This window comes from Lampetra planeri, chromosome 37 (assembly GCF_965212315.1).
Source record: "Lampetra planeri chromosome 37, kcLamPlan1.2.h2, whole genome shotgun sequence".
NCBI classification, from domain to species: domain Eukaryota; kingdom Metazoa; phylum Chordata; class Hyperoartia; order Petromyzontiformes; family Petromyzontidae; genus Lampetra; species Lampetra planeri.
The window spans coordinates 3893444-3964111 of NC_136143.1; the positions used below are offsets into that span (position 1 = coordinate 3893444).

Genomic DNA, 70668 nt, shown 5'->3' on the forward strand with positions numbered 1-70668 from the left:
TAATGTTCAAATGACCGCATCAAGGTCGTCATTAAAAGAGTTACGGTTTCACATAATCGCCACTGATGTTATATCCGTGGTTGCGGAATCGAAGTGAAGTGTGCTAACCATTACGCCCACCGCTCCACCCAGACATACACGCGCAAAGACAAAGATCCTCAGCATAGCCATTAACAGACTGTCGGGGCTACGTGCTGTTAGCGAGTAGCAGCACCTACGAAGGCCGGCACTGTGGCACACGAGGGGGTGGGTGGGTGGCCAGCACCACGCTCCCCGACTGCTGATGTCTACCACACAGCACCAGGCAAGCTCTCATTCGAGGCTGGGTCAACATGACGCGGTTCACACATTCGCAACCGATGTTCGACCGTGAACGGGAAATCCAACTCGGGTCGCCGGGTTCGTAGGATTGGGACAGCGCGCTACTTATCCCCACCACGCTACTGCTCTCCGCCAACGCACGTGTGTGGCTGGGTGGCTGTTATGACCACTCCTACCCAGTCCGCTCCTCTCTCGCTACCGTGGCCCGCAATCAAAGGGGGTGGGGGGTGGGGGAGAGTGCCACCAGGCAGCAGCTGCAGCCACGCGGTCGATGTGTGTTGCGTGGTTGTGCAGCGCTGTGCGACTTTCCGTTCGGCGCGCGCATCTTCGGGGCGACAATCGAGTCAGTAGGGAGAGAGCCACAATGAAACCGCGCCGCGGAGAAATCCGCGTCTCGGTGACACGCGCACGCTCACGACCGCAAATGAATAAAAAAAAGTTTTTGCATTTATTTAATTTCTTTCCGGAACCGCACCGTTTCTCTTGGTCTAGAATTCCCCCTTCGAGAGGGGAGGTGAGCTCTGAGTCACCTCGCCCACGTGTGTTTTTGCGCGTATAAAAAGCTCACAGGCCCCTAAACCACCCGCAGATGCCGGTGACTGTAGGCCCGAACGCAACTCTGAGGACCGCTGGCGAGTGCCCCATCACCATCTCCACCACCACCACTCTTCTCCTCCTCCTCCTCCATCACCAACACCTCTTCCTTCTCCAGCAGCGAGCGACGTTTGGCTCGCCCGGCTATGTCTAAGCGCGCAGGTAACGCCACACCTGTGCACGGCACGGTCGGTGCACGCATCGCTGCATGATGAATCGATGGGTGGGATAGGTAGGCGAAGTAGACAAATGTGCGGATTAGAGCTGTGGACAGATGGACAGACAGACGGTTGGACAGATTGACAGGTTGTTGGACAGATATGTGGGGAGACATATGGATGGACGGACAGATGGACATACAGATGGGCAGATAGGACGTCAAGCAGATCGGCAGGGTCCTAAGTTTCTAGATGTGAATTTTAAACCGACTGCATTTCCGATCTTCTCCATGTACACACTGCCAGGCGTTTCCTCTTCGGTGATGGTGGTGATGGTGTACGTGGGGAGCTATTGAGTTTCGTGGGATTACGCGTTGTTCGCGAGCAGCGATTGAGACTTCTCGACAAGAGGGTGGCTCGCATACACACACAGACATTGTCTTGCACAGACACACAACGAAAGACAAAGATACCCCGTGAAGCCTTAACATACTTTGGGGCTCGCTGACCGCTACGCCACCGCTCTCGCCGCTGTGGACTCGCCACTTCCCTGTAAATCTCCGGTGCGTCTTGTCGTGCGGGGTGACGGCGGTGATGGGGGTGATGTTTACGATGGTGGGCTCACACGTGGGTGATGGCGTTGGTAGTGGGGGGGTGGGTGATGGTTGGTGGGGTAATAGGTGATTGTCGTGATGGTGGTGGTGATTTTGTTGGGGTTGATGGTGCTGATGGAGCGTGCGGTGGTAAATATTATGGGGAGCGGTGGTGTAGCGGTTAGCGCGCTGCGCTATGAACCCGGCGACCCGGGTTCGATTTACCGATCACGGCCAACACCGGTGACGATTATCTGAACCGGTCCTGGGCCTCCCCTAGGTCGACTCAGCCTCGAATGAGTACCTGGTGCGGTGTGTAAACATCGCCACTGGGGAGACAAAGGCAGTCGGGCGTGGTGCTGGCCACCCACCCCCTCGTGTACCGTTCCGGCCTTCATAGGTGCTCGCTAACAGCACTTGCCCCTACAGTCGGTTAAGGCTATACGGGGGGATCTTTTTCTTTGGTGGTAAATAGTGATAGTGGTGGTGATGGAGAAAAGGAGGCAGCCGATTTGTAATGTCTTGCCTTGAGCAATCACATCCGCATAAACACGCAGCTGGGAGGAGGGGCGGGTGGGTGAGCCTGGGGTGGGTGAGGCGGTCGGTGAGCAGAGGAGGGGATTTTGGTTCCCGTGCGCGCTGTATGATGATGATGATGATCATGGGAGGCGAGCGAGAGAGAGATGCCACGTGACGCCGCTCGTTGGGGAAATCCCACTCGTGGGAGCTGTGGATACCCTCAGTTTCAACCGTCGTCGTCATCATCATCATCATGATCATTGATGAAGCGCTCGAACGTGAGACAAACTCTACGGTTATGGGGCCTGGTGGTGGTGGTGGCGGCTCTGGGCTGGAGATCGAGCGCCTCCTCGCAATTGGAATGTTGCGAGTTGACACCATGGTTATGGGGGGGGGGGGGGGTTGACTCAATAAAACAAGTACCACATTGTGGGGAAGTTAGCAAGCAGTGGATGTCTTGAGGAGAGACTCGCTCAGGTCATAGGAATGTGGAATTCCCACCGTCGGCTGTAAGCAGGAGGCAATGCCAGTGCCTCGATGCTGAACTCCTTGATCTCCAGTGGATAAATACCGCCGTGTATTATGTACGCGTGGTTACCCAGGCAAGCCTCGCCAAGTTTCGATACACTTTTTCACGAGGGTCCTGCCAACTTTTCGCAGAAGGTGGTGGCGATGCTGGCTATTTATAGTCCATCATCGAGTGAATTCGCGGGTCATTTTTCCAACTTAGCAATCTCCGGGCCGCGTGTTCTGCCCCTTCGCGTGCCAAATATCGACGTCGTTGGACCGTCGCGGTGCCGCCACGTGACCCAATGCGGCCAACGCGTCGAGCCGCGTGGAGGTTCCTGTCCGTGATTTCGACGTGGAGAGAAATCTACGTTTTACTCTCCTGGGGTTGCTCTGCATTGTACTGTGGGTGCCATGGATGGGTGAGTTCATGAGGGCGTGGGTTCGATCCCGACCCTGACGCCTGCTGGATATTTGGAGTTTGGGTGTCTCGCTCCGTGTGGTCACGTGGAATTTTCCTCGGATCCTTCGGTTTTCCCCTCCCCATTTAGAAACAGGCGTTTCGAATATTCGGCTGATATAAATTTGCACGTGAAAGCCACTTCGCTGAGCTGTCGTTTGTGACAACCAGGTCGCTCATGAAAAAGAGCTGTCTTGCTCGGTGGGCCTCACTTGGTAAAATAAAACGTTTAGTTTTAGTTTTAAATGGGTGAAGTGTGGAATGGGTGGGTGAGGGAGTGAGTGGATAACCGAGGGGGCGTGAGTGGGTAAGCAAGTGAGTGGGTAAGCAAGTGGTTGCATGAATGAGGCAAGCGGATGGGTTACTTAGTAAATGATGAGAGGTTATCGAGTACGCAGGCGAGTAGTTGAGTGAGAGGGTTAGTGAGTGAGTGGTGAGTAGATTAACGCGGGGTAGAACAAGTCGGTTAGTGGGTATGAGGCTGGGTGAATGTGTGACTTAGTGAGTGGTTGAGTGCTTGACTGAGTGATCATTATTGGGCTGATGGACACAATGGTGGGACGTGGGTAGATGAGTGGGCTAGTGGGTGAGTTAGTGGGTAGATGATTGGGCTAGTGTATGAGTTAGTAGGTAGGTGAGTGGGTGAGTTAGTGCGTAGATGAGTGGGCTTGTGGGTATATGAGTGTGTTAGTGGGTAGATGAGTGGGTGAGTTCGTGGGTAGGTGAGTGGGCTAGTGGGTGAGTTAGTGGGTAGGTGAGTGGGGGAGTTAGTGGGTAGGTGAGTGGGTGAGTTCGTGGGTAGGTGAGTGGGTGAGTTCGTGGGTAGGTGAGTGGGTGAGTTCGTGGGTAGGTGAGTGGGTGAGTTCGTGGGTAGGTGAATGGGCTAGTGGGTGAGTTAGTGGGTAGATGAGTATGTGAGTTAGTGAGTAGATGAGTGGGCTAGTGGGTGAGTTAGTGGGTAGATGAGTGGGTGAGTTCGTGGGTAGATGAGTAGGTGAGTTCGTGGGTAGATGAGTGGGTTAGCGGGTGAGTTCGTGGGTAGATGAGTGGGTTAGCGGGTGAGTTCGTGGGTAGATGAGTGGGTGAGTTCGTGGGTAGATGAGTGGGCTAGTGGGTGAGTTCGTGGGTAGATGAGTGGGTGAGTTCGTGAGTAGATGAGTGGGCTAGTGGGTGAGTTAGTGGGTAGGTGAGTATGTGAGTTCGTGGGTAGATGAGTGGGCTAACGGGTGAGTTAGTGGGTAGATGCGTGGGTGAATTCGTGGGTAGATGAGTGGGTGAATTCGTGGGTAGATGAGTGGGCTAGTGGGTGAGTTAGTGGGTAGATGCGTGGGTGAGTTCGTGGGTAGGTGAGTTCGTGGGTAGATGAGTGGGCTAGTGGGTGAGTTAGTGGGTAGATGCGTGGGTGAGTTCGTGGGTAGGTGAGTTCGTGGGTAGGTGAGTAGGTGAGTTTGTGGGTAGATGAGTGGGCTAATGGGTGAGTTAGTGGGTAGGTGAGTAGGTGAGTTCGTGGGTAGATGAGTGGGCTAGTGGGTGAGTTAGTGGGTAGATGCGTGGGTGAGTTCGTGGCTAGATGAGTGGGCTAGTGGGTGAGGTCGTGGGTAGATGAGTGGGTTAACGGGTGACTGTGTGTAAAGCCCTGATATCGACCCTCCCACCCCTGTCCCTCCCACCCCTCCTCCCTGTCGTGCCCCTCCAGTGTCCACTCTCCTCCTGCTCCTCCTCTCGACGAGCTGCTGGTGCCGCCCGCCCCGCCACTTTCACCGCCACCACCACGTGACAAGAGTGTGCGATAACCTCAATCTCCTCAGCTGCTTCACCTCTGCGCTGCAGGTCCGACTCAACAAATCCCTGGAAACTTACGTAAGTCTCGGCGAAGAGGATGGGAGTGGTGGCGACGATGATGCTAATTTGATGCTAACCGTGGTGGTGGTGGTGGTGGTGATGACGCTTATCAAGATGACGACGATAGTCATGACGACGATGCTGCCGTCAGTACTGCTGATGAGAAAGACTAATGCTGCTCGTGACGATGGCTGCCTCGTTGTTTGATTACGCTGCCGCCGCTGCTGCTGTTGCTACTCTCCATCACCGCCACCATCATCACCGCCAACATTATTCATCATCTAATTGTTGGCCCTCTTTCTCTCTGCAATACACAGAAAGCAGCTCAGGGCCTCTTACACCAATACCCGAACCTCAACATACCCGTCATGACCCTGCCGGGAGTTCCACTGCCAAACATCATCAAGGTGGCGCGGACGCACATGGGCCCGAGGCCACGCGACCAGATTTGCTGCCTCTACCGCACTTTGGCTGCCTTCCTGCATCTCCTGGACGTCCTCGTCGAAGACCAACGCGGCTCAAGCGGCTCCGAGGCGGTCCGGAGCGACCTGCAAACGTTCAAGCGCGACCTCGTCGACCACGTGAACCTACTGCGCGTGGTCAGCGACCAGCTGGAGGAGGAGCGGCGCTCCGAGGAGGCCCCCCCCGGCCACCGCGAGGACGGCGACGGCGGCGGGGGGGGGGCCTGCGGCTGCGCCGCCGCCGACGCCGCGGCCGCGCGCCCCTCCGACACGTTTCACGAGATGGTCGGGGATTTCGGCAAGAAGTTGCGCGGACTGCAAGTGATCAACCAGCTGAGGAGTTGGCTGTCGAGGGGCCACATGGAGCTGCGCGGTGCCTCGGTGGCCCACAATTGCTCGGACGCCGCGCCCAGGCGGGTGACCGCGGGGCGACGGCGTTAGGCGCGGCGCGGGATTTCTAGGCGACGGTTGGAGCAGCCGGTCGCGGAACTCGTCGCAAGAGACGTTTAGAAATATAAGCGTAAAACCGCCTTACCCCCGAAAAAATCTGCGGCCTTAACAAAAGCACGAGTAGTAATATCGTAGGCGACGTTTTGGGCAGAGCAGTTCGTGCGCAGCTGAGTTGGCCACGGGTGGTCATCATTTCTCACTGAATATAAAAACGAATTCTGTTCATTCGGAGCCACAGTGAGAGGTTAACTGGACGTGGTGTGCTGGGCGCCTATTGTATGTTTGTTACGGGTTCTGCCGCGTGAACGGCGTTGTGATGGTCAACTCTTGAGTCGACGTGCAGGGTGGCTCAGATCTCACGTGGCCTTTTGCTCATCATCATCATCATCAAATAAGCATCATCACCTGTAGCAGCATCGTCACAAACCATCATCAGCAATAGCAGTATCATATATCTGGATCACCAGCATCGATCATAATCAGCAATGGCAGAACGATCATCAAGGTCAATCATCATCAGCAGGAGTATGATCATCAATATCATCGTCAGCAGCAGTAGCAACAGTGGCAGTACTCATCGTCAACATCATCATCATCACACAGAGCCGCCTAGTCTGCGTTTGCCTCTCAAACGGTGGAGATATTGTTGGTGATTGTATTTCTACGGGTGCTGTTATTTATATATATATATTTATATATATAAGCATAATGATTATGATGCTATATACGTCGGCGACACACTCTGCTGCTCCTGACGCGGTTGTCTGGCTTGACCACCTGAATGTGACATTGCAGTTGTTGTTGTTCTGCATCTACATGAGCCATATGTTGATGGTGAGCTGGGTATTTATGTTGTAAGAGTCGTGCATGCGATGCTAAGAGACAAATGGCCATACGTTCTGTACGATGGTTGGCGGGGGGGGGGGGGGTTAAACCGTAGCATTCCTACTTTTTAAAAGAGAATCAGGATCAGGATCTGTTTTTATCCTGGAGGAATCCGATGAGGAACCCCACGAGCCACGAGGCTTTTTTTTACAGATGTCCAACAGGCATCGTCCATGATTATTTATTGAACTTTGTAGGTATCGCCGCATTTTCTTTCCATGATCTCGACTTTATTTATATATAATATATTTTTCACGATTTCTATTTATTATTTATGTTTTTTTGGAGCTGCTGCACGCAGACACGTGTGTAACTGGCGTGCAGCAACATTACAGACACTTTGACAGCGCGCGCGTGGCGATCGATTGCAGCTTGTGTTCACGCATTACTGGTCACAGTCGACTGATCTATCCACGAGAGCCACACTCAGTCGTCGCACTCTTTGCCAGGAGGATCCTGCCACTGCATTGGGTTATTTCATTTAAAACGTTTTCAACCAATTAACGAGTTGTTTATCATGCCACGTGGGGAGCAAACTACAGCAGCCCTATAAACCCAACGCCTTGCGCGAGGATGCAACACTCGATCCCCGTACAGATGGAAATAGATGAGGGTTGGTCCACTTGCTGTAACCGCCGCCTTCTGGCGAGCCTTGGCGGCCAGGGCCGGATTAAGGCGTGGGGGCTATAGGGGCTGCAAGCCCAGGGGCCTCCTCCAGATGGAGGGGCTTCCAGAGATGAAGTGAAAAGTTCGTGGGTCTTTCGGTAAAGTCACGAGGAAGGGAAAAAACTATAAAATTATCAAAATAAAACAATTAAATTCTCACGACGTTTCGATTGAAACACAAGCAATCATCATCAGGTGTGAAAACCACAGCAAGAAAATTTGAAAAAAGTGGCGGGTTTTTTTTAACGCGACTTTACCGAAAGGACCAATAATATGAATCCCTACAGTCACGAAAGCTTTAAATCGAAATTTAAGTGACAAGTTGTTTAATTTGTGAATGCTGAATTCTACTTGTTGTTAGCCTCGTAAAAATACATTAAATTTTTCTTGAACTTTGTTTTCCTTTTGAAAATATTACTGGGGGGGTAGGGGGTGGGGGGGCCTCACAGTACCTTGTAGCCCAGGGGTCTTCAAACACTTAATCTATCCCTGCAGTTGGGTCCCACGGGTAGTAGAAGGGAGCTTTACGACCCATCGGTGTGCGACGATCCTCCAACTGCTGCCTACACAGCGCTGGATTACGGGCGTGCGATCATGATGTGAGATTCTAGATTTGAAGCTTTCGTGATTGCAATGATTCATATTCTTAGGTTTTTTTTGGTAATTAATAAAAGTATTTTATTTTATTTGTATGTTACTTTTATCAATTTAAAATTTTTACCTACGTGACTTTACCGAAAAAACCTAAGAATATGACGTGAGATACTTTAACGGCATCTTTGGACCGGGAGACTCCAATGAGTTACGGGGATGTTTTAAACACGAGGGTCCGGGTCAGAGAGGTACAACAAGCAATACAAAACAAATAGGAGTGCAACGTATTGAAAAGTTAGGCACCGTGGAGAGAAGCCTTCATCCAGCAGTGGAGTGAGACAAAGGGTTGTAAACGTACACACGCACCCACTCATACACACGCTGCAGCAAGACACAAATATCATACCGTCTATCAAAAGACAAAATATCCCGTACTCTCGCACCCCCGTATAGCCTTAACAGACTTTTGGGGCAAGTTCTGTTAACGAGTAGCACCTTTGAAGGCCGGCGCGGTGCACGAGGAGGGGGGGGGGGCAACACCACGACCAGCGCTAATGTTTACACACTTCACCAGATGCTAATTTTAAGTGCTGAGTCGACCTAGGGGGCGCCCAGGACCTGTTTATATATTCGCCGCCACTGTTATCGGTTGCGAGTGGCAGCTGCACTCGGGTCGCCGGGTTTTCGTAGCGCAGTGCGCGCTAACCACTGTGCCACCGCTCCCCACTGCACACATTACACAAACGCATCAATACGCGCATCTTTCATGAAACCAAACTGAACTGAAACCCACGTAAATTAATACTTCATATGTTGAAACACGGGTATTGAAACACACACACACGTGTGTGTATATTCTTAGGTTTTTTTCGGTAAAGTCACGTAGGAAAAAAATGTAAATTAATAAAAGTAAAATAAAAATAAAATAAAAATCACGACGTTTGAGGCAACACAAGCTTCCGTCTTCAGGTGGAACCGTCACAGTCCGACTGCTGCATCAAGTTTGTGTGCATGTTCGTGGTTATACCGCGCACTGCGCTACGAATCCACCGACACGAGTTCAGCTGCCACTCGCGACCGATAACAGTGGCCGCGAATATATGAACCGGTCCTGGGCGTCCCCTAGGTCGACTCAGCACAAAAAAATCCCCGCTCACGCCCAATAGCGGCGACGAATATCTATTTTATTTACCAGGCCAAGCTCGCTGAGCTATGCAGCTCTTTTTCAGAAGCGACCTGGCCACAAATGATAGCTGAACCAAGCGGCTTATCACGTGGAAACTTCAGTCAAATAATCCAAACGCGTGATGTTGGTTCTAAATGTGGAGGGGATAATCGGAGGAAAAATCCACGCGACCACGGAGAGAGACAAAGACATGCAAAATCCAAATACACAGCAGGCGTCAGCGTCGGCATCGAACCCACGACCTCTTGCAAACCAGACGAGGGAGATAATATTGCGCCACATCTGAACCGTTCCTGGTACTCCCCTAGGTCGACTCAGCCTCGAATGGGTACCTGGTGCAGTGTGTAAACATCGCCACGTCGGGCGAGGTGCCGGCCTTCATTGATGGTAATTACAACTAGCATCATCAAACAGGAGGATTTCTACACAAATCTGGTTGTCGCCTGATGATGCTCGTTGTAATTACTGGCGAAACGTCGTACTCGAATTGCAAATGTCGTGGGTTTTACTCTTCAACACACCGGTGTGTGCCGTACTAGTAACGAATTGGCACATTTAGTTTACGAGACCAACCTCACTCATTGGCTGTGTCGGGTGGTGGCGGTTTTAACGACACATTTATATTTACGCCATCTCGCCCGAATAAATCTCTACTATGGAGTCTGTTCGAGCAGGGGTCCCCAACCTCCAGGCCGCGGACCGGTACCGGTCCGTGTCCTGTTAGGAACCGGGCGACACGCAGCAGCAGCAGGAGGTGAGAGCGGTGAGTCCGTGCGTGGCCCGCCCCCATTGGTTTATTATTTACCACTTCTCTGTGCGCGCCTCTTTCCGGCACTGCGCACTTGTTTTGGTTCGCCCACAAGCTGCTAACCCCCTAGTAGCCACGATGAGTAAAAAACAAACGTGGCTGGAGAGCTTCTTTGAAAAAGGGGGAAAGACCCAATGATGACCTCCCCACCACCTCCAGTCCGTGAAAAAATTGTCTTCCAAGAAACCGGTCCCTGGTGCCAATAAATTTGGGGACCGCTGTCAGTTCGAGGCTACACGGGGAGGGGGAAATCTTTCTCCTTGTACCGAAATAAGGGAGGCGTGGCAACGCGCTGGATGGATTGGGCTGTGATTCAACCGAGTGCGAGCGCGCTCACCGCTCGTTGCTGCAAAGGTTCGTGGCTCTATTCCAGTGCGACCCCCCCTCCCTCCGGGATTGGACACTGCGCTCTGTGCAATCACCGTGACGCTGCTCTGCGGAATCTGCTCCACGGTGGACGGCGAAACATTCCGCCGACGTCATTCGCCAAAAGCAAAGGCCGTTTGCGTGGGGGCCGCCAAAGAAAAATGGAAAATTCGAAAATGACATCGCACCGTGGGTCGACTAGGATTGTCGGATGTTTTGAAAGCCCCACCCCACCCCCCAAGTGTGGGTGATGTTACATTTCAAATAAGATTTTTAAACATAAAAAAAAACTTTGTAAGCTATAACCCATAGTAGAGGGGGTTTTTGGGTTAGATCGCGTAAATATATAAATGTGTCGTTAAAACCCGCCACCACCCGACACAGCCAACTAGTAAGGGTTGTCACGTAAACAGAACGTGGCCAATTCGTCACTCGTAAAGCACTAGTGTGTAGTGTATAGTATATAGTAGTGTGTAGTGTATAGTGTAGTGTATAGTAGTGTATAGTGTAGTATATAGTAATGTAGTGTATAGTGTAGTATATCGTAGTGTATAGTGTAGTGTATAGTAATGTAGTGTATAGTAATGTAGTGTATAGTAATGTAGTGTATAGTAATGTAGTGTATAGTGTAGTGTGTAGTGTAATGTAGTGTATAGTGTAGTGTACTAGTACAGCACACCGGTGTGTTGGAGAGCCAAGCCGCAACATTTACAATCTGAGTACGACGTTTCGCCAGTAATTACAACCAGCTTCATCAGGCGGACAGTCAGATTTGTGGAGAAGTCCATCTGTTCCGTTCCTTATATAGAGGCGAAGATGTGGTGACATAAGCTCCTGCGCTCTTGAGCATAAGTGTTAAACTAAGCTAAAACCATCGCCCCTCCTACTGGCAGACCAAATGCCCCCAGGTCACGCTCGGTTTGCTGTCCTTCCCCGCACCTCCTCCGATGAGCGCGGTCGACGACTCTTCTGCGTGAGCCGATGTCGCTGCTTCATCTCCTCCTGAGGGACGTTTCCTCATTTGGATGCCATTACATCACCATTGCAGTGCCGGATTAAGATAGTGCGGGGCCTGTAGCATATGTTATAAAGGGGCCCTAAATAAATAAACAAACCCACAAATATTAAAACGCAAATGTTTAACTTGCAAAGTAATTGTTTTTTTCATTTGTTATACAGCCAGATAATACGACAAATCGCTAACCTTAAACACCGAGTCGTTTATACAATTTGAAGGCGGTATAGTACTATAGTAATAGAGCAAGTGCAGAATCACTGAACCGGAATTGATAGCTTGAAAGCATTTAGCGCGGGGCCCGTAGCTATTAGATATGTAGTAGTAGCTACTACTACATAATATGTAGTTACTAGATATGTAGTAATAGCTACTACTACATAACATGTAGCTACTAGATATGTAGTAGTAGCTACTACTACATAATATGTAGCTACTTGTGCTACGAGGATCATCCGGCACTGCATCAGTGCCCACCACGCGATCATACACCTCCCAGGAGCAAGGGTTGGCTACGTCCGGCGCTAAACAAGTCCAACAGACATACCGCACACGCGAATGAGATTATCATGGCCTCGTGGGGTCTCGCCTGGTTGCACAGAAACATGAACTTCAAACACAAAACCGCGAAGTTACCGCACGCCGAAGCTCAGATCAAGTTTATATTTTATTTTTTTTGGTGTTGAACCAACTCGAGAAAGCAGAGAAGTCTCATTCGCAAGGGTGAAGCTGGGTTAAGTCAATTGCAGTCCATGTACCGCAACACATAACTCACTCTACGTAAAATAAAGGAAGGTGTGTGTGTTTTGGCACGTAATTTATGTTCTATTACTTACATTCTCCACAATGAGGCGAATTAATAATTCGTATGGCATAGTTGTTGCATAGAACTGGGATCAGTATCGAACACAGATTACACTGGTCAACACACTTTTCTGGCATAAGGTATTGTGGGGGTCGCTAGCCCCCGAGATCCCTCCCTCGATAATGTTAACGGCCGGGCTAGCATCATCAATCGCCCCCCCCGCTGCTAGGTTCCCCACCCGTGGTGTGGGAGCCGTCGCCCGAGGATTCCCCTCCACCGCGGGTCCGCGTAGCCGGCATGGTTAATTTACGTACGCGCACACCCACACACAGCTCTGCGCGGCACTCACTCAACACGGAGCACTCACGTTGTGATCGCACACCTGTATCATATACGTAGTGAACACACGGGCACCCACACGCGCACCGCTCTGCGCAGCGCTCCCCCGAGGCGAGCCGCAGCACTACAGAACCACTGCGTACACACGCTTCCCCACGCGCTCACACTGCACGACAAGATCACGCGAGACCACGCTTCGCTATTAATGATTTATTACCTGGTAACTTAATGTTGAATCAGTGAGTCGACGAGGCTGGCCTATTCCACTAAACCGGTACCTATTCCCTATTTATCGGCTATTATCCTACCTCACCTCCCCACTCACTGTTTGGCGCCCGTGGAGGTACCTCGATACGTCGCACGGACGTCCGGGTCGCTGGCTGCAGCTGCTGCTGGTCCGCTGGCCTGGAGAGAAGCGCGCCCCTTCCCCCTTGCGCCCCCCTATTTATTCTCCCTACCTCAAAGGGGTGCTGCGCTAAACAATGGGCTCGTAAATCCTAATTAATCCCTTTCTCACGCAGGCCCCCATCATCGAGGTTCATGCGGCGGCGTCCATTACAAAGGTGCGCCGTGGGAATTTGTGCACGACTGCCCGCGTGCCCCCGCTCTCCAGGTTATTCATACTAATAGCCTTATTCTTTAACTCCCCTAATAATGGTGCCTGCGTGCCCGAGCGTAATTACGTCGTCCCTCCGCTGCCTGTGCGGGGGTGCCTGATTATGCGTTCAGATGCGCTGCGTGTTTTCTAACGATGCTCCTCTATCACAATACTTATTCCCTCTGCCTGCCCCGTCGATACTCGCGTGTGTGGGGGGAAATGCGCCTCAACCGCGGTGGCCGAATGCCCCACGCCGCGACCACACCATATTAAGGCTGGCCGCAGCGCCGCGGTGCCACGTAGCACGGGGGAGGTCATCCAATTCCCTGATCGCCGGAAACCGTGAGAGTTATTCCCGATAAGGGTTTCTCGGATAAAAACCGGTCGATCAGGTGACCTTCCCTTCCAGCTCTATGGGGGGGGGGAATGCGTGCGGGTGTGTGCTTATGTGGGGGGGGTGATGGGGGGCAGTGCGGTGGGGGAAGCCGGGCGGCTCCCTGGCTCGGCAGAGCGGCCCCGTCGCTGTGGCACCACAGTATTCCAACGGGTTTAAGGTAATTTTGGGGTGCTGATTCCAAATCTGGTTTTTGTCTATCACATCAGGTTTATCAAATATTGCATTTTCAATAAAAACTGCAGAAGAAAAATATTAAATAAATGTGGATATCTACATAAAATTATATTATAAACACAATATCCTAAAAATACAGCACCATATTTTAACACTAAAGCAGTCACTGACTCGCAACAACTTGCAATCATAAGTGACAGAGTTAATTTCGGGTAAAATCAATGAAAATGGGGTATGCCGATAGCATAAAAATTAGATGTGATAGAGCAAAATCTGAGATCAGATTTGGAATCAGCACCCTGAAATTAGTCTAAAACAGCTGCAAAAGTCCAGGCCAGAATTTTTTTTTTAAATCCTTTATATTAAGTTCACTTGCTTGCTTAGGACCGTGCAAATCTTTCGGTCGTTGTTTAACCCACTTCCCGTGACATTTTGCACACAGCCTCGTGGTGCGTGACAATTTTCCTGAAAAAGAAATTCCCAAATTTTACACTGTTTAGGGGAAAATAAATAAATATTTAATTACCAATTGCTTAATGGTGGCAGACAATCATCTGACCCATAGGTGACAGCCATCTCAAGCCAGAGGACGAGAGGACTCTAGCCGCCCCGATGCCACGCATATAAAGGATTTATAGTGAAAAACTTTGTTTTTACGGGTTAATTTTTTTGTTGTTGACCAGTGAATCATCAGCACGTGGCAGTTTGCCAGCATTGCTTCAAGCGAGCCTGAATGCCGACGAGAAACCGAAAGTCCAAACCGGTGCGCAGGTCTTGCGGATGTTGATTCAACGCTGCTGAATGCACGTGTGCATTATTACGTGTAGTGGCATAGCGCTGGCGGAAAAGGCAAACTGCGGTGTATGGCAGTATTCACGTCAGGAGGCCACGATATACACGAGAGGGGGACATCTCGGAGGGAAAGGTCACAGGGAAACCGCTGGTAGGTTCCAGAAAGTGGGGCACGGTCGGGGCAAGGGTACGCTGGGAGAGTGAGAGGGGTCCCTGTGCCGGGCCTCGTGGTCCTTGCTGGAAGCGGGATCTCCGTCGTGATGTTCAAGATCGTTGTTGGCTGTCTCTGTCAGCGCCATCGGTGTTAGACGGCTAGAGTTGTGTGTAGGGTAGCAACTGTAAGAGTGTGTACCCACGTAGGGTGGTGTGTATCATCCCGATGGTGGCACGTTAAATAAAATAAGTGCCTCCCAAGTATTTGTGATGCCGCCGCCACGAAGCCGTTCGGCAGGCGCCCCATCCCCGACCTCGCCACCACCAAGCAACGGAGCCAACCCCTCGTCCCCCTCACCTCACCTCACATGAACACACCCGCACGCATCCCCCCCCCCCCCATAGAGCTGGAAGGGAAGGTCACCTGATCGACCGGTTTTTATCCGAGAAACCCTTATCGGGATTAACTCTCACGGTTTCCGGCGATCAGGGAATTGGACGGCCTCCCCCGACGCTACGTTGCACCGCGGCGCTGCGACCTGCCTTAAGATGGCATGGCCGCGGCGAGGGGCATTCGGCCACCGCGGTTGAAGCGCATCCCCCACACACACCACCCACGTGTCGACGGGGCAAGCAGGGGAGGGACGGGACAGCATGAGTAGCGGGACCGCAGGGGCTCTTGCGCATAGTCACGGATGGTTGGGATACTTGCGCTTGAGCGCGCAGGCACCATTGTTAGGGAGGGAAAGGGATTCATTAGAATGTACGCCGCGCCACGCCGCACACTGATTAGCATATCACAGGCGCCCGGAACCGCGGTGCGCGTGCCAGAGGGGCGCGAGCCCATTGTTCAGAGCCGCATCCCTTTGAGGTAGAGAGGATAAATAGTGGGCGCAAAGGGGAAATCGGGCTCTCTCTCACTCCAGCACCAGGCGACACCCACCACGAGCTCCAGCCCAGCGACCCGGACGTCCGTGAGACGCACCGCGGTTCACTGCGAGGAGGAGATCAACGGACCGCCGTGAGCACCTAACAGTGAGTACGAAGGTGAATTGAAATCAAAGCCGATAAATAGGGAATAGGTCCAGGGGAAGTAGGATAGGCCAGCCTCGTCGACTCATACTGACTTAGCATCAATTCACGAGTAGCAGATAATAAATCATTAATAGCGAAGCGTGGTCTCGCGTGATCTTGTTGAGCAGTGTGTCGCGTGGGGAGCTGCGTGTGTGTGCGTGCGTCCACCCCGTGCGCGATACAGGTGCGCGATCATAACGCGAGTATTCAGTGGCGAGTGAGTGCCGCGGAGAGCTGTGTGCGTGAGTGCGCATACGTTCGTTACGTGTCGGATACGGATGCGCATTGGTAACGTGGTTATTCGACGTGGAGGCGAGTGCCGCACAGGGCTATAGACGGGCACACGCTCGCAGTGTGCCAGAGCTGTACGTAGCGGTGTAAAGAGGGGGAGTGTGGCGTTTGATTGATGATGCTGTGCGCACGTATGCTCGCAGCGTGGGAGCGCGGCGCGAGGCTGCAACAGTAGGGGCGTCGCGTTCGAATGCCGGCGAAATCGTAGCGGGTAATAGGGAGGTGGGGTAACGTAAACGGAATAGGGGATGCAGGCGGGAGGGACCCCGGGGGCCAACGGCCCCCACATATTATTGTTTCCGAGTTGAGTCACCATGTATGTACGACCGCACCCCGACAAGGCCGTGTGATGGATGATGGGATGTGTAAATAAAAAAAACTGTTCCATTTTTTTGTATGCGGAGATACAGACATGAAGCGGGGCGTGTCGTCCATGCATTTTTGGGACTTCCTTTGCCAGTACCAAAATACGAAAATAGGTTTTCCCCATTTTTCTGGCAACAAAACAGGCGTTCGTATGTTAAAACACCAAGGAATCATGTCTGCATTAACCACAGAATGCAAACAAGAACATACTCTGATAGCATATGCATTGTAATAGGTTTTAACTCTTTCAACTGGTACAAAAACGGACACCTTTATACAAGGCATCATGTTTGCAATAACCACAACACAAGCAGTCAAAATGCAAACAAAAATAAACAACTCTAATGATGATAATGATATGCACTGTCCTTGACGTTGTACGCCTTTTGGCGTCATCTGGTCCAACACCAATGGAGACGAGGCTCTAAGAAAAGCTGTCTCGGGTGTGGACCAATCAACTTCAAGGACAGTGCATATCATTATCATCATCAGAGTTGTTTCTTTTTGTTTGCATTTTGACTGCTTGTGTTGTGGTTATTGCAAACATGATGCCTTGTATAAAGGTGTCAGTTTTTGTACCAGTTGAAAGGGTAAAAACCTATTACTATATTTTGCCACTGGTAAAGGCGGTCTCATAGAGCATATGCATTCTTTGAAACGGATTGGTCCACACCACCAACGGATTGTTCCACACCAGCTTTCTTTCGAGCCTAGTCTCAAACGGTGTTAGACCAGAGGACCACTAGTAAATGTGGTCAATGCAGACATGATGCCTTGTAAAAGGTTTTAGTTTTGTGTTTTCACATCTTAACACCTGTTTTGTTGCCAGAAAAAAGTGGAAAACCTATTCTCATACTCCATGCATTTTGCTTGACAAACACCGCGGCCTTCACCAAACAGCAGTAGTATAGTAATACTTCTTCTTCTGTCTCGATTTGAAGCTTTCGTGATTGCAGGAATCCATACTCGTTGGTTCTTTCGGTAAAGTCACGTAGGTAGTAGAAAAAATAATAAAAGAAAGCACGACGTTTCGGTCGCAACACAAGCTTCCGTCTTCAGGTGTGAAAAATGTATCTGTTGTGGCTTTATATAGGCACGGGAGGGGAGAGGGGGGAGTTTGGCTGTAGGAGTTCACAGGGGAGAGGGGGGGAGGGTTTGTGGCGTGCAGAGACGGGTGGGGCTCGCGAAATTAGCCAGTAAATGGACTTGTCGTACAAGTCGTAATCGGACGACGACACTGCAATCTCCGAGTCCAACTTCTCCTTACCAATCACCAGCGTGCGGATGAGGCACCCGGCTTGAACATCGGCCGATAAATTTTGCTCGAGGGAGTTTGTACAGTCGGGTGGTGGACGCTTCTCGACGACACAAATTGATGGTACCATGTGGTAATGCTCCATCACATGTTTGAAATCGATTACACAGTGAATATTGAACCGAAGCTTGACTTAAAATGTTGTAATCGCAAATCAAATCGCAATGTCAGAAAAAACGCAATTAGATATTTTCCCCAAATCGTTCAGCCCTAGACTTGTTGGGCGATGGTGGGGGGTTAGTGGGGGTCAGTGGGGGGAAGTGAGGGGAAGTGAGGGATTGGTGGGGGGAGGTGGGGGGGGAGGGGAGTCTTCGATGTTCAAGTCACTTTCCAAAACTTCGGCAGCTCGAGAGAGAGCCCCGTGCCTCGCCGCCTTTGTCGAAGCGTGTATTGTTGTACGCAGCCAATAAAAGTTAATGTGGGAGTAAATTCTCCCGAGAGTAAATGATCACCCCCATGATGACATTTTATTGACCAGTAAATGTGTGGGGGGGGGTGAGCGACAATGCCATGATGACGGCACTGCGGCAACGCGAAAGCAGCCACCGAGGGAATGCGATTCGCAGTCAACACGGCGAACGTCGGCGATGAGTGACATGCGGACTGGTGCGGTGTTATTCTGGTTAAGGGGCTGTCCATAAATGACGTCACGCGATTTTGGACGATTTTTTACCCCCCCCCCCCAACTCGTCACACGGCGTCACAGAAAGTCAGACCCCCCCCCTCAAATATGACGTCACAAAGCTCTCCCCCCCCCCCCCCAAATAAAACATGCTTCAAATCGCTTTCAACCATTGCCATTGTAGTGCGTATTTAATGTGGCGATGCACTCTGATGTTGTAGGAGAAAACATTTATTAAAAAGTCTGCATTTATTTAAAGTTGCGCATTTTGGTGTGACGTCACATTTCTCAAACCCCCCCCCCTCCTCGTCACAAATGTCTGATCTGCCCCCCATAGGTGCGTGACGTCATTTATGGACGGCCCCCTCTGTAAGATTCAAACGGCCGCTCAGAATCGGGGTTGCATCTCCCAGCGCGTCCTCGCCCCGCGATTCCTCTTCGCACATCACCCCCCACCCACCTACCGCCTTTTTAAAATCGGTTTTGGTTCCCCCCTTTCGTTCCGCCAGCTCCTCTCGTGGCAGGTAGCAGCAGAGCCGTGATTGGAAACGTTCCTCGTGACACACGCGGGCCGTGCCGGGTCAATGCGCCAAGCAAACAGCGCAACATTTTCCAAACTCCTCCTCCGACCACCACCACCACCGCCGTCGCCCCCACCGCAATCGACACTCAACAACGCGGTGGGTGACTCAAGCGTTGATGCGGTGAGCGACGGCGAACATTGGCCGACACTTCTGCGATCGTAATCGCCGCTGCTTGTGGGGAGGTGGCAAAGCCACGTGCACGACGCGCGTAACCCGCGAAACGGCCCGAGGTCGACTCTGCCATCAAAGCAGTACCTGGTGCGGTGCGTAAACATCGCCACGAGAGAGACACAGGCGGTCGGGCGTGGTTCTGGCCACCCGCCTCCTCGTGTGCCGTGCCGGCCTTCATAGGTGCTACTCGCTAACGGCATTCGTCCCAAGGCTACACGGGGGATCTTTGTCTTTTGCACGCACGCGCGCGTGTGTATTGTACGGGCGCGTGTATTGGCGTACGAATGGGTACGTTTGTGTAGTGGAGATGTGTGGCACGTGTGTGGCACGTGTGTCGGTGTGCGAGGGTAGCGGTTGTGCAGCGATTAGCGCGCTGCGCGATGAACCCAGCTGACCCAAGTTCAATGCCACCTGACGGCCACCAACACCGGTGACAATTATCTGAACCGGTCCTGGGCATCCCCTAGGTCCACTCAGCCTCAAATGAGTACCTGGTGCAATGTGACAAGGGAGACAAAGGCAGCTGGGCGTGGTGCTGGCCACCCACCCCCTCGTGTGCCGTGCCGGCCTCATAGGTGCTCGCCAACTGCACTTGCCAACAGTCTGTGAAGGCTACATGGGGGATCTTTGTCCGGTTCTGGGCCTCCCCAAGTTCGACTCAGCCCTAAATTATTAGCTGTCAGAGGTGTAAACCTCAACACTGGGGAAAGAACGTCGGGCAAGCGTGGTGCTGACCACGCCACAACCTCGTGCGCCGTATGCGACACCAGGTACAACAACACGTGATACAAATACTGTCACACACAAGACAAAGACCCCCCCCCCCCCCCATATAACCTTAAGCAGACCACTGATGCAAGTGCCATTAGCAAGTAGCATCTTTGAAGGCCGTCACGTCACGCGAGGGGAGTGGGTGACCAACACCACGCCTGGTTGCGTTCGTCTCCTCAGCGCTGATGTTTACACACACCGGCTACTCAAATATCCGCCACTGTTATTGGTCGTGAGCAGGAATCCAACTCGGGCGGCCGGGTTTGCAGCACAGGGCGCTAACCACTGCTCTTCCGCTGCCCGCACTCACACAAGCAGACAACACAGTGGGCGGATTTAAAGACGCACCCTTAACTTTTGCGGTTTGAATCCAATGGCGGGGAAACAAGTGGGCCATATAATGTGGAACATACGCCACGTCTATAAAAAACACAAATCAGACACCTCAACACCAGCTCAGCAGACGGATCCAGCGGCTGCACCCTCAATGCCCCGAGGCACCCTCAATGATGACTTCAATGCCCGTGTCCCCGTGCAGAAATTTACAGCTCCTCCGAGACAAAAACGCGATTTTCCGATGCTCGTAATCTATTTCCCCCCCCCCCCCTCCAAGTCCCAAAACGCGAAGTCGCCAGCGGCGATTGACATCGGGTAACCTGCAAAGCAAGCGGACGACTCGATCTGCGTGAATGTGCCTTTAATTTCTCTAAAACGACAATTAAACTCTTGCAAAACACCACAGTCAAACAAATTACTCCCTCCGGTCTCTAAGATTTGATGACGCGGCGAGAGGGCTTTGAGAGGGCGGCGGGTTTCTTAACGAGAGTCAACTCTGCTGCCGGGTTGGCTCGCCGCTCCCGCGCCGCGCTCGTCCTTGCCGCGGTCTTTAGGTGGCATGCCTCACCCCCCACGGCGGTACCCCGGCGGCGCCCCTCCGCCGAGTCGATCGGCTACGCTTGCGATGACTGCGATATTGATTAAAAAAAATTCACAAAAAAACGCCCACGTAAAAAAAATGCTGTTTTTTTGCAGGGGCGGGCTTTTTCATCGCGCTGCCCACATAGTTCCGGTCCAGCGTGACATGACAGATATCGTTCCTTTTGTCGGTGATGGATTGCGGCATATCTCTCCGCGGTTCCAGGTAAAGCCCAATTCACCGTGGGACACTCTGGAAAAGAAACAAGCCTGGATCCGGCCCACGTGGCGATCCGCGTTCACTTTTCGCCCTTGCCCTCGGCGATAATTTTTTTTCCACGAAACATTGACGTACGTCCTTCGCCGTCACGGGCCGCGGGAAAGGCGTGCTCCGTGCGTCGCCGATGTCGGTGAGCGCCTGGTGGTGGTGGGAGGGGGGGGGGGTTAGAGCGGCGGGCACCGCTAGGCCACGGCGGTGATCTGGCGCAGCGCCTGCCGGGCCTTCTTGGCCTGCTGGCGGAGGCGGTCGCGCACGGCCTCAGTGGGGGCCACGCGGGCCTGCTCCTCCAGCTCCTCGGCCTGCGCCGCGAAGCCGGCGGCGTTGTGCACCACGCGCACTGCGCGGTCCCCGCACGACGCCACGTAGCGGCCCAGGGGATCGAAGGTCAGCTCCAGCACCGCCTCGGGGCCTGCGCGGGGGGAGTGGGGGGGGCGTGAGAGGCGGGGGGGAGATGGGGTGGTTGGTAGGGGAGGCGCGGGAGGGGGTGGGAATGGAGCACAATGCCAGCTCCCGTGATCTGTCGTTGGCACGGGGCGCGGATCGGTTAAGCGTGTCGTGTTTGGCGTCTCGCTCGCGTTATTCCCGCTCGTCGTCTGTCTGTCTGTCTCTGTTTGTACAGATTTGTCCATTCCACGAGGCCGAGTCGCATTGTTTGCGATGTCATCTGCAGAAATCAGAAAACCGGCTCTCGCACGAAGGTTTCTACGCACGCACCGTGAGGTTACGAACTGATTTTGATTTAATGAATTGACGCATGCGGTGTAATATAGCACCCCCCCCCCCCCCCCCCATTTAAAAACACTCGATCCTTTGGGCATATCCCACTCCTGCCCCCACCACTCTCAGCCTTGAGACCTTATTAGATCTCTCTCGTGAGGCAACAAGATATGCCTAAATGTCAGATTAGTCACCCCTGCCACCGCCGTGACCATTGTGACAGTCGCGTTACACATCGGCCACAGAGCAACCGCCACTCGGTATCCGCAACGCTCTGGGGCTGGGGGGGAACCCGGCGGACACCTGACCGTCACCGCTAGCTCACGGCTATGATTCACGAGCTCGGATTCACACAAATTCCCCGGCACGATGTTCACCGCTTGCGGACGCCAATCGCCTGCGACGGTAAACATCTCTTTCCGCCCCTCGGCCACGCGTAGCTTGCACGTGCAATTTTCATCTCGATCTTTTCCGCAAGACGGGTTGGGGAGCACTGCGCTACAAACCCAGGGAGGACCCGAGTTTGATTACGGGGCCACGGACAACAGTGGTGGAAAGTGAGGTCTGAATCAGTCCTGGTGGGCCTGCCTCCACCTACCTGCACCAACGAGCATGGTAAAGTAGAGTTATATAATCACTCCCGCCCTCCCCCCCCAATGATCAACATGGCATGGGGAAGCCTGGGATTGGCACAGGGCTAGGCATTGCTACTGCTATCACTATTATTTATCAGCTGCCTCAGCGGCAGAGTGGGGGGCTCACAGTCGGAAGGTTATGGGTTCAAACCCTGGTTGGGAGGTTGCAAAAATGGTACCACATCGCAGGTAAGTCAAAAGTGCTATTCTGGGAAAAGATTCACCTCTGTCACAGAAATGTGCAATTTCCACCACCAGCTCTGTGGGCTTGTAGCGAGCGGACGAGTTCAATTCAGCAGGAAAACACTTTGACTTAAAAAAAAACCCCATTGTAATTCCTTCTTGGAGACGTTTATCAACACGCTCTGAAAGCCGCCACGTTTATCGTGCCCTATTGCACATGCTGGCACCGAGCCAAGGCATTGTCGTCACGTACACAAAGACCCACGCACATAAAGATCCCCCGTATAGCCTTAACAGACTGTTGGGGAAAGTGCTGTTAGCGAGCACCTATGAAGGCCGGCACGGCACACAAACGGGTGGATAGCCAGTATCACGTCCGGTCGTTCCCTAAAGGCGATTTTCACATATCGCACCAGGTACTCATTGAGGCCGAGTCGACCTGGGGGAAGCCCAGGACCAGTTAAAATATTCGCCACTGTTATTGATTGTGAGGGGGAATCTCGGGTTCATAGCGAAGCGGTCTAACCGCTGCGCCACCGCCCTCGAGCACACTTACACACACGCACACACGATGCACACACGACGCACACACGCGCACACACGCGCACACACGACGCACACGCACACACACGCACACACACGCACACACGACGCACACACGACGCACACACAGACGCACACGGCGACGCATGCGTGTACCGTCACCGGCACCACCGCCACCGCAGCCGCTCTCACCGTGCGGGCCGACGATGGTCTCCATGAGCCGGGCTGTGCGAGCGTCGAACACGTGCACGGTGGGCCCCGCGGCCAGCGCCAGCACGCGGCCATCGGGGGATAGTGCCAGTCGGCACGCCGCCATCGTGGCCGCCTCGTACTTCCCCTTCGTGAGCAGGTAGGGCTCCTGCTGCAGGCGGTACTGGATGTCCGTGTCCCACAGCCGCCACGTGCCGTCCTTGGACACCGTCGCCATCCTGGCGGGCGGGCGGGCGAAAAAGCGGGAGAGAAGCGTTATAAGGGGACGAGCGAAAGCGGAGGCGTGCCAGCGGACACGCGGTGCCCGAGCTACGGGGCCGCCGCGTCCGATCGGGCCGAGCGGCGGATGCCGTGGATTCGGAGCCAACAGGACGGAACGCGATCGTCATCCGCCACAAATCTGAAAGCGCTCGTGCTCGCGGGCGGATGGGTGTGCGCCATCACGCTCTCGTTTGCACGCACCAAACCGGAGAGGAGATCGCTTTGCTCGCACAGAGAAAAGCACAGAGCCGACGGTGCCGCTCGCATCAAATAAAATGTGTGGGGGGAGGGGGAATTGGGGGGGGTTGGTTGGATCTAGGGAGGAGGGCGTGGTTGGGTGGCGGGGAGGAGAAAGGGGAGCTTGAATCGGTCTTCCGGATATCATTGCACCTGTTGCCGCAGCAAGACAGGTGCTCTAACCGCACCTTGCACCAGCGATAGATTGAACGATGAGCTTCTCCCCCCCCCCCCGTCTCCCTGCCCCAGGGCTCGCTCGGCGGCACCGCACCGCCGCTCGGTTGCCGTGGAAACGTGTACAACTTGAAACGATGAGCGGCGATTGCGTCGCACGTTTTCTTGCTATGAGGTCAGAAAAAAAACTATAAACACCCCCAACCCAACCCTCCGCCTGCCACGCGCACTTCGGAGCGCGTGATATACACCGATGACGAGAGGGTGAGGTGCCGGGATACCCCCTCCACCAGCAGCTCTCCACCGATAACCGGCACCCAACCGTTCCACACTCCACTCGACCACCGACTCGTTTGCCTGCGGTGTACGTTATCCCTTCAATCGAGGTTGCACGCGTACAGCTCTCAAGTCAAGCCACTGCTGGATGAGAGCCTCCCCATGCCGTGACGATGGTCCAATATTCTTGACCGTCGTACCTTCTAGCCATGGATGTCGCCCCTCCTTCCGTTCCTATCTTAAAGCTCACCTCTTCTCTATCGCCCATTCTCTTCCTTTTCACTCCCCTCACACCTCCACCCGGTCCCTCCCCCGCACTTTCGTGATCCCTACGTACCACTCTCTTGCTGTCAGTTATTCCTCAATCCTTGCTACGCCCCTGTCAACTACATCATACCATTCTGCCATCGTTTTGTAAGCCATGTCAAGAGCCTTGAGTGAAGCCACTCTATAAATATAAATTAGATTTACAGTAAAACCTTGGATTGCGAGCATAATTCGCTCCGGAAACGTGTTTGTAATCCAAAGCACTCGTATATCAAAGCACTCGTATGTCAGTTGTGATCACGTGACGCTCGGCAGACAAAGCGTATACACGTACTACTCGTATTGCAAGACCTCGGTCGTTTATCAAATTAATATTTATTTTTAAAAATTGCTCGTCTTGTAAAACACTCGCAGACCAAGTTACTCGCAATCCAAGGTTTTACTGTACCTGCTGTTGTTTTGCTTGTGTTGAACCAACACTGCTCAAATAATGCACTCCCAGAAGGAGGCCGTATGGCTGATGGGATGTGTAATTATTATTACGACTACGAAGTGGAGAAACGGATCTGGGAAGGAAGCATATGGCCATAAAAGTGTATTACCCCCGAGTTAATGACGCCACTCAACCTCCAAGCCGGTGAGCACACAGAGCGACTGCACATCCACGCAGCCCTTTGCATTGGTGGTCAGGCCTGAAAAAACTCCCACAGAAGGGAAAATTGTTAAAATAAAAAATATGTCAAAACCTGTTTTCCAATGTGTTTTTCTTCTTGATGGCGTCAACAAAAGGCCACGGAAAAATATGAAGCCTGCACAGGATGGCTGTGTGTTTTGAATAGACAGGCGGGCGTGCATTCCACTCACGTTACCCGCGGGAAGTTCCATTTTTATAAATAACAGACAGTAGTACTTGGTGGAAGGGTGTTTAAAAAAGAAAAAATGCTTATTACAAGAGACATGAGACCTTCTAAAAGCCCTTGATGCCCAGATCAGATGTAGCTCACTCGCCGATACGTCCTGCAGTAAGCATGACTTTTGATGTGGACTACAACAGAAAGTTCATTATTATAAAAATCTTATCATCCATACAAATAAATGGGCAATGTTTTGCTACCTTAGGTGGGTAACGATGTCTGCTCTGGCCGATGGACTATTGGTGGGAAAGGTTTGAATGTATGGTCCAGAAAATACATGGGAAGGTTGCAAGAATTCCCAAACCAAGAACAAGAACCCTTATCGTGGCAAGCCAATTGTGATGAATAGCAAGCCGATTTTAATAAGCATATTTATATCACACGGTACGACACTACTCGTGATTAATTTATAATTTACTCACAAAGTGGATTTTTTTCGTGCAATCTGCGCATCTACCATAGCGCCGATAAAGGACAGCCATAATAATAAAATATAACATTCCTCAGCTTCCTCTTGAGCAATAAACAATCTCCGCTTGCACGCGGTCTCAATCTTGTGCCGCGTGGGACCGTGTGAGCAATGCCGCCCGGGTCGACGGGAGGGAAGAGGTTTCATGGTTCACCTAGTCACTGCTCACTCACCCACCCACCCACTCACGTTCAACATCAGTGACGTACATCGGAACCGGTCCGAGACCTCCCCTAGTTCAAGACGGGCCTTCAATGAGTGTGTAAAACATCAGAACCGGGGAGATAGAGGCGGTCGGGGCATGGCGCTGACACCCACCTCTTCGTGTGCCGAATGGGCTAATACAGGGTGGATCATCAGTAACTACCTGATTTGAAATAGCGGCATTGTCTAAATTACTTTGTTACATTATTTTGCAGAAATAACATACAAGTCTGGGAGTTTATGATGAACCGGTGTACACCTCAGCAGCGTGCAAGAATAGTTTAAATAAATTTTAGAAACAATTGTTCAATTATTTCAACACAGAGAGACTATCGCAGATATTTTAGGTCCCGAATGGCTCCCAACTCCGCCGCCATATTCGGGCGTTGATTTCCCGATTTCAGGAATCAGGAACAACGGTGGATGCAAATCGGTGTGTTGGCAGACCTCGAGCCAGTCAATCTCCGACTTCATTTGAGCAAGGGAGAGTGTAAATGAGAACCCCAAAACTCTGATGAGGACGCTCCGCTCAATTGGGGATCGCACGACGGTCGCTGCGGCGAATCCTGGGACAGGCGGTGCAAGAATTGCAGCCCAGAGACAATCAAAGCGGCCTAGATTACTCGTGCTTTCTTTGAACTTGCAGACCAAGACGATGCTTTCATTACAAATGTAATGTCAGACGAAGCTCATTTTCACTTTAACGGCTTCTGGAGTTCATACAAAATTAGATCGAATCTCCACGAATTTAAGAATTTTCTATCATTTAGAGTTTCGCGTTTTTATTTCATTTTTCAAAAGTTATCGGCGAAACAAATCAGGTTGTTAACTATAGCCCACCCTGTACGTTTACATTCAGACACACAAAGACACATGCACGCACATAACTTCCTCCACAACCACACACACCCCCTCACCGTGCAGGGAAATTCCACCTGCGAGCCGGTGGCAGTGTATTTTATCTTCCCAACATTGTGGGCACATGCCCCTGTCCTGAGCAAACCCCTGTCATCAAAGCCACAGCATGTACTAGGGCTGTTCTAATCTCGCGTATGACAATACATTCAGGAGCGAGATGCAAATAGAGGTCTGCCCAGCCGCGATGAGGGCTTCAGGAGTTCGTTTGTTTAGGTTTGCTATTTCGGCCTGTAACGAGTCTAAGCACTTACCCTCCTGCTACCTTTCCCCCCTTCATGCAATTTATGGAATTGTCATTATTGCAGTGTCGCGATTCTGCCCCAAAATCACAACAATTTAACTGTCCATGCAGTAAAAGTTTTGAACAGGTGCACTCACACTCAGAGCTGTTTCCACGTGAAACCATGTCCCCAAGACACGCAACAAATATATATAGTCTCGACTTATTTGAATCTTTAAGAACACGCTTGCTCAACATCTGGGAGTGTGCCCCATTTATTTAGTTCTGCGTCTAACCAGATGTGACACTCACTGCACGATGCAGATGTAAACCACTCTTTGCTACGCGTGTAGTCAATGGACACCCTGGGAGCCCCGACAAACAGGTAGGTTTCATCCCAAAATAATTTCCTGGAGAAATATTTCAATAAAATATTTAAAAAAAAGCTTTGCACCGGATATTGAAGCGTCTCGTTTTAACACAATTAATTTATTATCCTGTCTCGTACGTTTTTGTTTGCTCCGTCGCAATACGTGTTAAATTTAGTGTCTCATCCTGCGCGTGCATTTAAAATAATGATGAAAAATGTGAGGCATAGGCAGCCTCTAGCGACAGGAGCGGAGAGCCACGTGAACTTATTACACGTAACGCGTTCGAACAAAAAAGTTAAACACTGTCGACTGCGCGATTCGACGCACGCAATGCGCTTATCGCGAGGCCGAGAATGTTCACACTGATGAGCCTCGAGGTATTTACCAACGCCGCAGAATCGCAACCCATCCAGCGCAACACCTACCCGCCGCACCTTTGCCTTGTGGTCAAGGGTCGCACGCCCCCTCTTGGTTTCGCCAAGTTTCACTATCGCCAGAAACCAACAACGCCTACTCCCTCCAACTCGCTCAAGGGTTTGTGTGCATTCTAAATGTATTTTTAGAACAGAAAACGAACCTCATTGTGATCAAAACATTACAAGCGTCGTTCAAGTTCCTTACACGCATTTTTGTTGCGTTTTTTAAAATCCAAGTGTGCCGCTCGAACGTGTGCAATCCGGGCCACGTGGCTTCCCGAAAGTGACGGTGCCCTGTGCATCGAGTCCATGTGGCAGCTGCGGTGTCATCGCGAGTGGGGCAATTGTAACTTTCAGCGGGACTTCCTGCACCGTAGGCTACACAGCGGTAATGAGAACACGAAGGAACAGAAGATAATAAGATAATTTGTGACACTTTATTAATCCATGGGGGGAATGGCGGCGCAGCAGTTAGCTCACTGGGTTTTAAACCCAGCGAGTGAGCTGGGTTTGATTCCTGGTCACGGCTAACGTCAGTGGGGGAACGACATACTAACGACTATTACATTTTTTTTATTTTACCAGGTAAAGCCCACTGAGCTATATCATTCGTTTTCAGAAGCGACCTGGCCACAAATTATATCCCATGTAGACGTTTATAGTAGGCAAATATGTTGATTCTAAAGGTGGAGGCAAAAACTCCGTGAAAAACACACAACGCCCTCGCAAGTGGCGAGGGTGACAACAGACAGGGGAAAACCGACATAGAAAGGTCGGATTTGTGGAATTTGCACCACATGATCAGAGAGCTCTAAACAGGAGATGATCGCCAGCTCAGTGCTCATGAGCAAGACATGACTTGGGTGGTCTTTCAATTTTTTCAAACTACCCTCCCCCCTTGCCTAGAGATATAAAAATTATGAATGAAAAAAAATCAGACGCCTAACCACAATGTAGCCTCCTCGAGGATGCCAGGGAGACGTGGCAGAAGTGGACGCGTTGGGATTTAACACGATCGGTGGGTGCGCGGGTCAGACGGTCAATTGAAACTACACATTGCGTGGGTGGTGGTGGAGACACGAAGAGGCTATATATACGTGCGTGTGCAAGCTGGGGGTGGGTGGGTGGTAAAGATGGCACGAAGAATCGCCGGGTGAATGACGAACAATTAGAAACTGCAACTCGCCACTTGCGAGGGCGTTGCGTGTTTTTCACTTGGCAACCGTCCAAGACATCCGAGCCACCCAGCAGAGGCAAGGAGCTGAGTGGCAGTTGGGGTGGGGTGGGGGAAATTTTCCTTCGGTCGAAATCTGTTAGAAAGCACTCCGGGGATCTTGGCAACATTGCGTCACATCTCGATTTAACGCCCGCGAGAGTTTTTATGTCAGCGTGGGTAGATTATCTTCCCGTGCCAGCAACGTGAAAGAGAGGAAGCTTTCCTTTCAGGGTAGTTTCGAGCGTTTCGGAAATTTCCTTCACTGTGGGCATCGAGGTGGGTGCCATACCCTCGGCTTGACGGGAGAAGGCAGTACAGCAAGTTGCCTAATTGCCATCTGTTTCCATCTGTATGGGGATATAGTGTTGCCCCCTTGCACGAGTGGGGTTTCGGTGTCCTCCCCGCTTGTCATTAAACGCTGTGGTGAAACGGCCCGAAAACATCGTAAAAATAAAAACCTAATGCAGCAGCAAAAATGTACGCAAATAAACATATAAATAAATGTATAGATAAATAAATATATAGCTAAATAAATAATTGCGGGTCCGAGTGTTGTATCCGTGCCCCATGGAGTATAAGCGTCAATAAAAAATACCAGGTGCGATGCCCATGTCATAGCTAGTACAAAAGTCACAAGCGCTCTCCATCAAATAGGTCACTTGGACTAGGTCAGCGATTTCCCACTGAACCCGAGCATTGATGCAATGGTGCTCATCTCGTTGTTTACAGACCTGCAGAGCCAGAGGTGGTAATCCCACATTTCTACTACGGCGGGGTCAAGTAGATCCACACGACATCCGCTGTTGACTTCCCCATAATGTGGTGGCTTATTTTGTTGAGCCCTGGATGGATGATGATGATGAGCTGGATCAACCCCCCAAACAGGATTTGTTTTCACAACTTTCTGATTTTGAAGTCTCCCGCACAACCGCTGAGCCATCTGGCCCTGGCCGGATACTATGTTTATACAGCTATTTATACACATTTATGAAAGGTATTACCTAACAATTATACAACAAAATGACGATTGAGATGGTACGTCTGCCAAGGACACCTTTTACATACTACACATGCACAGTACTGTCAATTCACTGTCCGAATGAGGGCATACGGGTTGTGGGAGATTATTTGACCATAGTTCACCGTGCTGGTCAGTGCGGGCTGGGGAAGGTGCGGAGCAGAGACAACGTAGGAGCACAATAATCCAACACATCATTGGAATTTCCTACACTGCCCTCGTCCCCGCAGCAGCCTGCAACAACCGTCATGCATGGTGGTGACGCAGTCTTAATACTTTTCCTTTTCGAGATGTCTGCAAGCTGCAGGGTGGGTCCCGTTCGTCTCTGAATCTCGGAACGCACCAGCGGCTCAGCGTTCATTTTATTTAGAGAGGTATAGCGCTATTTTAAAAAAAGACATTGTATTCACCTCAGAACTGTAGCGACACGTCCCCAATCTACGATAGCCGGCGCCAAACGGTGCCACACACCCTCCCGCATGGCCTTGTGGGAGCCTCGGTACCGATAAAGTTATATTATTTGAGTTATTCTTCCGATTTAACTTTGATGATGAAAGCGCACGTCATCGGAACTGGAAGAAAAACTGATAACGTACACGTACGTCATGTACACCTATGTCATCGTAACGGGAAAGGGTTAATTATTTTTTATACTAGCAGCCTGCACGCACCTCTTTTCCCCTCCTTTCCCAGCCAGGCAGCAAGCCAGGTTGCAAACTTTCTTTCTGATATAGCATGAGACGGTTTCACAGTATTTTGAGACGCAATTTGCATTGATGACTCTACGTATCAATTTGTTTTTCTTAAACAAACTCATCGGCGGAGCTAGAAAACCACAAAAGCGAAAACCTGTGCAGTGGTAATAATAAAAAAAAACAGAAACGTTTAGACCACGGACGCCAACGGAGAGCGGTGTTGGGGTCACGGGACTGCGCGGTGGCGTCCCACCGAAACCAGCGACAATACCGCGACGAACAACGCAAGCACGGAACGAAGACGAAAGCGTGAGCTGGCATAGCCTGAGCGAATGCCACAGAAAGGAGGAACAGGAGGTCGTGTCTATCCTTTGACTATTATTTGGGGTTTTTATCCTTTCGGGGGAACAATTTCTATATTGATTCAAAAGTGATTTTTTTTTCTGGCGAGGACTCGCAATGATCTGACCGAGTCTGTGTTGGTAAAAACCCTCCACCACCCCACACAGCCAAACTAATTAATGCATGTTACGATTACAAGTGCTTGATGGGCCAATTTTTGTTGTTATTTTGATTAATATTTCAGCTCACTGGCGAGTTGAAAGAGAACGCTCACAATAACAAAAATGTTGCAATTAAGATACCTCATCTGATCGCTAAATTTGATACCAACTCACGGCGAGTGTTTGGACCAGTCCCTGGGCCTTTCCTGAGGTTGACTCATTCCTAAGATGAGCACCTGGTGCGGTGTGTAAAGGTCACCACTGGAGAGACAAAGGCGGCCATGCCTTGTTTGCCATGCGGGCCTTGAGATAGGTGCCTGTTAAAGGGCTAAATGGGGGATCTGCATCTTTGCGTGTGCGGAACCCTGGTCATAACAATATACAGCTGAGATAAAGAGATTGTGGGTAGCTGGACTGTATTGTGCCAGCGTGCCACTTGAGCCCTAGCAATGGCCCGATAACACGCACTTCATACCTCCCCAACCCCGTCATTCCACGAATCATAATCGCTTTCCTCGCTGTAGAAGTTCAAGCCAGATTTGGTTAAACCTATCGTCATGGCTTTGACCAGCTGCCCGCATTTCCCATCGGATCTTAGAAGCCAAATAGGGTGGAGCCTGAAAATACTAACCAGGAATTATTATTATTAATACTACTACCCTTATTTTCCCAAGAAAGCCTTATAGAATCTCAACACTCTTTTTCAGGATGGTCCTGCCACATGTTTGCAGTAGGGAGGCAATGATTGCTTTATGTAATCCCAACTGAGTATTTTCTAAGTAAAATTGGGATATTTGATTATATAGCAGTTAGTTTTTTTTTTATGAACGATGACAGTAAACTTGAGAACCCATAGGAAACCCATGGAGTACAGAGGGGTAGAGACCATACAAACACCACACAGTAAGGCACCCGGGTCAAAAGTCAAACCCAGGCCTTCCTTGCTGTGAGGAACGAGTGTTCCCACTTCACTGCATCTCTTTGTCCCAGGATTCACAGCCTGGATGGGTGGCGAGAGAGGGTGTAGCGGGTAGAGAGGGTGAAGCAGGTAGAGGAGGCGTAGCAGATGTAGGGGGGGGTGGTGTAGTGGGCGGAAGGGGAGTGAGGGGGGTGTGGGGTAGCGGGTGGAGGGGGTGTGGGAGGCTCCACCTGTGCGAGTCATTGGAGAATCCGAAGGAGTGCACGGCGGCAGAGTGTCCCTTGAGCTCAAAGGCACGACTCACTTCGCGGAATCCTCCCGTCTTGGCGAAGCAAACCTCCCACACCTTGACGTCCGGTGTGAATCCACACGAGCCAATGAACCTGCCGCGGCAAAATCACACGCACGTACAAAGATCCCCCGTGTAGCCTTGGCAGACTGTTGGGGAAAATGCTTTTAGCGAGTAGCACTGATGAAGGCTGGCATGGCACACAAGGGAGTCGGTGGCCAGCACCACGCCTGGTTATCTTTGTCTCCGTAGCGGCGATGTTTACACATCGCACCAGGTATTAATTTGAGGCTGAGTCGATCTAGGCCAGGCCCAGGACTAGTTCAGATAATCGTCACTGGTGTTAGCCGTGAGCAGGAATTAAACTCGAGTCGCTGGGTTCGTAGCGCAGTTTGCTAACCGCTACACTAGCGCTCCGTACGCACGCACACACACACACGCGCTCCGCACGTTCCCGTAACACCTTCGTGTGGATTGGCGTGGCCGGCAGCACGCGCCACCGAACTTCACGCGCGCTGCCGCCAATTCTGCCGCAACGCTACGCCAACTTCCTGTCAACGCATAACGGCTCTTTGATAAAATGCCGAAGGGACACCCCTCTGACAGCAGTAGGCTTGCATGTGACTACGTGAAGTCACAGCTACAGCGAGAGGTACTGTACACTGGGCATGGCATGCCAATCACTCAAATCCTGGGGTCACCAGCATAATCAGGACAAACGAAGCAATGAATTGTAAGGGTGGAAACCAGGTTAGATTTCTAACTTCAGCTCCTGGAGATGCCTGTGGTAGTGCGTGGCTAAATCTCAAGAGAGGAAATGCTGAACCCGTGGCCTAACCGGGAAGACTATGCTTGGATTGTGCTTTGCTTTGACATGTACAACGCTCAACAGGTGAAGTTGGCCAAACATTCCATTATAGGACCACAGAGGTTGGGCAATTGTTAGTGACGGTTTTGGCTGCTTTCCCGCTTGCCTGTGATTTCTCGTGCCTCTGACCTTTTATCCCTGTCTCTCTCTCTCTATGCATCAACAAACACTGTGCAAGGTCCAAATTATACGTGACTATTAAATTATTACGACGAGCCTCAGGGATCTCTGGCTGCCAGGGTGTGCATGTTGACCTGCCACAGGGAGAGATGGCCGCGTAGGCATTGGTCATTTGGTTGGTGTTGATAGTGGCCAGGATCTCGCCCTTGAGGTCCCACAGGTGGATGGTCGTGTCTGCTGAGGCTGTCATCACGAACTTGCCTAGCAGCCGCACACAAACAAACACACATACCAACAAACGCCATTCATTATAAAGTAAACTTTACTCTGAACGCCTGTTTCTAAATGTGGAGGGAAGAACCGGAGGACCTGGAGGAAAATCCACACGACCACGGTGAGAACATGCAAATTCCCAATATACAGGCATCAGGACCAGGATCGAAACCACGACCTCCTGCATACTGGGCAAGGAAGCTAATCGATAAAATAAGCACAATTTTGCGAGGAGGTTGAGTTCAACAGTCATTGCGCTGTGGATAAACCCGTCCCCGTCGTAGGAACGTGGAGCTTCCACCATTGGTTCAGGGATGTAAATAGGAGATGAGCACTGCGTCAGTGCTCACTCGACTAAGAAATGACTGGCCAAAGACGGTCTAGAGCCACCGCTCGAGGTTTGGGTGTGTCTCACCACGTTGAGCAAGTGAACACGTCGGGTTAAACGGCTGCGAATGAGAACCGCTCAATCGCAGTGTCAGCTTAGACAGGAGGTCGATGTAGGTCAACGCTGCCCTCGAGCCAGCACGGGGCCCGTGTCACTCTCAGCCTTGGCAGTGCCGGCTGACGCACTGCAGCGATTAGCAGTGTTGTGACGATTCACGGAACTGGCGATTCGATTGTTTGTTGCGATATAGAGTGGCGATTTGATTAAGGAATTAATTATTTTCATACCATTTATTTTTCTCATTTCTTTTGCAACTAGTTTTTAAAGCGTTGCTTGCTCCGTTAGCCTAAGCGAGATATGACAGCTTTTGCATTTAATTTGCAAAAATCGTAAAACGTCCACTCCTCAATGAATGTACCACGAGCCTTAAGAATCGATTTTAACTGACAAATCGACGCACCGTCCCACTGTTTGCTATCAACTATCTCGTAGCAATCGGAAAGCGGTGCCCGAAAAATGAAACAATTTTTTTTACGGTATAAAGTTATATTAATGGCTCCGAGCTTAACATTCCAAGAAAGCCAGTGAGTCACAACTCAAGCTTCCCGGCTCATTCACGACAGGTGTGTGTGCGCGACGTGCTCGAGCGACCACTTCGGATTTGGATTTTTCCCCCAATTTCTGAAAAGAAATAACGGCACTGACTGCCGTCGTCCATCGTCCGTGGCTTACCATGAAAAGCCCACGCCGCTGACTCAATGCATGCGTGCGCGCGCGCGTGCGTGCAATGTGCATGTGTAATGTTTGTGTGTGCACAAAATCCTGTGCCGTTCCGGAGGAAAAACAAAACTCTACCGGGAGAAAACTCGGCATTCCTGAGAAAGCGCGGCGGCGATGACGGGGCAGTCGCGGGCCGAGTCTCCCGAGGAGGAGGGGAAAGTGTTCGCTGTGAAACCGCAGAAGTGCGCTGTCGGAAACCGCATCAACGTCGCAAACTCAACTGGGAAAGTAGGCGGGGTGTGCCAGCCGGCTTCCGTAGAAATCACCGCAATCACAAAGCTAGGCGAAAACCGCACGTTCATTCTTTTCAGTTTCTTCTGGCTCGGTTATCACTCCCGATTGTTTCACAGAAGTGAATCTTTTTTGCCGAACAGGAAATAAGGTACGAGATCCGAAACATGTTGGTTTAAAATAAATTCAAGCTGCTGAATGTTTAACTTTAAACAGGTGGTAGGTTTTCACAGCTAAAATAATTATTCGGAATTTAATTTTGTGTTAAAGCTAAAATGTGGCCACATCATTACGTGACCAAACCCAAACATCAATTGAAAGTTCCCACTCTTAAACAATAACAATAAAGTATATCAAGCATTTTACTGTAGACACCCTACTATAAAACGATATTTACTTTCTATGTATTGCAAAAAGAAATCAAAAGGTGACGTAGCCATGATCCCTTGAGATATCAATTGACATTTCAGGTATTCATTTTCTGAAATGTGGTGACTTACGATGCATCCTTAAGTTCGCCATTCACGCAGTGATCCTGCTCGTAAAAAAACAAATCACTTACGATCTCCGCAAATCACGCGGTCGGCAAACGACACGTTAAAGTTGCAAACGAAACTGTAACACTATGAGACCTCCTTTACCAGTGGCAAAATATAGTAATAGGTTTTTTACCCTTTCAACTGGTACAAAACTGACACCTTTATACAAGGGATCATGTTTGCAATAACCTCTGATAGTGCGCTGTTTATGAGTTGTATGCCTTTTGGCGTCATCTGGTCCAACACCAATGGAGACTAGGCTCTAAGAAAAGCTGTCTCGGGTGTGGACCAATCAACTTCAAGGACAGTGCATATCATTATCATTATCAGAGTTGTTTCTTTTTGTTTGCATTTTGACTGCTTGTGTTGTGGTTATTGCAAACATGATCCCTTGTATAAAGGTGTCAGTTTTGTACCAGTTGAAAGGGTAAAAAACCTATTACTACTGAAACTGTAACAGTTTAACACATAGGCTTTCGCAACCAATATCATCCATAATATAGATTTTTTGGGTTAGATCGCATAAGTATTTATTCACGCGATCTATTTATTTACGCGATCTAACCCAAAAAAACCTAGATAATAAATATATTGTGGAAACTAACAACCTGGACGGAAAAAAAACAGGGATCGGTCGAAGGGAGTTCATAAAAACTAGACCAAATACAATCAGTTCTCGAACTAAATCTCCACCCAGAAACGTAACAATTCCATTAACAACCAGGAGAAGCTGCTCCTGGCCATGAAGGCAGATTGCATCCATTGTTTCTGTGATAAGCTTCTCTGTATCTTCCTGCTCAGTGCAATATGGAAGTGACAAAGTTAATAATGTGTAAATTGCAAGGCTAAGAACCTCGTTTGAAAAGGGTCAAGGTCGCAGATCGTGTAACTCTAGAGATTTACATCTAAACACAAACGACGCAGACGCACAATCACAAACAGTCCGAACAATTGTCAGATATTATTATTTTTTACTCGGGAAGTGAAGGAAACCGAAATAGCAAAATACAAGATGAAGTGATGAGTGCGTTGAAATGCTCAAAATTAAGCTCACTTTCATAAACGGCCCTACAAATCAGCTGCAGAGACGCTGTATGTCAAAACCAGTCCCGAATTTACTTGTCTTGAATCAATGCTGTTAAACATGTGCACTCCCAAAAGGATTCATCTTCTTGATTCTTTCGGTAAAGTCACGTAGAAGGGAAGTAATAAAATAATAAAAATAAAACATAATAAAATAATATAATAAAAATAATTATTTTATTATGTTTTATTTTTATTATTTTATTACTTCCCTTCTACGTGACTTTACCGAAAGAACCAAGAAGATGAATCCCTGGAGTCACGAAAGCTTTAAATCCCAAAAGGATGTGTAGCCGATGGCTTGTGGAATAAATATTTATAATCTCCACGACACGAATGATTATTTTGAGTTAGGACTCGTATGAAAAAGAGAGGGTCCTCGTCTGTAAGATCGGATGTTCACCGACATTGATTCAAGCAAGCCTGACTCTGCTGATGAACACACTGTATGTTGAAACCAACCTACAGTTTGCTCGCCTTAAATCAATACTGCTGAACGTGTGCACGCGGTTGACGGGTTGTGTAATACTTTTTTTATTCATGAGGAGAGACTGATATGTATAGGAGCCATGGAGTCCGCTTATCTATTTTAGTTCTCTGAAGAAGCTATAGTCTCATTGCCGCAGGGCGGAGAGGCTGCTCATACATGTTCCGTCAGACAACTTGTCAGATGTGACTGTTGCTTAATTTTCGCTCGCATCGGAATGTCAACCTAGAGAGCATCGCCATTCGAACCAGGGGAATCACTTGTGTACAGCAAGGTCGGGAAATTTACCTTTGCACCTGTGGCATCAACATTTATTTTTTCCATGAACCATGACAAAGGGAAACATGCGTACAATTGTCGGGAATTTTAGAATTGTTATTTTCAAAATGTATTTGCTTGAAAGTTGGAATTTTTCGTGTGGGCTGTTCCACCGCCACGTTTTGTTTTGCGGGCACAAGGTGGCACTGGGATGCAAAACAGCAAAAAAAAAATAGTGAGCGCTCGCGCAGCACAGGTTCACGGTTTCTCGTAAACCAACGTCTGTCCAAACCGCTCACCGTGTTTGTGAGCTCACACGCAGGATGGCACGGCACTTACCGTAATCGTGACTAACAGGCAAAAGGTGCCCAGGTGCGGAAAACCCGTAAGAAAATAAAAATCCACTAATTACGCTGGAATAAAAATAAAATAAAAACAAGATTTGAGGTTTGGCACGGCTGCATTGGGTTTGCACTACTTGACGGATTTTCCAGTTCACACTGGCATTACAACAGGATGCATGTTTAAAACAGGCTAGTTTAGAAACGCAACAAAAAACCTCTTTACCACCGAGTCGCAAACAACTTCTTGTTTAAAATGCCTTGCAAAGTTATTGAGCGTTCTTATCCAAATATCAAATCATACCTTTGTTGTGGCTCTCAAAACGTACTTAGAAGCTATTCGTTCCAGTAAGATGCAGTTACACAACCAAAACACACGCTTCTCAAATTATTTTGCAAACAGCCTCCAATAAACCCGATCACTTTTAGGAAACCCCAGCAAGCTAGATTCAGAGCCAATGATTATCTAATTGACTTCTAATCATCAGTGACTCAAACCCGCAAAGACCAACGGCATACCAAGCCACTGAAATGCCACAAACGAATGACTCGTGAGTGTGCGGTGTTGTGCGGTGGTCGTAATGGCCTGCGGTAAGCTGCACAAGGGAGCACACCCACGGCTTGGGAGTGAGAGGCGCGAGAATTTACGTTCGGTTACGCGTGCCACACAAGCGATGCTACGAGCGGTCGGCAGTTCCCTCCTCCACCTCCCGCGCTGAGCGAGATGCGTCAGGATTCACACGAGGTCACACGCGGTGTCAAAAAGACAAAGACACCCCATCTAGCCTTTGGGGCAAGTGCTGTTAGCGAGTAGCATCTATGAAAGCTAGCACGGCATGCAAGGGGGTGGGTGGTCAGCACCAGCGGGGGTCACGTGCAGGGTCGCACGCAGGGGGTCTCACCGGTGGCAGCGATGCCGATGTTGATGATCTCAGCTTTGTGCTTTCGAGGGAAATCGTTGGGCGCCACGGAGAACGCGAACGTCCCGTCGTCCTTCTTGCTCATCTTGTAGACACGGATGGTCTCAGCGCTGGCCAGCCACACGATGAATGCCCTAGAGGTTCAGGATGAGAGGTCGTAAAGAAGGAAAGATGCCATTTTTGAATCCCATCTTTTTAACAATAATATTGCTGCTGTGGCTTTTATCCTGTGATATTCATCGTTAATAATTTACTTTATTAATGATAAAGAAGCGGCTATTTTGTACACAGGTTGATGCATTTTTATTATTAATTTAATCTACTCCTAACCCTAAAATTAATCGCACATAACTTTACACATGCATTCGACAATCTACATGTTAGACAGTTAGAGATGTTATCAATATTAAACATGGCAATGGTAAAATACGGAAGTTTTAGGGAAAAAAAGTTAGACGATCGCGCTTAAAAATAGATAAACATTCAGGTAATGTTTTCTACTATAAATGCAGCTGGGAATAATACCATTTTAAAAAAACTAACCTGGATATTCGATAAAACTTTAGCATTTTCATTACCCACTCAAATATCTCCACCACAATCATCCCTAACAATCACTTTTAGCAGAAACAAATTATATTAGACTAATCTTAATTTGGGAGCTTTCGTGACTGCAGGAATTATTCTTTGGTTCTTTTCGGTTAAGTCACGTCTAAAAATAAAATAATAAATCAAAATAAAACAACACATTACGACGTTTCGATTGCAACACAAGCAATCATCATCAGGCATAAAAGAAAATAGCAACAAAAATCTATAGTTTTCTAGTTAGATTTTTGTTGCTATTTTCTTTTATGCCTGATGATGATTGCTTGTGTTGCAATCGAAACGTCGTAATGTGTTGTTTTATTTTGATTTATTATTTTATTTTTAGACGTGACTTAACCGAAAAGAACCAAAGAATATATTAGACTACCGTTTCAGGCAAGAGGCCTTCCTCAAGGGAGAAGACACAAGGAATGCATGGACAGTTTGAGACGGAAGTTTAGCATGATGGTTTGAAATGTAAGCTGAAGGTCTGTATGAATGGATTTATTTGCCTCATACCAGATCAACCAGAATACAGTAATCCCTCGCCACTTCGCGGTTCAAGTTTCGCGGCCTCAATGCATCGCGGATTTTTCGAACTGATTTAAAGGCCTCATTATAACTGTGCAGTAACACCATCATCATCATTCATCATCACATTCATCGAACTGCACAGGTCTGTCATCGTCGTCATTGTCATTGTCATCGTCATTACTGGAGTCAAGTCTCAAGATACTACTGTCATTGGTGAGTGTAGAACACCATAATACGTATCGTATGAGAGAGTGAATGTATAATATTAAGGTTTTATAATTAAATAGATTTAAGTAAAATATATATTAAGTATAAATATACATATTTTAAACATTCTGGTACCCACACACACATATACGGAAATTCCTAGGGAGCCAATCCTACTTCGCGGATTTTCACCTATCGCGAGGGGTTCCGGTCCCCATTAACCGGGATAAACGAGGGATCACTGTACACCGCATCTCGTTAGCTCTTACAAGCTAAGCTAGACTGAGCCTGGATAGCGCTTGATTAAGAGGCGTAATAGGCTGTGAGGCTGCACTTTAGGCAGCCTCCACGTCTTTGCTCCCAGTATTCACCAACCTGCACTGACCAGCGTATGATAAAAAGAAAAAAAGCCATGATCCGAACGGCATGGGGAGCTCTTCATCCAGCAGTGGACAAACAAAGGGCTGTGCAAGTACAGCAGTGGTTCTCAACCAATGAAGATCACTGGACCAGATGCCGCCCCCTACCAGGTCCTCACCCCCCATGTTACTAAGGCCATAATACACAGCGAGATCACGTGTCCACTCCTGTAGTCTATGCAGTGCTAGTAAAGCATATGTTTGTTTATATTTTGTATTAGTGTGCTTTTTGTTGGTAAGGCATTGGTTTCATGTTGTGTATTAGGTTGCTTTGTCACCGCAAAGTGGCATTCATGTTCCCCGCGCACATTAAAATATTTATCCTGCACAGTATCCATGCCGCATCCCGAAAGGCTTTTGTGCCCCACGGGTTGAGAGCGGCTGATGTGTAGAGTATATTAGGAATACATTCGTTACTCATTAATTTCATAAGACTAAAATATAAGACGTCACACGCTTATTGAAGGAGAAAAAGAATGTGGCTTTGAGAGTCTCTCTGATGGAGAAGTTAAGCTTTGCAATGTTTCCTCTTTTCATGGAAATACCACAATGCCACATTTCCTGGTCGGCAGGCAAACATTTCCGTCTGACACTGCCAGCCTCCATGAAACATGGTCCTCCTTACGGGGCATTTAACTCCGACGACAAAATCACCCTCATTGCACCCCGATGTCATCACAATTCGTAAGCTAAGCAAGAATGAGGCGAATACAGTACTTGGGTGGGCGACTAATTTGGGAGAACCAGGTGTTGTAGGTGTCAAGGAGAGGTTCAGCATAGCAATGGATTATTTAATTTATTTGTATGGAGTTATGAGTGTTTACTCCCTTCCATGTATAAATTGACAGCTCTGGTCTTCACCCGAATTCCAAACACTCAATAATGAAACTGGCCAAACATCACGATACAGGGTTCACATGAAAAAAAAAGTCTTGAAACTCGGTAAGGTTTTGTAAAAAGGGCACGATATAACATTTTTGTCCTGTACACAACCTCACAACGCACTTGCCATGCCCGTTGAGGTGACACTCTAGAAAGATGGCCAGCATACACAAAAGTGCAACCGTGGCAATTTTGTTCCATGTGTAGGGGTGTTAGAGAGAGAGCCGTTATGCATGGCAGCTTATGGGAAACAAACACAGTGGGCGGGGCTACGTGAGTGCACGGGGGGGGGGGTGCTCTCAACGACGTCCGCTCCAGGCAGCCCGGGGCCCCACCCCTCAGCGGGGGTTGAGTATAAAGGGGGATGTGTCAGAGGGCTCGGGGCAGAATGTTAAAGCTAAACCAGTGAAGACCGAAGATCGTCTAGCTAGAGCCCTGGACTCCCCTGGGACGCCGCCCTTGTCAGGGCCGCGCAGGACCGAGCCAGCGGCGTGGTCCCGAGAACCAGAGCTAGTGCTCTGGGACTCCGGGTACCGTAGCCCGACTTACCAGTGTCGGGCCAGACAGCCTCCCCTAGCCCGTTAGTGGAGGACTAGGAGGTAGGTCAGAGATAGCTAGCAGTGTATTCCCAGCTAGCCGGGTGAGGGGGCCGATACCCCCTCCAGTGTTGTATGTCCGCGGTTGTGACAACTGTTGCGGAATAAATACGTGTGCCTCAACCCCGGCGTCCAAGAGTCCTCAACGGTATTACACATGTGTAGTGAGTCCAACTGAGTTGCAGACGTTATCTGGGGAGCAACACTATTTATTCACATAACAGTACGTAACATAACACAACCTACGCTCGGCTCTCGAATGCCCATCTAACCACGCTACGGCAGAACTAGACACGGTTCGCTATCCCGGTCCGGACCACAAGCTGGCTGCCAGACCGTGTGGCTAGAGCAAACATGGGCAAAGTACGGCCCCCGGGCCGTATACGGCCCGTTGGGCTTTTTAATCCGGCCCGCCGAACTTGTCCAAATATTATTATTATTAAATTACATTTTACCTTCCTCTTGTAATGCCCCCATTTCCCCATTAGATGGCGCACTTTGACTTCAGCACCGTCAGTTTATTACGTTCCTGGAGGAAACTGATGTGGATCATCAGGACTTGCTGTACCACTCTCGTGTCCGCTGATTAAGATTGCCTACCCCTGGGCTAGAGGCTTCTTCTTCCCGACGTGCATCTGCGAACACCAACACTTGAAGAACCCCGAGCTCCTCACAGAGCTCTCGTTATATGCTCCTGGGCTGGGGCTGGCTCCGCCCTCAGCCCCGCCCACCTTCCAGGCTTCACGAGCTCCTTCTCGAATGTTCCCGAGAGCTCTCCGAGACCACGTGACCGCCCCTGAGCCCCGCCCACCTTCCAGGCTTCTTGAGCTCCTTCTCGAATGTTCCCAAGAGCCCCTCAGAACCACGTGACCGCCCCTCGGCCCCCGTCCACCGGTGGCCCCCCTCCAGTATCGTCCGGTCACTTGACAACAGGTCAGCCAGTGTCATGCCCCAGAGTAACCTTGGCTGACTGACGCTCCCTCTCGCTCCCTCACAGGGAGCCGACACCGCACACTGCTCGCGGTGCCTCCGCGCTAACCAGCGCTCACCCAACCACCGCTAGAGTTGGTACTGCAGCCCATAACCCGGGCTGCCTGTAATCACAACGTTACCGGCCGTGACTTCGCAAGCCCGGCACCATACAGTGACAAGTACTGTCGCTACAAATGTCCAGTCAGCGAGTCCTAAAAGCACTGGAGCATTAGCCCAATATCACTGACCAGTTTAAGATATCTCTCAAGAATGATATATTTCCCCTTCTTAAACGTTATCCCGATTGTGCTATCGGTATCATGTCCTGAGCCCAAGTGTCCATTTAGAATGCTTAGAGAACGGTGTGACTCTTTGTGACATCCACGGCTAGCGGCAGTGGATATCTCAACAGAGCTACATCTGAGATCATTTCAAGTCAGCTCTGTGCCACACATAAGAGGGCAGCACTTTCCCAGCTGTCCTATCACAGAGATTAATGTTCATTACATGACAGGAAAACCGATCTATTTAATTCTCAGAACTATAACTTGTATTCAAATTACATGCAGAAGCGACCAAAGCCCAGCACCACCACGAATTACGACGAGTCCCAGGGGACAGCCGGGGCAGCCATGGTGGCACCAACGAGTGCCAGGGCATCCTCAGGGATAAAACAAAACGACCAATTTGTGGCAATGTCTCATTAATTCGTTTTAGATGAAGCGTATGGTCCATGTTGTGTGGTCAAATGTAAACACTATTTAAAACAATTTTAAAAAACTATAAAAAACATTTTACCAGGCAAGGGCCACTGAGCTATGTAGCTCTATTTCAGAAGCGACATGGCCACAAATTATAGCTCAGGGAAGCGGCTTATGAAGTGGAAATTTATAGCAGCCAAATACTCTTAAACGGACGTTTCTAATTGTGGAGGGAAAATTTGGAGTAGCCGGAGAACAATCCACGCGACCACGGGGAGAACACGCAAATTCCAAATATACAGGCGTCAGGGTCAAGATCGAACCCATGACCTCCTGCAAACCAACAGACGAGGTAGTTGACATCTCGCCACTGTGGTGCCCTGCAGGGTCGGAATAGGGTTCTCGTAAGCACTTCTGTTTTGTACGCCTTCAGTGATAACTTTATACGGTTGGTACTGCTGCCCATGTCACTACCGCCACTGTCATTCGCTTGTTTCATGCGTACTTCGTCCAGCCGCTGGGCAGATGTCGTTACCGATACGATGATTATTTAATCGGTGCCCTAATCCAATGGCAGCGAGCTGTGTGCCGCAGATAAGCAAATTTCATTTGAGATGATTGAAAAAAAAGAAGGTAAGCCTTTGCACTACTCTCTATTGAAAATAAATTGTGCGAAAAACACCATTTGAAGATGTTATTGCTAATTAATCTCCGTGGTTAATTTCTCTCACCTTATGAAAAGACATTGACATGACTCTACCTCTGTATATACACCTTTGCCTATCCTTGCTATATAAATATATCTATTCAAGAAGATATCTTTGTTACAATTTTTTTTTATCATACAAAAAAACAGTGCCTACTGTACCTAGGGCCTACAAATACTAAAGGGCCTCTGAACAAAATTTTACCATGTTTTTGGATAATACGGCCCTGGCACCCTGGCCATCCCTGTGCGTGTGACTCGAGGACTTGCCATGGCAATGCTACAGCTATGCATGCAGTGTCCACTTGGTGACACCTTGTGGACAGCAGCTAAACATGCTCATGGAAGAGCAGCAAAACAGAAAGGTGATAACCACTCTCACAGCCCGCAGTGAAACTCTGCCCTCTGCAGCACTCACTATGCCATTGGTGACATTTGAGGGCCAATCCAGCGATGCTAAGAATGTATTTCACAAAAGATGGGAATACTTATTATGATTGAAACAGTTAAGGTAAGGGACTCATACTGGTAGGAACCTCCTGATTACACCAGCCCACAGGGGATTATTGTGTCCATCCGTCGTGCATCCAAAAATGGGAGGGGTGGGGCTAGGTGGAGAGGGGAGGGTGGGGAGGGGCTGGGTGGGGAGGGTGGAGAGGGGCTGGGTGGAGAGGGGCTGGGTGGAGAGGGGCTGGGTGGGGAGGGTGGGGCTGGGTGGGGGTATTTGCGGAATACACCACGCCGTCGTTGACCCTGGCAATTGACCGAGCAACCCAACGTTCCTACCAGCTCCCTCCGCAGGAATGTGTTATATTTTTTACGTCAGGGCCAGCATCACCAATGGACACGAGGGGGGAGGGTTGTGTCCCCAGTTTTGGATCAGATAATCCCTCTACCAAGGCCAATAATAACAGGTTGATAATGTCGATATGTCATAACATCTTAAAACAATCTACAGACTGACTGTTTCGTCTCATTGAGATCGAGTTCAACCACCAGAGTTCAACTCTGGAATTCCTTCCCATTGTCTCTATTCCTCAATTCAAGTAATGTGTTTGCTCCAATCTATAACAACTTTGATGGTACTATTTGTTTCAGGCCAATTGACATTTTGGGCCTTAAGGCCCATACTCTATTCAAAACATGAAAAGCGAAAAAAGATAAAAGGGAGGGTGGTCAAGGAAGGGAATCATGAAAAAGAAGTCAACACCACAGCATAAGCGAGGACAAAGCACCTGGGGTTCGACACCAACAATGGCAAGGGGTAGCACCAACAAGTCCCCTTGTCATCGTCAAGGGGACCTTTCAATAAAAAAGTCTCAGGACATCCATAAGATGGGGCCGATTCATCAACGATTTCCCAAGGATGAGAACCTCATTACCAAGGAGGTCCTCTATCACTCCCAGTGGCTGCTATAACCCACCTCAAACCTCGGTGCCTCACTTTGACGCAGGCAGACGTCTCCACTTACTCCACAAGTGGAACATGAGGAGCAGCCCAAATTGTTCCCGTGGCAAACCCAGTCAGTCGCCCACGTACTGAACTTCTGCTCTGAGAGTTTCATTCCCGGTGGCATCACAACCACTCACTCTGCCTCACCTGAAGCTGTTGAATGCATTTCTAACCTCGACATCGAACTACAACTGCTTCCTCCAGCCATACGAAGGGGAAGAAGGTTGGTTAACATGAGACGTCGGTTTTACTTCCAGGCGCATCGCGAGGCAGCGCACCGGCCTCTCAGAGTATGACTCCCACCTCGAGTCGGGGCTGAAACGGACAAGAGTGGCGTGGTCCAGATCGACGTTGGCGCGGGAACTCTTGTGGTCGCGATCGCCAAAGTCCTTGCTCTGCCAGATGCGCACGGTGCGATCGTCGGAGCAGGTCGCCACATACTTCCCATTGTTGCTGAAGTCCAGGCTGGTCACATTGCTGCTGTGAGCCTTTTGTTTGGCAAAGGAGGCAAAACAAGTTCCAAGGTCAAAATGTTTACGTCACTTTAATTGGGTAGAGCATCTAAATGAATAGCCAATGTCCCAGATCACGGTCAATCAAACAATGTACATGCGTATTGGGACTATGGCGAACTAGGTTCAAACAGCCCAGAGATTGCCAGGGATCAGCACAGTGGTCCTGGCCAAGATCTCCATGAGAAACAAAAATGTCAAGTAATTTATGCCAATTATTTGCCCAGGAAAGCCTCACTAAGTTTTAAAACTCTTTCCTTTGGTCATTGCATTGGAATTTTTGGCCAAATTAGATTAAAGTGTCTGGCGTTATGTACAACTTCCCGTGATTACCAACAATCAGATGCATGAAGTGTACACAGTGGGTTGACTTTCATATGATTGTCGGTATTAAGTAAAAGGAAGATCATGGAGGGAGGCCACGACGACTGGAATTTGTAAACGCTACACGAAACGTTACGGATGGGGAACCTGATGTGCCTCTCCATGCACAGCAGGTTGTTGGGGTGACATGACCATACCTCACCGCGTTGCTCAGCGAGGGTTGGTGCACGTGGAGAACATAGCCTCGATAGTATAAAAGTACAGCAGAGCGATGGATTTTGTAGCACTGCACGCCAAATGGCCCCAAAGCACTATGACAACCTGTACGTGCGTCGTGGCCACTCAACCATGCACCATCCCAGCTCAATCATATTTAGGTTCAGAGATCTGATTAGATGGGGCGTATTATGGGTCGATTTGGTCTTAGGGAGAACTGGTGTTTGGATAATTGTCAGTCAGGCTGCACACACGATTTCAAGGTCAATTCACTGGTGCCAGGCAAGTTGGAATGCAGCTGGGGGAACACCTTGAGAGTTGCTGCAAGGAGCGGGTGGCTGAACGTGCTTTGCTGAGTCTTCTCGCGTCGCTGCTGCCACTTCTGTTTCTTGCTGCCGGCACCTTCAGCTTTCTTTACCTCCCCGTTCTTGGGAGAGGCTTCTTCTTCTTCAACCTCTGAGAACAGGTGAGAAAACTGGTGATGTCAAGATGTCCCGGGAGCTGAACACGAGATTCGAGCACCGAGTAGTTTAGTTATTTTTTAATTTAACCAGGTGAGAACTCAAAGAGACCAGGGTAGTCCCATTTTCGAGAGTGACCCGTGTCGGTGTCACCACACATCTCCAATAGTAGCCCTCAGCCAGTGATGTAAATGCGATATGCCTTTGACCAAGACGAGTCTCTTCATAGGACAACCATTGGAACACAGACAATCAATTATTCATTACAGGCACTGCCACAAGACGTTCACGTATTTTTTTTTTAAAATACAGGACCGCTCATCGTCAACATCAACCAAAATTATGCCATTGTTGGCCACTGCTGGATGATTGCCTCCAAAATCCGTCACCATCCTTCTGCATGCGCGGATGTCACACAGCTTCATCTCCTGAAGTACGTGACCTCATTTGGCTGCCATTCCATCAGGTGATGACGACATTCTGCTCTATTTAAGACCGGAAGCAGGTGGATTGCTTCACTATTCTGGAAAATCGCCCGATGCTGGATGTAATTACAGGCGAAACGTGGTACTCAAATTGTATATGTTAAGAATTTACTCTCTAACACACCGGTGGGCTCAAGTAGTAACTTTGGCGTTTTGTTTACGTGACAAATCCTTTACTAATTGGCTGTGTCGGGTGATGGAGGGTTTCGACATATTTATACTTACGCGATCTAACCCAAAAAACCTTTATTATGAATACAAAATATCTTCGAGAGATGATGCATGGGTCCTGCTCAAGCAAACTTATTTTTCACAAATGGAAAGAAGTTACGTGGGCTGCTGCTTTAACTTGTCACTCGGGAGGGGTTAAACCCTCCCCTGCAGATAAGTACAGCAGTGACGTGGCCTGTTTCTGTTGGCAGGAAGCTTTCCCTGCATCGATATACCCAGAACGAAACCAAACTGTCTTATTGTTTTCCAACTACTCAATCTCTAATTGGCAACTATGCATATGCCAATTAAAGCATTGGTAATCAGACAGCATTAACATTTAATTATCACTAGACCCCCCATGTTGTAAAGCACAGTCTACAACTCTTATCCACTCTCTCTCTGGCCTAGATGCTATGAAAGTGTCATTGCCCGAAACGTCGCTAATTATATATTTTTACTTTTAAGGTCTTAGTGTTATTGACGAATGTGTTTTTTTAAACTAATCTATTACATCGTGTTGCTGTCAGGACTTGGGTGTCTCGAGACCAAGTTTAACTTTAAAGCAAAGAACACAAACACAACTGACAATTCTGTCTCTGCATATAAGTAAAATAAACATTTCAGGACAAAATTATCAATCGGCATTTCTTAAACAAACTCTGGACCGGTTTCGCTCTTTCTGGGTCTCATTAGCAGAGCCACAAACACGCAGCTGAGAGCCTCCGCAACCAACGCCAATCAATCGGGGAGAAGTGAGAGGGCATCCCTTCATTAAGACCGAAGCGAGAAAAAGACAAATCGCAACTCGTGTGCCATCATGAATTTTTTTTTTTTAAAACGCCGCAAAACCCCCGGACACCGGGGACCCCGTAGCGAAGGCCGCATCCCCGACCTCGCCTAGTCACTCTCGCCGACACCCGGCGGCGTACCCCGGGCCGGTCGAGGTTGGGGGTTGTGCCCGCACCTGAATCGCTGGCGCTGAGCGCCCTCTCTTTGGACCGACCGAGCCCGAAGAAGTAAATGGCGAAGGCGGCCGCGACCGCGACAGTGGCGACGGCCACAGCCAAACCCGGCGGCTGCAGCAGCAACTGCCCTCGGGACGCGGCGGTCTCCCCAGCCTCGGCCGCCATAGCGGCTCCACGTGTCACCAGCGCGCATGCGCGGCCCGAGTGTAATCCGGATTTACCTTTCGCCCCCATCCCCACCGCCGTTACATGTAATCTGATTACACTTTAGCCAAGGGGTCCAGATTGCGTGTTAACCGGATAATGTGTAATCCGTTGCGTTGAAATATATCACAAAGGGAGTATGAGCGTGCGTATAGAGCGGACAGATTAGCCGTCAATCAGATTATATTACTTGCCATCTGATTACATTAAATATTATTACATGTTAACTACATTGCACGTTAATCAGATTGAATGGTAACCATGTCATAGAAATGTATTATATGTTAGCCATATTACATGGAAATCAAATTATATGGTAAACACGTGAAAAAATACACATTCAATGAAATGCAACGTCTATTTGTGACACGGACAATCCATCATGGGACCTCCTTTGCCAGTACCAAAATATATGAATAGGTTTTCCCCTTTTGGCAACAAAACAGGTGTTAAGATGTTAAAACACCAAACTGAAACCTTTAACAAGGAATCATGTCTGCATGAACCACACTACTTGTGGTCAGAATGCAAACAAAAAACATATTCTGATCATATATGCATTGTCTTTGAAACTGATTGGTCCACACCAGAGACAGCTTTCTTTATAGCCTAATATTAAACAGTGTTAGACCAAAGGACCATTTGAGGCGAGGCTCAAAAGAAAGCTGTCTCTGGTGTGGACCAATCAGATTCAAGGACAATGCATATATTATCAGAGTATTTTTTTGTTTGCATTCTGACCACAAGTCGTGTGGTTAATGCAGACATGATTCCTTGTAAAAGGTTTCAGTTTGGTGTTTTAACATCTTAACACCTGTTTTGTTGCCATAAAAAAGGGGAAACCCTATTCTCACGGACAATCCAGTTTCGCCAATTACCCAAAGAGTTTGTGATGGAGATCTGCGTTGCATCAGCACAGGACAACATAAAAGTGATCCGTACGGATGAATAGGCAACATCGGAACAGAACGTGTTGGAAATAAATTTCGATTTAAAGCTTTCGTGACTGCAGGGATTCATCTTCTTGGTTCTTTCGGTAAATTCACGTAGAATGGAAATAATAAAATAATAAAAATACAACATAATAAAATAATTCTCACGACGTTTCAGCCACAACGCAAGCAGCCGTCCTCAGGCTTATTTATTATGTTTTATTTTAATTATTTTATTATTTCCATTCTACGTGACTTTACCGAAAGAACCAAGAAGGTGTTGGAAATACTGTAAAGTACATGCAAAAATAATGCATTAAGCTCAACAAGTAACGCATAATTTGGTACATTGCACCATAAACAAGGACAAGGTAATGAATCATTACGTTTTAAAATTGACTTATTTATCCAGGAAAGCCATAGTGTTGCTCGTCTTGAAACAAGTGCTGATGAAAGTGTAGTGGTGTTAACTACTCGCTGTTCGCAAACTGTGAGAGAGCAGATCGTAAACAAGGGTTTCCCGCTCAATCAAACGGTCAGGGTCAAATGGGGTGAGGTAGGATCCAAACGCCAGATTGGGTAGGACCAATCAGAGGGTCCCACAAGGTGGCCGGGGATTGGACAACCCGGCCACGAACACGTATAAAAGCCAGAGCGCTGAGAGCTCTGGAGTTCTGCTACACGAAGACTGAAGTCGGCCGAAGACATCTAGGACCCGTGACCAAGCCCTCCAGCCCTTATCAGGGCTAGGGCTCAGTGTAACCAGTGGTCGGGAAGAGATCCCCTAGTGGCCTAGGTCCAGCCAGAGGACGCTGGGATAGCAGGGAGATTAGATAGCCTGCAAGGTCCGGAGGCTGTGTCTCCTCAGGGTAACGGGTGAGGGGACCATATACCCCTTAGTGTGATAGGGACTGTGTATTAAGATAATAAACAGTGTGTGCCATAAAGAAGTGTAGAGCCCGTCCTTTACAACACTACAAAAGTATGCACTCACAGAAGCCCGTGCTGCTAATGGGGTTGTGTAAGTAATAATTGTATTAATCACGTGGAGGGACGGGTGTGTGTGAAGGAAGACTCGAGGGGTCTCTCTCTCTGCTTGTCGTTGGTGACATTTGAACTTCAGACAGACCACTGCCGGTGTTGCAGACCACTCGGTGGCGCTGTTTGCTCTTGCAGATAACCTAAGGGGCCGTCCATAAATGACGTCACGCACCTGGGGGGTGGGGGGGGGTTAGACATTTGTGACGATGTGTGACGAGGGTGGGTGGGGTTTGAGAAATGTGACGTCACATCAAAATGCGCAACTTTAAATAAATATAGACAACACGTTCTACTTAATAGATTTTTTAATAAATGTTTTCTCCTACGACATCAGAGTGCAGCGCCACATTAAATACGCACTACAATGACAATAGTTTAAAGCATGTTTTATTTTTCGGGGGGGGGCAGAGCTTTGTGACGTCATATTTGAGGGGGGGGGGGCAGATCTTTGTGACGTCATATTTGAGGGGGGGGGGGGTCTGACTTTTTGTGACGTCGTGTGACGAAGTGGGGGGGGGGGTCAAGAATCGTCCAAAATCGCGTGACGTCATTTATGGACGGCCCCGAACACAAAATAACCGTGAGCAGTCGCTGATATCCTCCAAAACGATGCTGATCGATCTGAACTCTATCGTTTTTCGTCGAACCAGAGCCCATATCTATCGAAGAGGATGCTTGCCTCCAACATGTGGAAGTTCCACCAGCATTGGCTCACGCAGCCTGACCGCTGACGAGACACACCGTGTAAGAGTTTGCTTGTGCTGAACCAATGCAGCTAAAGACTCCCAAAGGCCCGCGTGGCCTATGGGATATTGTAAACGACATACGTTTGCACCATTGGAACCTCATTTGCCAGTAACAAAATATGATAATTGGTTTTTTACCCTTTTTAGACTAGGCTCTAAAGAAAGCTGTCTCGGTTGTGGACCAATCAATTTCAAGGACACTGCATACATTATCAGAGTTGTGTTTTTGTTTGCATTCCGACTGCAGGTATTGTGGTCAATGCAAACACGACTCCTTGTAAAAAAGGTGTCAGTTTTGTTGCCAGATAAAAGGGTAAAAAACCAATTGACATTCGTTTGTATTACGTGGAGGGACATATACGGGAACGAGCGATACCACCTGCTTGTTTATTTCGTTTCTTATATTCACCACGACGGCGCTGTCCATCATATATGAGTCTCACTCCACTGTTGTGATTCACTGTACGTACAGTACGGGGGAGGGTGGGGGGGGGGTCGCGTCGCCCTAGCAACCGCGTCCGGGGGTCCCCCCCACCACCTCAATAACCCCCCCCTGCCCCCCCCCCCCGAGGGTGGATTCGCCCTTCCTATTGGTGCGTAGCGCCTCACGTGACGCGACAGCTTTGTCAACTCTGGTGGGGGGGGGGGGTTGGAGGGGAGCGGTGGTGGAGCGGTTAGCGCTACGAACCTGGCCACCCGAGTTCGATTCTCGCTCACGGCCAACATCAGTGACGATTATCTGAACCGGTCATGGGCCTCCTCCTATGTCGACTCAGCCTCAAATTAGTACCTGGTACGGTGTGCAAAAACACCACTGGGGAGACAAAGGCGGTCGAGCGTGGTGCTGTCCACCCGCCCCCTCGTGCGCCGTTCCGCCTTTTATATGTTGCTACTCAGCACTTGCCCTAACAGTCTGTCAAGGCTATACAGGGTGGGGGGGTGGGAGTGTTTGTGGGGGGGGCGGTTGCCGCGGTGACTGAGCGGCCATCTTACTCAGGGAATAAAAAACACACACGGCCGCGTGACGTCACGCGCCACCCGCATTTCCCAACGCCCCCCCCCCATCCCTCCCTAGGCAAGATGGCGCGGTCGGCATCACAACACGCGCTGTCACCGCGACACCCACACGTGGGATCGGCCGCACCTGACTCGTGGGAGCATAAAGAGGGAGGAGGATGATGAGGGAGGAGGAGTGGTGGTAGTGGTAGTAGCGGTGGGGGGAGCTCACGGTGAAGAGGCAAGTGTTGAGTTGCTGTGTGGCGGGCGTGCTGTGTTGCTCCGTGCTGGAGTTTGCGGGTTCCTGACATCGTCCGCCTTCTTGTGCATTTGCCCGTCGCTTGGCCACGATGGAGAGGGTGGCCAGCACCATCCGGCATGCTCCCACCAGCCTGCTGAACAGGCGCTCCGTGAACACGATGGAAGCCGATAGGGAGACGTTCGAACGCGTACAGGTGAGCTAAGCTGTCAAGATATTACGGCCTTGAACTAAATATCCGAAGTGATCTATCAAAAAAAATCATTAGATTGCCATCGATTAAATTACGCTTGAAATGCGAATACTGTATTGCACGTTACATAATTAAGATGCGTATATGCAACCCGCGGCTAAATATCGATTGTAAGCCGTATTACAGGCAGACTAAGCTCGTATTCTCATGCTGTGGGTACACTTTGTGGGTAGTAAGGTGACCTTATACGCGAATTGGTTGAAGGGTTGGTATTGTATAAAGTTACATGCACCGGCACCCACGCAGGCAACCACAGATGTGTAACACGTCAGCTGGCGATGATGCCACAGCGCGCAATATGCTAAAGCTGTGGTCGATTTGTGTACGTTACCAAACGCAGCATGCTGCAATGTGAATTGCAAGTAGGAAGACACGTGTTTGTATGGCTTAATGTGTGCGTACGTATCGTGGCCGCATCGTGAACGAAATAGAAAATTGCGTCGTTGAAGCGGTGAATAGATAGATGCATGCGAGAATTGTATTATTGGCGATCGATTTTCAAAATTGGAGTTCCATTGGAAAGCATCACGCATCTCGCCTGTTTGCTTTCACCCTGCCACGGCTGCATTTGTCATCGATTATCAACGCATCTGACGATCGTGAGAACGTGTGTGTGTGCTTTGTGCACGTTATGGTACCAATCCCACTGCTGGTGTTACGGTGACCCCAATAAACCAACAGCGTGGCTCTCTTTACCACACCGCAGACCCAGCGGATCTCTTCTTAGAAATAAGTATGTGCCGTTTAACATTGATTTGACAATCATCGGCATCACGATCAATGGTGTACGGTGATTTTTCTGCAATATTTTGCTGTCTTTTCTTGGATTTTCTGTTTGCGCATAGTCACTTTAAGATGTTTTCTTGTTCATGTTTTAGTTTTTTGTTTGTTGCGGTTGCACCCGATTCAAGAGCCGAATGGCTCACAGGGCTACACCTAATAAATTAACTTTAACTTGAATCTACCGACTGGATACAGGCCCCCTCTGAAGGCGTTGTTGCCATCTCTCATGGTCATTATTTAACCCACCTAGCACCCTGCCTGCACACCAGCTGATTTCGTCGCTCCATCTCCTGGGTTGGAGTGATCTCGGGAGGCTTTCTCCATCCCTAAATCCTCTTTGGCTTTCACTCCGTCACTCTTTAAATGGGGGTCATACATTTAGTCCGTACGCATAGAGGGGGAGGTTAACCCAAATGCGTAGCTTGCGTTTGGGGGGGTCTACTGACAATGTTAGTACACATAGGAAACGTGGGGGGGGGGGGCGAAGCCTCGATAATAATGCAGCCGGACGGTGGATTATCTGTTCGCTTAACCACGTTAATAGTATTCATCTTTGATCGTTTCTGCGTAGATTAAATATCGGCCGTTCTATAGGATTGGGGGGGAGGGGGTCAGGTTTTGACAGATGTTTGCGAACCTACTAAATGGATGGCCCCTTACTGCTCACCACGAACCATCATCTTGTTCTAGCGACGTGTCCTGGCCCAATGTCACTCGCTCTCACCTTTCACGACAATTACACCGATGTCTTTCATTTGCCTATATTTTATAATCCCCGTGTTCCTTTTTCTTTGACAAAATAACTTTTTTTTTTACAAATGGTATGAGAATACACGGGTTCAGCGGATATGTTTTGACTAATAGGTTGAAATACAATCCTCCATGTATTTAAAGTGGCGAATAATTGACAAGGCTGTGAGATATTAACTTCATTGATTTCACACGGCAGGTTAAACTAAACGCGCATGCCTTCTTGTGTAAAGGATTTAGTTTTCATTTGTGTGTTCAGAGTTGACATTGACAAGCCACGTGTTCAGGTGACATTATGGTCGGAGGCTAGGTGCAAGGCTTAATGTTAAGATGGTTTAAGGGTAATGTTAGGACCAAGGTGTTAAGGATTAGGTCTCAAATTAAGGTTAGGACTTGGATTTGATGTAAGGTTGGGTGTAGGCTTAGGTTTAAGGATACTGTTAGAACCAGGGCTATGTTTTAACAGTAAGGTTGGGGAACTGTTAGATTTCACAACGGAGGTTTGCAATAGGGTTCGGTGTAAGGGTAATATTACAACCAGGGTTCAGTTGTACAAAAACATATTACTAGCGTTAGCTTTAAGGATACAGTGCAATATAATGTAGGCATTTATAGTGTCTAAATGCGACTGCATAATTTGACGATGACGTGTTATTTTTATGTTAACGCCTTTAAAAGGTTAGGACTCGACTTATGGTTGAATAACTTGATTCACAACCGCCGCTAAGTTTAACACTCCATAAGGGCTATATGGGTTTGGTGTAAGGGTTAGCAGGGCTGGAGCTTATATCTCCAACACTGGAGACATATACTGGCTGTGAAGTCAAGATTGTGGTCCGCCCCACTGCTTTAGCATTACCACGGACTGACAGAGCTGAGTGTGAACACTGGTTGTAGCGGCGTTGACACTTTTCGTGGATGGCGTGGGGAGTTGATTGGCTATGTTTCTAGATGAGTGTCGATGTTGGTGAGTGGACAGCTTCAGGAGTCGCCTCGCCACGTTGAACATGTTTTTCAGTTTTCAGTTTCATTTATTTGGTATAGCCCTGGTGAGCCATTCGGCTCTTGAATCGGGTGCAACCGCAACAAACAAAAAAAAACAAAAACATGAACAGGAAAACATCTTAAATTGACTAAGCGCAAACAGAAAAATCCAGGGAAAAGCAGCAAAACATCTTCCAGAAAAAAGCACCGTACACCAACGCTGTGTGCAAAAATCCCAATGGGATGCAAGTCAAACAACAACAACAACCACAAGACAACTTAGATGAAAGCCATCATTCTAACTCCGTACCACAACAAACAAACATGGAACGCCGGCAGTGCCGTTTCCTCTGCAGTCCGTGCTTTGAGTTACATCGATTCGCACGGCGATTAATCGATTCGCATAGTCACCAGTTACTCGCACAACACGCGCGTGACACCTTAAATTCTGCGGTGTTACTACTACAATGCACGTGGTCCTTGATTACAGGCTCGCGAGAGGGGCACATCTGCTGTGCGATGCTCTGATGCACTTCAACGTAACTACCGAGCATTTACTCCTCTACAAACGTACAAGAAGAACGTTCGAACGTTGTTCCCACGGTTCCAATCGCATGCCAAACGTGGGCCGAACGTTGGGTTATAAACCATCGGCATAGCTTGGGGGAGGGTGGGGGGGGGAGGAGTTCCTTGCCCGTGTGAACTGGGAAGCTACCTGTGGGGCTCGCTGTTGGGGCTAAAACGAAAGCGGCAGGTGAAGTTTGGACCACCCATTCTTTTCTACCTCCGTTAATAATAATAATATACTGCGCGCTTGCCAAGCGGCAGCAAGCCACAGGATTAATAGTTCACCAGTCAACCTCGCCCCGGGCTGTCTACATCAACATCAGCGGCAGATGGACCCGTTCCTTTGGGTAAAGTCTTAGTCACAACCGACACCATAGGGCGCAGAGACCCGGGTATAGGATTTACAATGAGGGCCTGTTGGGTAGGGCTATGTTAAGGTTAGGATCAGGGTTAGGTTTCGGATTGAGTTTCGGCCCAGAAGTGCTGTAGGTGAAATTATTAAAGACTCTGATTAGGTTTAAGGGAACGTTTGGCTGCGTACGGTGTAGAAGAAGTTCAACATACTTTTTAAGGATACAGTTTAGGGTTGAATGATGTACTTAAGGCTGACGCCCAGCCCTAAGGGCTAGGTTATAGGACCAGTGTTAGGTGTAAGTGTTAGATTAGGCACAGAAGTTAACTTAAGCAAAATGGTTGAAACCGGGCAGTTAGATTTAAGGGCTAGATTAGTACTTTTATTACACGGTTAGGTCTCGGGAAGTCCTAGCCAAACTTATAAGGTCCAAGTTAAACTAGGATTAAGTTTAAGGGGCCATGTTAGTATCAGAGTAAGGTTCAACTCCTAGACTTAATAGGACGGTTCGAACCAACGTTAAGTTTAGAGATTGAGGTTAGGACCAGGGGTTAGGTTTAAGGTATTTGTTAGTATTATGGTTTGATGTAAGGGTGATCCCTACCATTCACGGTAAGGTTAGGACCAGGGTTTGGTTTTGCAGTAAGGTGAGGCCGAGAGCTGTTGTTGTGCCTCGGGCATGATAATAGATGGCCATGACATTTTCTGTAATAGGTGGCAAGCTCGGTGGACGTGCAAGCAAGCGTCTGTTTGCGTTCGGCTTTTACACGCGCACACACGTGGTGGAGAGTTTGACGGCCCGATCAGGTGCATGCATGGCCCGCCTTCGTCAAGGTCATTTTGCCGAGGTCTATTTGCGATTTGAATTTCACAGCGGGTCCCCGTGTGATTGGTTAACAAGGCGGGTGGCGGCGGGCACCTGCAGAACGACGTTGCGTGCGAAGCGTACCTGTCAACCCATACAGTTTACCCTTATTCTTCTTGTGCAGGGAAACTGAGTGGCGTTGTTTTTGATGTCCCGTTCAGTTCAGCCTTGGTGCCAGGGCACACCTCGAAATCCACTCACGAGCAGCGCAGTGTGAACACGCTGTGCTGTGCTTTGGTCTCAGATCCTGCTGTGCCTGGGCCATGCTAAATATATTACTTGGGTCTCACCTGCTCACAGGTGAGGGAGGTGGGGCAGGTTATTTGGAAAATTCGGAATAGAAGAACGGGTAAACGAATGGTGTATAGGTGTAATGAGAAAGAGGAGGTTGTGGAGGGGAGGGGACGCACGTTGTTTGGCCATACTTCACCACGCCGACCAGTGCCACTTTGTTGAATGCGGGCGGAGATACGGCACCAGTTTAGATGGCTTTCGCAACCCGATGTTGGCTGTGGCCTGGAATCAGACTCTGTGCGAGCCATTGCCCTTCCCCTATGAGTGACACGCATTTGGCTTAAGTATTTTCCTGTAAGAATACATTGCGCCCTTGCCATGAGAATATGGAATTTCCACCACTCAGCGGCCACCAGTGTGGATGAGCACTAGCCCTGCTGCCTACCTTTTTGAATAGTGTTTTGAGGCTACTGGTGCAAAAATGATTTACGCTACTTGTATAAAAAGATCCCCTGTATAGCCTTAACAGACTGTAGGGGCAAGTGCTTTTAGCGAGCACCTATGAAGGCCGGAACGGTACACGAGGGGGTGGGTGGCCAGCACAACGCCCGACCGCCTTTGTCTCCCCAGTGGCGATGTTTACACACTGCACAGGTACTCGTTTCAGGCCGAGTCGACCTAGGGGAGGCCCAGGACCGGTTCAGATAATGGTCACTGGTGTTGGCCGTGAGCGGGAATCGAACCCGGGTCGCCAGGTTCATAGCGCAGCGCGCTAACCGCTACACCACCGCTCCCCGTGCAAAAATGATTTACGTTACTTATATGCACACACGTGCACACACACACACACTGCATAATTCATACGCCGTGCATTCGAAATACTCTACTGTACCTACGAAGCATACATCACCGACGAGGAATGTGTCAAGGAATACGATGATTAGCCCCATTTCGCCACCACCCCTTTTTTTTACACGCCAGCTCAGTAATGGGCTTGAGTGTGGTTTTTAATCGTCAGCTTCATGCCACACAGCCGATCACTTTCACACGGCACACAGCCACAGCCTTGTGTGTCATCTGTGCGGTGCTGTGTGTCATCTGCAGATTTTGGGAGAATCCTCACAAACTGGATTGCATTCGTGAGCGTGGCACACCGTGACGTCTGTTGACTTACGTCTTGACATTTGGTGCCTTCAGAGAACCGCCTGTTTGTGTGCTGGGTGTGTCTCCTGTGATGATTTAGAGCAAGGTGTGTGTGTGTCGGTTGTGAATGTGTGTGCGCGTATCGTTGTGGAAAGTGTGTGGATGTGACTGCGCATGCACGTGTGTCTTTGCTGTTTTGAAGCTGTGTATTGGGTGTGACTGTGGTGTCTGTTTTTTATGTAGGTGTGTATGTGTGTGTTGGGTTGACAGAACGTTACGTGGGTTTGTTGTTGTGTAGGTGGGTGTGTGTGTTGTGTGTGTGCATGTGCGTTATTGTACAAGTGACTGTGTGTGTGTGTGAAGCGGTTACGTAGTGGTTAGCACACCGCGCTATGATCTCAGACACTCGAGTTTCATTTCAGCTTATGGCCAACATCGGAGATGACATTTGAACGGATCCTAGGCCTCCTGTAGGTCGACTCGGCCGTAAATGAGTACCTGGTGCAGTGTATAAACAACACTGGGGAGATGAACGTAGCCGGGCATGGTGCTGGCAACCCACCCCCTCGTGTGGCCTTCATTGGCGCTACTCACTAACAGCACTTGCCCCAACAGGTACAAATGTGTATTTGTACCTGTGTGTAGGTATGTTTGCATCTGCTTTGGATGTCTGATGTCTACATATGCACATGTCTCTATCTGCTGTAAAACAACTCTTTTTCTGTATCATCAGTATGTACTCTGTGTGTGCACGTACATAAGTGTGTATGTAGTCAGTGCTATGAAGAAGGGCCATTATCTGAAACGTCGCATTTTATAGATTCGTTTTACTTGTAGAGCAGGACATTTTTTGTGCCTATTCACCACTGCCAATGCAGTATAACAAAATTACGCTATGTGCATAATGTGTGTGTGTGTTGAGCCTTCGTACTTTTCATGGATTTAGCAATCGCTAAACCAAGCCCGGATACAGCTCCACTCGGATGGGGTGGGCAGGGGGGCAGCGGAACTGCTGCGTGGGTCACCAGAACAGTGATTTACCACCAGGAGAGTGAACCAACTTGGATTGGCCAAAGGGACATTTCTATTTTTATTTTACCAGGTAAGGCCCACTGAGCTATGTAGCTGATTTTCAGAAGTGACCTGGCCACAAATGACAGCTCAACGAAGTGATTTTATCACGTGGACATTTATAGCGGCCAAATACTCTATAAACGCACATTGATTCTAAAATATGGAAGGAAAAACTGTAAGACCCGGAGAAAAATCCACATTTGGTGGTGTCGCTCCCGCACTAAACTGTCTCTCCGCTGCCCTGCTCACTACCCATATCAAAGCAGCGCAGCACAGCAGCTCCCACAGATTAAAATTCCTCTTTTGTGTTTTTTACATGATTGTTGTGTGTGTGTGTGGGTCCGGCTGGAAAGGGGGTGGGTATAACCTCCTGAAAGTTACGTGCCGTTTACAATGTGCCGGGGCTGACATTGTCACCACTCTCATCATGCAACTTCTGCCACATCGCAGGCACCGGCAGATCTGGTTTCTTGCTGCTGGTGAGATAATGGTGGTTGCTTGGCTAGGGAGGGGCCCGATCACCCTCCCTTCTTTCTCCCAGTTCTGCCTCATTCCACGGTAGCATTTTATAATCGTCATCATGTGGCATTGTCAATCCACTGCTGGATGAAGGCCTCCCGAAGCTGCCGCCACCTCATGATTCAGCGACTCGTAATAATCCACTCGGCACTTGCGCACAGACTGATTTAATCGCTACATCTATGCGGTGGATCGCCTCCTAGGGCACGTTTCGTTGTTTTATATGGAAAAAAATTGTTGATGCCAGCGCTGTGCTCATTAGGGGTGCAACGGTCCACGTCACGATTCTAACCAATGCACCCTGCCGATTTGATTAAATGTTGTGGATTGTTACATAGCAACAACGTGAGCTTGTGGAGGCTTGGAGAGGCTTTCATCCAGCAATTAATTGACCATGACCGGTTATGATGATGTTAGCAGTTCAGGGTCGTTACTCAATTTTCAGAGTCGATTTGGACTTTTTTTTTTAAATATTGCGTCGAATGATGGGGCACCACTTCTGGCTACATGGGTTGACGTGAACCTATTAGATACAACCTGTTTATGAATTGATATACATAGTGAATGAAGCATGGCTGTTTGCTGATGATGATGATAACATATAGTTCAAGACACTTGGATTTCTATTAACCAGGCAACAAGTTCAAATTTCCATCGAGGTCAGATTGAGAGAGAGTAGTAGCACTTAAATGTAGAAGAGATGCAACGGTTTATTGTGCAAGCAGCATCATGGTAACAAGAACAGTTTACCAATTTAAATAATCAAATATTTTCGATGCTTGTCAAATGGTTGCGAAATATGTTTAGTGTACCTATTGGCTCGTGGAACAAATGAGACGGAACGTATGAAATGGAACACACAAGACAGACGGTACAAACGAGATGACAAAAAACAATCGATTCTTGGTACTCGTCACGACCCCCTCAAAACCGCCCCCCCCCGAATTGTGACAATTCATCGGGTCGCCCCGTGTTGAATCATTACATGAATCGATCCTCTTTCTGGATGTCTGGCCAGTGCGTAACTTCAGACCAAACAACCTCTAGAGGTGCTCTTTACCTGCAGTTGAGGAGACCCTCGCACTAGTCGTGACATGCGCAAGCAATTGCAGCGCTGCGCCTTTACGTTTTTACCATGACGAACACGGTGCCATAAGTGTGATTTCAGCGTAGATTATGCACTGTGACATTTACTGACGTTAAACATAAGGGATTTCTACTAACGATTGGAGGTTTCGGGAATAAAAGCTGCAATCGCAGTCTATGCTATCCGTCTGTTGTTGGGTCACAGTGGGCTGTAATTTTTAGAGGTTCTCTCTTGCATCACACATGCATGGTGGTTCGAGGGATTGGTAGCTCACCCAGCATGTAGGTGCGGTGTTTGTTCCTTCTCGCCGGGCCATCGACACACACAGCGGGTACTGGGGATGCATCGCAGAAGCCACTCTGTTGCGGTCCTTTATTCTCTCGTTTTGTGTTGAGTTTCTACATTCATGTTGAGGTTGGTTAGCGAGCCAGTGGGACGGCGTTCGTGAAAATCAGAAACGCCACTGATGAATGATTGAAGCGAGCAGTGGCGCAACTTTGTGGTCCGTGGTTTGAGATGGGTGACCGCAGTCGCATCGCGGATTGTTAATTTGCCATTCGGTGTACGAGACCTCCAGATCTGCCGTCCGATGCTTTGTGGTTTTGCGGGTGTTGACGCGTCCTTCAAATTTTGGATGAAACCGCTTGATCAAATTTGCAGCGGAGTCGTCGATGGCCGCTGATTCCAGTGTGCCAGTTATCACGTGCAATTGCAGCGAAGCCAATCTGATCTGTCGCGATATCAGGAGGCCCTATGGCTTGATCCTGTTGTATTACTCGCGTTTATCCAAGCGTCAGTTTAACACTTAGTAGGCTTTCGCGACCAATATCATCCATAATAGAGGTTTTTGGGTTAGATCGCGTTAATGTATAAATGTGTCGTTAAAACCCGCCACCACCCGACACGTAAACAGAACGTGCCAATTCGTCACTAGTACAGCACACCGGTGTGTTTTGGAGAGCCAAGTCACAACGTTTGCGGAGTACGACGTTTCGCTAGTAATTACAACTAGCTTCATCAGGCGGCAGCCAGATTTGCGGAGAAGTCTTAATGTTTCGTTCCTTTATATAGAGGCGTCGATGTGTTGACTGCTCTTGCACAAAGTGGGGGGATTACTGAGGCAAAGTACATTATTCATATGATGATTCGCTTTTACGCAGCACTAAGGCGGTAGCTATCCAAACGGTTAAAGTTTATTTTAATTTCTTTCAATTTCGATAGATTCTCTAATTAGTTTTGGCCAGTCGTAGCTAGTTTTGCACAAAACTTCAACATTATCAAAATCAATTGAATGTCCTTGTTGGAACGCGTGTTCTGCTATTGCTGACAGTTGTATTTGGGATCATTTAATATTTATCTGATGTTATATTAGCCTCGTGCTGATCATTTGTCCTGCTTGCCCAACATAACATTTACCACACGTGCAGTTATCCAACATCCAAGCGTGTTAATGCTCTTATTTGTGCGAAAAATACAAATTAATGAGTATAAAAATACATGTTTATCACTGGGGGTTTTTCCCCACTTTGTTTGACTTACTCTAGCTTTAAAAATGTAAGGTTTCTGTTTTATTTGCAAGCGACAGACAGTATATGCAGGCAATGAAAGCGTGTGCCCCCTCCCCAGTGTGGGTAAAAGGGCCTATTGAAGTGGTTTGTGTAATACTGGGTGGTGCAGTGTTTTTGTTTGTCTGGTGACATAAGACTGATGGCACAATTTGAATGGAATTGTTGGAGGGGGAGATATATTACATAATTGTGGTGGCCATGTTGTTGTTGGGTTCTACCGTGCGAGGAGGGGAGGGGCTTTTTTTTTATACCTGCCTCTGGAATGTTCCTGTGTCTCACGTTGGCCCGTTGGCGTTTAAACGCAACGGGTTTTACTGCAGCATTTAATTACCGTGAGAGATGAGGAGACTGTGTGAGGGCTACTCCAGCGTCCTGGTTTGGCCGGGGCAGTCCCGGTGGTTGAAGAAAGCTTCATGACACCCACCGGTACACGTACAGACTCCGTGTCAAAATCTAGATCTTGTCACCTATTATAGAAAACTCGCCGTTTGCCCGTCCAAGGGCGGGTGTATTTCAGTAAATCTGACACTTGCAAGCGAAAAGCAGACCGCGACGTGACATTCATTGTAACATTTCGTGGACATTTATAGCAGCCATGGGTTGGAGAGTGATAGTGGGGTTTTTATTTTATTTCCCACTGGTGGCAGAGGAAACCTCGTGTAGCGGTGGCCTAGCGCAAGCGTAACCACGTGGTTTCACAAGGCGCACAAATTACTATAATTTTGCACACTTCACGTTGGGCAAGCTTTAGTTCACGCGTATTATTATTATTATAATTAGCATCGGATGTCACAATTGTGAAGCATCTGCTGGATGAAGGCCTCCTTCCCCTTTGCCGCGCCAGTTGTGGGAGTCGTTTGACCATACTTCACCTAAGCTGGTCAATGCGAGTTGGGGAAAATCTGGGTACCCAGGACCGGCGGCAGATATCGCTCGCCACTGATGTTTGCCGTGACCGGTGCGCAAATCACTGCGCCACCACTCCACGCAATTTCATTCCTTCAGTTAAAAAATTATGAAATGCCATCGATGTTGCATTGCTAAGCTTTTATCAGCGACAGCCTTGACGTGGCTATTGTACCTGCGTGTGTGAAAATTCGTTGTCGCAACCATTGCTCCATAAGCCCTGGTCTTAGGGCTTTTCGTGTTACTACTCCTTCCAGATTATTCACATTAGTGGCATCGGTGTTAACGGATGAAGCGTTGCGTGTACGGGTGTAGCGATGTAAACGGCAAGAAAGCCCAACTCTCATCATGCCTTGCAAGCCGGTCAGGTGACCATCGCACTGCATGGGAAACGCTCTTAGCCTTGTCAGAGCTGCACGTGGCGTCATGTTGTTGTCCCCAAATAAACACAGCCGTTGTGTGTGAATAGCACACTGTTGTTTATGTTGATTCAAGTTAATGGCATCCAGCTTGCACGCATTTTTCTGTTCTGATGGGTTTTTTCATTATTTAGAGAGGGCGTTGGATTTGATGTAGAGATATGCTGGTTACTCTGGATTCTTTAGCTCATCGTAATTTTATTGAATTATATTACGTGTTGTGTATAATTGGGTTTTTGTGATTTCTCCTGCTACTAAAGGCGCTAACAATTTCCGCAGACTTAAAAAATATCATCGTCTTTTAATTGTAGCAAAGCTGTCTTTGTTAGGATATCATAATGATGTTTAATATTTTACATATAGCATCGTCATTCGAAATATTCAACTGGCATCTCACAGTAGCTGTGAAACTGCAGGCAAGCTGAAAGGCGGCAGCCAATTACCCAAGTTCTGCAGTTTATATCGTAAAATGTTTTTGGCCAATTTAAAGAGCGTTTTAATCATGTGGGGGGGAAACGGGAGCACCCAGAAAAACCTCACACGTGTGAGAAGACCACTCTGTCCCATGCAGATGAAACCAGATGATATTATTCTTCGCTTTTCTTTAACCATGTTCTCCTGGCAAGCCAGGGGTATGGCACCTCAATGCCTAGGGGAAGAGTTTCGCAACATTGGTACGATCCACCCACCCTCGCCTTCACAGTGCTGGTTAACAGGCCACGTGGGTAGCCACCACTACACGGCTTTTGTTGATAATTGTACAGCATCTGTGACAATTGTAATTAATCAATTGGGATGAATGCATAGCAATTATCGTCCATTACTGGCAGCAGGCTCATGCCCCAGGTCCTTTTTGCAAATGAGAATCCTCTGTCCTGGTCTCTTGAGTTCTCATCTGGTTCAATAAAATAAAATTTGAAACCTAAAACTTGAACAACTCGTAGAAAAAACGTTTAAAGTGGAGTCGTTCAAATTTAGATGAACAAACATGGGGGAACGAATGTGTCCAGCTATGGATTCTTGAATCCATCTGTGTGCTAAGCCCATCACTCATTGATGCAATTGGTCGAATATTCCGATTGTAGCACATGCCCTTCTAAAAAGATATCTTGAAACCCGGTAATGCTTTCCTGGGTAAATAATGAAAATTATTAAATATACTATAGTTAGCAGTGTCAGTCTTAAACAAAATGCCTTATAATAACATTGTCTTAGGGAATGTATTAATCATAAATAGAAATTGCTGAGTTTATTAAAAATTCCAAAGTTATTTTTTCAGTGCGTGTGGTTAAAGTAAAGTTTGTGTCGGGTCAACAGGGGTGTTGATGACTCATCTGTAAACATTGACCCTCCAGGCTGCTATGTTTGCTTGGGGTCACTTTCGAGAGAAGCTGCGATTTGCCCGCACAAGTACAGTACAAGCATGATTGAAGTTGGCCAAACATCACAATATAGGACCGCAGACCTTGGGCAATTGCTGGTTCTGGCTGCCTTCCTAGTCTGTGGTTTCCTGTGCCTCCTTGCGCGAAAGATGTTGTGCATTACAGTTTCTCCAATGTATGCTCCTCTCATCCGCTCATTGTAACCCATGCCACTTCCCAGCAGGTATTACCGCGAGTCTCAAATTCACCGTCCACCCCTGTGTGTTTGTGTGTGTGTCTCCCTCCACAGCTGACGAGCATCAACAAGGCGGTGAACACACAGGAGGTGCCGGTCAAGGAAAAGCATGCACGCAATATCCTTGCTACCGGCTTCGGGTGTGCCAGCATGGTTCACCTGTGCGTGTGTGTCGGTGTGTGTGTGCTGACGATCGGTAGTGCAGTTGTTGACACGTTGGGAGTTCCATTCCTGGCCACGGCTCGCATCGGCGGTGAACAATATCTGATCCGGTCCCCTGGGACTCCATATGGTCCGCTCAGCCTTAGACGAGAATCTCGTGTGATTGTATATACGTCGGCACTGGGGAGACCAAGGCGGCCAGGCGTGGTGCTAGCCACACCACCCCCCTTGTGCACAGTGTCGGCTGAAGTAGATGTTCGCTAACAGCACTTTCCCCGATAGCTGGTGTAGGCTATACAGGGGGGATCTTTGTCTTTATGTTGACGAGTCTTTGCTTGCTGGGTGAGGGTGAGAGTGATGTGGCGAGTGAAGGGAGGTGTGAATGGTTGGGGAGAGGTGGGTGACGTGGAGAGGAGCGATGCGGGTGGTGTGTAATAGAGGTGGATGGTGGTGAGGGAGGAAGTGAGATGGGGTGGCGTGGTGAGCGGGTTTGTGGTATGTGGGTAGGTACTTTAATCTGCAGTAGCCGCACCTCACGCTCGCAGTGCAGGAGCTTTGTATTTCATCTTCTTATCTCTCCGCGAGCTGCCACGTTGCTGTGTGTTTGTGAGCATCTATTCACGGGTGGAATTTCTTCTATTTTTAATAAAAATTAAATATTTTTCAGGCATTGTCAATCCACTGCGGGGTGAATTGTCTCCGTCTCCCCATGGTGCGTGTCACTGGCGGGGTTTGTTTGACCATACTTAGCTACTTTGGCCAATGCCGTTTGGTGAAGAGCTGTGGGGGAGGGGACACGTCAATCGGTTCCGATATCAATCGCCCTTTATATTATAAATTGCGGGGAATTGAACTCTGGGCTCCTGGGTACATAGTGCAGTGTGCCCACAGTCTCGGTCATGAGGGATTGTTTCACCATACTTCCCGAATCCGGTCAGTGTGGGTTGTTGAAGGTGGGTGGTGGAGAAGGCCTAGTACTGATTCGTATATCGCTCGCCACTGGTGGTAGCTGTGACCCAGGTGTCAAACTGAGGATGCTGGGCTCATAGTGCGGTGCGATAACCGCTGCACCACTGCTCCTGCTCGTGTTACATTGCGTTTGGTTGTTGTAATTTTCTATTAAAAATAATAGGTGGAGCTTACTTTATCATTTATTTTTTTCCCCTCCTTGGGGTCTCGCTTGTAAATGAGATATGAGGGCGCTCATTCTCCTCTGTTGACCCCACACTCTGAAACTCCCTTCCCCCCCCCCCCCAGTCATCCGTGCTGTCAACTCCCTGCCCTTGTTCAAGTCCAGGCTTAAAGGGTCTCTCTTCTCACCTGCTGTGACCAAGTGCCTTTCTGTCTCCCTCTCTCTATAAAGGAAATGGTGCCCACTATTTCTATAAAGCATCTCGAGATGCGGTCACATTTTGGTGCTACGTCAAAAAACAAATGTTATTGACACGCACAAACCTATAGACTCGCACGGGGACCTGTAGCCTCACACCTGTGACTATCTGCCTCCTTTATAAAATAAATGCGCCCTCTGTTGTGCGCTGCATATTGAGACGCTACGTAAAACCCACATCGCATCGTCTTGAAGACGGGCGTTCACCTGGCAATGGTAGAAGGTTTCATTTGTTCCTAAGTGCAGGTGTGTTTGGTCGTGCGTGTGAGCGTGCGTGCGCTGGAACAACAATAGCGTTGCACTGTAGAGGACTGCATTTGTTGGTTTCCTAGCGCCGGCTACTCGGCGCTCGGTGGTATGGCGACGCCTCCATTCACCCGCCGCTCGCCGGTTTGGCGTCATTACGTGCTCGTCGCGTGTTGGCGTCGTCTTACCGCCTCGAGCCCTCCAGCGCGATGGGTGCGCAACTCACACAGTGCGCAGACCGGAAACCACCTGTGCGGACGGATACTGAAACCCGCGTGTGTGCACACGTGGCACAAATACAAGAAGCACAATACCCCGGATCGATGGGGCAGTGACGCCGTGGCCCAGCAGCAGCGCACTTCGGCGTGGTTCAGAACTTCGTGGTTCGAATTTGGCGGCCACCGCGATTTTTTTTTTTTATCACCGTGGTGTATGCTAACCGTAATGCTGCTACTACTACGCGCCATCCGCTTCGCTCTCGGTGGACGTTAAGAGATCCCGTGGCGTAATTCGAAGGAGTGGGCCATCGTGCGGCGGCGGCGTCGGGGTCCGAATTTGCCCAATTCGAAAATTGCACCGCGAATTACTCAATTGAGGGCGCTCATTCTCCTCCGTTGACCCCACACTCTGAAACTCACTTCCCCCCAGTCATCCGTGCTGTCAACTCCCTGCCCCTGTTCAAGTCCAGGCTTAAATGGCTCTCTTCTCACCTGTTGTGACCAAGTGCCTTTTTGTCTCCCTCTCTCTATAAAGGAAATGGTGCCCACTATTTCTATAAAGTATCTTGAGATGCGGTCACATTTTGGTGCTACGTCAAAAAACAAATGTTATTGACACGCACAAACCTATAGACTCGCACGGGGACCTGTAGCCACACACACAACACACGGCAGCAATCGTCGCTCCCTGCTTCTGGCAGACTCACGCCCCCAGGTCACGCTTGCAATTGAGACTCATCATTGTCTCTTTTGAGCTCTTACCCGGTGAAACAAGTTAAACTTCAAATTTATAAAAACGAAATAGGAATTGTTGGCAGTGTATTGCTGCATCGATTCTTACCAATGGTATACGTGCGTTGCGTGAGAAGTCTGATGACATGGGTTCCATTCCCGGCCACAGCTACGCCTCTAACATCAGCAGTGAGTGATATCAGAACCGGTCCTGCCCACTCCCCTCTTCACCAACCCGCACTGCCAGTGTGGTCAAACAACCCTCCGTGACCGACACGGCATGGGGAGGCCTTCATCCAGCAGTGGATTGTTGATGGAATGTAAAAAGTATGTACGTAGACTAGTTTTTAGCAATACGAGTTCGATGTCTGTCGTCAATTTGATCGGGCTTGAATGACACCTGTGAGGCTTAACTCGTGTCTTTTTTAACGATGTGGAAAGGCATTTTCATTGCTTCTCGAGCATAACCTAATTTCAGTTTAACAATTTTTACAAGCCAGTCCCGTTTGCCTGTCCTTGCGGTGCACATCCTACGGTCCGTTAAGGCTATCTTTGTGTCTCCTGTATGTTTAATTACAGGTTGCTTAATGGAAATCTATGACGGAAGGCTCACACAAATGATGTGTTGACATTGTGGCTGTAAAATCCTACACGGGCTGTTGGGGCATTTTTATTGCATCCTTGAGTCGGCTGTTGTAATTGTTCATGAGTCACCCGTTGCTGATTTACATACAGCTGTGTGTTTAAAAATGAAATTTCCATACAGAAACTAGATTACATTTTTTTTACATTCACAACGCAAAGACTTCTAGTACCGGCTCTCGCACGCAATGCAACCGTGACAACTGCTCTACTTAAGGGAGCAGGAATCTGACCGCAGGAGAGAGTGGAGGGCTAGGGGGGAGGAAGAGGAATAAGTTCAACTTTGGAGTCGATTTTGAGTTGATTTTTTTGTTGAACTGGTTGAGAACTCAAGAGACCCAGAATGGAGTATCATTTGCAAAAGGGACCTGGGACATTAAGCCTGCTGTATGGAAGAGTGGATTTAGGAAGATTATAGGAGAAGCCAGAACGAGATAAGGAAGACGGCAATAAGGACACGACGATGGGGAACCTCCCGGGAAGGGGTTGAGGAGGTCAAATCGAGAAAAGGCTCGATGAAAGGGAATCAGGTCCTCCTGTAAACCATTTAGCGGACCCACCCCACCGACAGAGCCCCTAGGTGTTCAAGGGTGGACATTTTGCATCGGGTTTAGTCGGCTTCAAGCGTGGCTAGTTCCATGGGTCTTCCCAATTACTCGACTGGAGAGGTCTCCAGGCCACTGTCGTAAATTCAAAGGGCACCCATGGCCTGCGGATGCGTGCGGGTTGG

At 49.0% G+C, this 70668-nt stretch overlaps 2 protein-coding genes across 2 annotated transcripts; one reads left to right on the top strand and one right to left on the bottom strand.

Moving 5' to 3' along the window:
- The first annotated feature begins 913 nt into the window (after window positions 1-913).
- LOC144730822 (uncharacterized) lies at window positions 914-5896 on the top strand. Its single transcript, XM_078611596.1, has 4 exons — window positions 914-1077; window positions 4849-5012; window positions 5312-5632; window positions 5738-5896. Exons 1-4 carry the CDS (start codon window positions 1062-1064, stop codon window positions 5894-5896), a joined length of 660 nt encoding a protein of 219 aa, XP_078467722.1. The 5' UTR covers window positions 914-1061.
- Window positions 5897-20559: 14663 nt separating this feature from the next.
- TBL2 (transducin beta like 2) lies at window positions 20560-49449 on the bottom strand. Its single transcript, XM_078611820.1, has 8 exons — window positions 49249-49449; window positions 47436-47581; window positions 46377-46561; window positions 38998-39149; window positions 33850-33976; window positions 32669-32821; window positions 23343-23578; window positions 20560-21481 (listed from the first exon to the last, which is right to left on the bottom strand). Exons 1-8 carry the CDS (start codon window positions 49412-49414, stop codon window positions 21255-21257), a joined length of 1392 nt encoding a protein of 463 aa, XP_078467946.1. The 5' UTR covers window positions 49415-49449; the 3' UTR covers window positions 20560-21254.
- Between the last annotated feature and the right edge of the window lie 21219 nt (window positions 49450-70668).

Excerpts from the sequence above, each read along its gene's own strand:
- LOC144730822 (XM_078611596.1), top strand. Across the intron at positions 5,013-5,311 it reads ACAAATCCCTGGAAACTTAC|AAAGCAGCTCAGGGCCTCTT; the intron begins GTAAGTCTCGGC and ends TGCAATACACAG. Across the intron at positions 5,633-5,737 it reads AGGAGCGGCGCTCCGAGGAG|ATGGTCGGGGATTTCGGCAA; the intron begins GCCCCCCCCGGC and ends ACGTTTCACGAG.
- TBL2 (XM_078611820.1), bottom strand. The coding sequence starts at position 49,414 with ATGGCGGCCGAGGCTGGGGAGACCGCCGCGTCCCGAGGGCAGTTGCTG. Across the intron at positions 33,977-38,997 it reads CATCGGCATCGCTGCCACCG|GCAAGTTCGTGATGACAGCC; the intron begins GTGAGACCCCCT and ends TGCGGCTGCTAG. Across the intron at positions 21,482-23,342 it reads GACCATCGTCGGCCCGCACG|GCCCCGAGGCGGTGCTGGAG; the intron begins GTGAGAGCGGCT and ends CCCCCCGCGCAG.